Source organism: Globicephala melas, chromosome 10 (genome assembly GCF_963455315.2).
Source record: "Globicephala melas chromosome 10, mGloMel1.2, whole genome shotgun sequence".
In the NCBI taxonomy this organism is placed as follows: Eukaryota; Metazoa; Chordata; class Mammalia; order Artiodactyla; family Delphinidae; genus Globicephala; species Globicephala melas.
In genome coordinates, this window is record NC_083323.1 from 58,747,442 (window position 1) to 58,814,431 (window position 66,990).

Consider the following 66,990-nt stretch of genomic DNA (forward strand, 5'->3'; position numbering starts at 1 on the left):
CCAAAACTCTGTCTCTGTTTTCTTCTCTTGCTCTGGCCTTCACCCATCTATGGATTTAGATATCACTTTATATATATATATATTTTTTTAAAATTTTATTTATTTTTGGCTGCGCCGGGCCTTTGCTGCGCGCGGGGCTTCTCTTCGTTGCGGTGCGCGGGCTTCTCATTGCGGTGGCTTCTCTTGCTGTGGAGCACAGGCTCTAGGCACGCGGGCTTCAGTAGTTGTGGTGCACGGGCTTCAGTAGTTGTGGCTCACGAGCTCTAGAGCGCAGGCTCAGTAGTTGTGGCCCACAGGCTTAGTTGCTCCGCGGCATGTGGGATCTTCCCAGGCCAGGGATTGAACCTGTGCTCCCTGCATTGGCAGGCGGATTCTTAACCACTGCGCCACCAGGGAAGTCCTAGATATCACTTTTTATCTCCAGTCTGACTACTCCCTCCCGAGTTTCACACCCCCAATTCTAGGTGGGACATCTCCACCCAGCTGCCTCTCATGTGCCTCCTGCCTTGGGTGACAACAACCTCTCCCCTGGGCGCCCAGGTTTGGAAACTCTGAGTCATCTCAGACTCTTCCCACTTCCTCTCCTGCTCCCACAGGTAAGCAGTCACCCCATTGTTTGATCTTCCCTCTCTGAAGGGCTTTTCCAAGGCTTTTCCCCTCCTTTCCCTGGTTCTGGCCTTCATCAGCTCTCCCTTGGACCATGTTGTACCAGCTACCCTCCAGACACTCATCTCTCCTTTCACGGTAGGGCCAATCCCAAGAGAGTTCACCCACCCTCTCCCCTCTGCCTCTAGAACACACCCCACACAGCCACTAGGTTCTCAACAGTCCTGTCACCCAGACTGTCTTCTTCTTTTGCTTCATCTATTGTTTTATGAAGTATTTCAAAATAAATTACAGACAGGACATCTCACCCTTAAATATTTTCGTATGCAACTTTAAAAAATAATTTTCCTATATAATCATACTATCGTCACAGCTAACAAAATTACTTTCTCATGTCTAATCCTCCGTTAATATTCAGATTTGCCTAGCTGTTCCCAAAATGTCTTTCACAGTTTGTTCAGGCAAAGGTTCAGTCAAAGACCAAGCATTATACTTGGTGGTGAGGTAGCTAAAGTTTCTACATCTTGACTTCAGCCCACCTTCCCCCACTCCCATCTGTCACCACATCCTTCCCCAGCCCTGTGAGCTGGCCAACCCCAACGTGTCATGGACTTTTTTTTTTTTAATATTTATTTATTTAGTTGGCTGCACTGGGTCTTAGTTGCGGCAGGCATGTGGGATCTAGTTCCCTGACCAGGGATCGAACCCGGGTCCCCTGCATTGGGAGCTCAGAGTCTTAACCACTGGACCACCGAAGTCCCCATGGACTTTGAAAACTACTCCTTTTTTACACTTGGCCCTTTCCTTGTCCCTGGAACGGAGCGACTACCCTTTTATTGTCTAAGGTCACCTGGGAGCGCACCACCCACCTCTGTGAAATCTGTTCTTTTTCTTTCTTCTCTGGGGCAGAGGCACCACCTGTCCCTCCCTCTGCGCTCATCCAGCTGCCACCAGGGGTTTCTGCCTCTGTTCACAGTGTGGGCTCGGTTCTGCCTGCTGGCAGAGGACGGGGCCACCAATTGCCTCACCTCGCTGGCCCTGCGCCCAGCACGTGCCTGGCAGAAACAGATGAAACTCCTTTCTTCAGCTTCTTTGCTCCTCCTCCACGGCCTGCCTGCCGTGATAATTGGGAAGCAAGATCCAGAAGGGGCTTGGTGTGTCTTGCTGGAAGATTGTGATCCTGGAAACTGGTCCTCAGCCCAGCCCAGATCTCCTTCCTTCTGCTCTTATAGTTTCCTTCCTTGTGCACACGTACTGAAGGCTCAGGAAACGGTTCTTCAGGCAGGACCAGAAGAACCTAAGGGGTTGGGTCCAGGCCAGGGGGGCAGGGGTGTTGTGGTTGGTTCTGTCCTTTGCTTGTTCACACAGCTCCTTCTGCGGACCACCACGCAGAAGAGGTGCGTGGCAGCTTGAGACCAACCCCCTCACCTTCCAGTCCTCTCCTGGCCTTGCCCTGTGGGCTGTCCGCTAGAATGTGATGGAGAAATCCAGGGGATATATGCCATGCCCGCCTTAGTGTCCTCCCCACACCTCTACCGTTAACAGGCTGATCCAGGAGGGGTGGGAGCTGACCTCAGCAATCCTCTCCCAGAGGGAGGGACCTGACTCTGACGTGCCATGATTGGGTGGAATGGTGCTGGGAAGGGCTTCCTCCACGTCTCGGCTCACTACTCAGGAGCCCTAGACAATGGAGAAGGGACTAAGAGAGAGAGGGACAGGAACACCCACTCTAGAACGCTGGGGGATTCCCAGGATGTGAGGCTGGGGACTTTCTGAAAGTTTATTCTGCCCCCACCCGATTCCAGAGAGCCAGCAGCGCCCTCTGCTGACTCAGGGAAGGGGTGGAATGGAGCTGGAGCGAGAGGAAGGGAGTGGGCTCTGGGTGGAGAATGCAGGCCTCTTGAAGACCATCTTGTCACCTCGACTCAGCTCTGCCGCCCGGCCGGGCGCTCAGAGAGTAACTTCGGGCCGCTCATCCCTCCTTTGGCTCTCACACGTCTCCTCCGTTTCCCTGAGCCAGAGAGAACCAGGCGGCGCCGGATCCCGCTCTCCTACCCCGAGGTGGCCCCCTTCTGGCGGCGCCAGGAGGGCGCCAGGCACCCCGAGGTCCTGCCCTGGGCGTCCTCTCTTTGCGGGGGTGGGCGCTGTCTTACGGGCAGGGGCCACGTGGCCTCGACCGGGCTGGGGGCTCGGCCTTCCCCACGCGGGCCGGGTGACTCAGGCCGCAGCTGTTCCCGCGTCACATGAGGGAGGCTGGGGCCACTCGGCGGGGGAGGGGGCTGTGGCTGGAGTCGGGGCGGGGCCGCGCGCCGGGCGGGGCCAGAGCCGGGGGGCGCAGCTAGAGAGCCCCTGAGCCGCGGCAGGAGAGCAGCGCACAGCGTCGGGGAGCCCAGGTGAGGACGCGGGGCTCGCGCCGGCTTCCGCGTGGGGTGGGGAGGGGCTCGCCCCTGGCCTCCGAAGATCCGCCGCGCTCCTCGCCGCTCCCGAGGCCCTTGCAACTTTGCAAAGTTCCGGAGGCCCGGGCGGAGTGGGGGTGGGGGGGCGCCGGCCGCACTTCTGTTTGGCGGTGGTCAGAGCCCAGGGGAAAGGCCTGGGGGTCGGGCTGGGGCTGAGGACTGTTTCTCGTGACTAGTTAGGTGGGGAGGGGGTGTTTAACGCCTGGGGGCTGGAGGGTCGAGGGTGGGCGTCCGGCCCTGGCCCCCGCCGGCGCCCTGGGTTGGGTCCCGGGCCGCGGAGGCGGCGGGGCGGGGTCCGGGCTGGGCGGCGGGCGCCCCCACCCCTCTCCTGCGGGGAGAAGAGGGGGCTGGGAGACGTGGATCTGACCGCGGGTTTCCGGGTGGGAGGGGCCTGGAATGGGGGCCCCGCAGGGAAGGTCTCGAGGCCCGGCAGGGAGCTCGGAAGCCGAGATCCCCCTTCGACAGGTTCTGATCCCCCTGCCGTCCCCTCTGCCCCAGGCCAGGCAGCCATGGCGGTGGAAGGAGGAATGAAATGTGTCAAGTTCTTGCTCTACGTTCTTCTGTTGGCCTTTTGCGTGAGTGGGGAGCGGGGACGGTGAGGGCGCGCTGGCAGGGTGCGGGGAGACCTGGCTCCGGAGTGGTGAGGGCTGAGGGGCCAGGAATGAAGGCAGCTGGGGACCAGATGTGGAAGGAAAGCCCGGGAACGACCGAGGCCAGCGCGGCCGTCCTCTTCTCCAGCTTTCAGGAACCTCTGAGGCTGGTTTGGACCGACAATGGCGGGCCACCCTCCCCGTAACCCCTCCGGGCCCTTCCTGTCTGGTGACCCAGTCTCTTGTGATATGGGGCAGTGGGGCAACCAGCCAACCGCCTGATGCTATCGCCACCCTCCTCTCTCCCCCTCCACTCCGTCATTTCTTGCCATTCCCTCATCACCCCTGCCGGCTGCTTGGGGTGGGTAAGGGCTCTGCCCACCTCCATTGCTCCCGTCCTGGGCTCCTGGCTGGAGAGGCTACCGTTTGTCCAGGAAGGGGCAGGCTACTTTTACCCCCTTTTCCTCCTCCCTGGCCTAGTTGGCTTGAGGAACCCTAGTCACAGCTGATGAGGATGTGGTGGGCATTGGAGGATAGTGAGAGGGCAGTTCTGGGAGCCCTAGAGGCCCATAGGAAGCGGCTCAAAGGAAGCACTGCTCTTTGTTAGTGTTAAGCACTGCCCTGGGGTCAAGGCTTTCTGAGAACGTCTCTGTTTGCTTTTGGTGAGGAGCTTCTTGAAAGAAGGCGTGGTTCCTCCTGGTTGCCTTCTCCCAGAGAGCCTTGAACAATTTCCCAGCCCTCACTGTGGGGCAAGGATGCGTCCTCCTTCTCCCCCATAGTCAGAAGTTTCCTGGGGCTGTGAGAATCGGCCTCTATGGCGCAGGGTTCCGCCTGTGTCCTGGGTGCACCACCGTGAAGGGCTGATGGGTTGTGGGTCTTCTGAATCCTGACCTGCCCTCCTCCCAGGCCTTTGCAGTGGGGCTGATCGCTGTGGGCATAGGGGCCCAGCTTGTCCTGAATCAGACCATCACCCCGGGGACCACCCCTGGCTCCCTGTTGCCCGTGGTCATCATCGCAGTGGGTGCCTTCCTCTTCCTGGTGGCCTTTGTGGGCTGCTGCGGAGCCTGCAAGGAGAACTACTGTCTCATGATCACGGTGAGTGGGTACGGGCCAGCCTGGGTGCCTGGGACTGCGGAAGGGCATTTCTCTGGAGGGGGCTTGTCGGGGTGGGTGGGTGAGGGAAACCTTGGTGAACGTTCCCGAGACCGGCAGGCCCCTCTCACCCAGACTCCAAACGTGACTCCCGTCCTTTGCACCTGCAGTTTGCCATCTTCCTGTCCCTTATCATGCTGGTGGAGGTGGCTGCAGCCATTGCTGGCTATGTGTTTAGAGACAAGGTAAGCAAGGAGTAAAGGGAGGGCCTTGCCTCAGAGGCCTGGAGACTCTGGGACCCAGGTGCCCTGAATTCTGGCCTCAACAGTGCTCCTCCCTACTCCCAGGTGATATCAGAATTTAATAAGGATTTCCGGCAGCAGATGCAGAATTATCCCCAAAACAACCATACAGCATCGATCCTGGACAGTATGCAGGAAGACGTGAGTGGGGTTGCTGGGAGCAGGGGTAATGGGGGAAGGAGATTCTCATCTCTATGTTGAAGATGGAGGTTCACCTAACAGCCTTTTCCCCCATATCTTTCCGCAGTTTAAGTGCTGCGGGGCGGCTAACTACACAGACTGGGAGAAGATCCTGATGGTGGCCAAGCGAGTCCCTGACTCCTGCTGTGTCAATGTCACTCAGGGCTGTGGGATTAATTTCAACGTGAAGGATATCCATACTGAGGTAGGGAGGGGGCTGAGATAGTAGGGGACTTGGGGAAGCTGGGAAATGTTTCAGGAGGAAAGAGGGACCTGGGGTGGAGGTGGAGAGGGTTGGGGCTCTGGGAAGTTGGGCGTCAGGGGTGGGGAGGGAATTTGGGTATACTAGGGGTGGGGTTAAAGGTACAGAGGGTGGGGGAGAGACAGATGGTCCAAGGAAGGTGGGTGGGAAGTTTCTGATGGTGTCTTGTGTGCCTGCCACCCTTCAGGGCTGTGTGGAGAAGATCGGGGGCTGGCTGAGAGACAAACTGCTGGTGGTGGCTGCAGCAGCCCTGGGCATTGCCTTTGTGGAGGTGAGAGACGCCCTTGAGCATCTGGGATCTAGGGGCAGTGGGAGGGTGCTGAGCAGGAGGTGCTGGCCTGGGGAGGGGAGGCCTGGTGGTGTTTGGGGTCTCTTGGGTGGGCCCCGGGTACCTTACTTCCCTGACTCCTCTTCACCCCCATCTCTGTCTTTGCTTCTAGGTCCTGGGTATCGTCTTTGCCTGCTGCCTTGTGAAGAGCATCCGAAGTGGCTATGAGGTGATGTAGGGGGTCTAATCTCTTCAGCCCCCTCATCCAGGGGAGTGGGTAGTATACTCCAGGTTTTTCAATTAAACGGATTATTTTTTCAGACCGAAAAGAGAGAGAGTCTCAGTTTGTCTTAAAGAGTGATACTTTATCCCTTCCCCCTCCTCATCCATGTTCCTGTCCTCTGGAACCCCGTTCTGTTTGCACCTCTGGAAAGGCAGGCCTACTTTGGGGGGTGTGGAGGAAAGGAGGATTGTGCTGAAGGCGTTCGTTGGGCTGGCAGTGGAAGTGGGGATCCCGAGGTGGCTGAGGCCCACTGCCCTCCCTGTCTCCTAGTCTTGTGCTGCCAGGCTCAGTGCTGAAGTGTTCGTGAAGCCATTTCCCACGTCAAAGGGATTCTCTACCAAGGTCCTACCTGGGAGAGACCAGCCCACATCCGCTGTCGACATCTTCTCCCTGGCCTTCTGCCCACCTCTGAGGGCCCAGCAACTCCTTGCCACCCTGACCCTCAAGGGGGCCTGGCTCCTTTCAGGATGGTGACAAGTTGCTTTTATACCTGTGTGGCCAGTGTCTATCCTTCTTGACTTACGTTAGATAACAGAAGAATTTAAGAGGGTATTGGCTTTTTTCCCATGGAAACCACCCAGCTTGGCCTTGACCCCTCTTCATCACCTCCCCATGCCCCCCTTCCCACTCCAAACACTGAATTTCAACCTTACTCCAGGAAGAAAGGAAACATCCAACAGTGCCCTCTAGTGGCCACCCCTCCAGGTGCAGCTTCAAAGATGCCTTACAGATGCAAGACAATCCCCTTGCGCCCCCGAGTGGGTGCTGGTTGTTTTGCAGGTACTAAATGGGCCAGAGACCCTGGAGGATGTCAGCCTAGGTTAGTTAGGAGTTACATAGGGTCTTCCACTGGGCACCTTCATTTTTGCCCACCTACAGTGTTTTTTGTTTTGTTTTGAACAACACACATTTTAATTAATTAATTTTTGGCTGTGTTGGGTCTTCGTTGCTGTGCGTGGGCTTTCTCTATTTGCGGCGAGCGGGCGCTATTCTTCATTGCGGTGTGCGGGTTTCTCATCGTCGTGGCTTCTAGTGTTGCAGAGCACAGGCTCTAGGTGCCCGGGCTTCAGTAGTTGTGGCACGCGGGCTCAGTACTTGTGGCGCACGGGCTTAGTAGCTACGCAGCCTGTGCGATCTTCCCGGACCAGGGCTCGATCCCGTGTCCCCTGCACTGGCAGGCGGATTCTTAACCACTGCGCCACCAGGGAAGCCCCAATACACATTTATTGAGTGCCTGTTTTGTACCAAGCACCAGGCAGTGCCAGGGTGGGGGACAGAAATAAATCAAAGTCCTTGCCTTGAACGACAACCTCTTGCTGGAGGGCTGAGTTCAGTAGACCGCCTGAGCAGGCTTGGGAAGGACCCAGGTGAGCACAGCATCCACCAGGCTGGCTGGCAGGTAGGAGGCTGGCAGCCAGAGCAGCTTGGCATCCCAGCCTGGGCTGTAGCGGGTTCTGGGGTGACGGGCAGTCAGGGCATGCTCCAGGCACTTGCTCACCTTGGTCAGGTCCGGGTCACAGATCAGGTTCATGATGCGCTGCTGCACTCTCAGATCTGTGGCCCAGCGGACGGTTGTAATCAGTGTCCCTGTCCTGTTCCAGCCTACCTCAGGCCCTATCTCCTGGGGCCTGGGGCTTGCTGCCCAGTAGAGGTGAGAGGGGTCCTCAGTCCCCTCCCCAGTTTGGGGATTGGGCAGGTTGCACATGGCCTGGGTGTTCTATGGCACCCTCACCCCTTCCCTGACTGCTCTACCCACCTCCTCCCAGCAGGCTGGTGCAGGCCTGGCCTTTGTGGCACTCTCATTTCCCTTCATATGCCCCTGCGTGGGCCCATCACTCACATTTGGTGAGGAAGGTCTCCCCATAGAGGGCCTGTGTGGCTGGAGGCAGCCGTGCCCAGCAGGCCTGCAGGCTGTCCTCCAGACTTTCCAGGTTTGTCACGGGGGTTCGGAAGAAGCCAGGCTCCACGATAGAGACTCGTACCCCGAAAGGAGCCACGTCCCGCCTGGAGTGGGGGCAGAGGGAGGTTTCTGGGTTCTTGTCTTTATAGGGAGAGGACTTCAGGGACATGGGTAGGGAGGCTAAGATAGGAAAGCATCACAGGGTCAGTGGTCATGACAGGAAGGGATATCCCCGCTGCCCTGGGATGAGGGGCAAGTGGGGCAGAGGGAAGGAGGTATTTTTGAGGTTTGTTTTCCTTTGTATTCTCTTCTAGCATCTAGAGCAGGGACTTGCAAACTTCTTAAAGGGCCAGACAGTAAATATTTTCCACGTTGCAGATCTAAAAGTAATGATATTATGTAGCTACTTATATAACCATTTACACTGTCGCCATTTAAAAATGTAAAAGCCATTATTAGCTTGTAGGCCAGTGGCGGGATCTGGCCTGAGAACCACAATCTGCCAACTCCTGAACTGGAAGAACCACAGTCCCCAGATCCCAAAACACAGGGTTGAGCCCCAACGGCTGGATATGGAGGGTGTAGACTGGTGTTTGCTGGGGGAAGGCGGGAGTACTCGGCACAGACTGCAGAAGTCCAAGTATAAAGTACGTGTTCTGTGATGCTGATTGGAAAATTAAAAGACTGAGGCATAGGGACAAAAGTAGACATTGATGTCGTTTGCTGAGTGATGGTGACAGAGGAAGACTTCCTTCAGGAGGTGGGCCCAGCTTGGGGGAATCAAACTCTGCTCCTGTGTCATCCTTAAGTCTCCCTTGTGCTCTCATGGGACTTTGAACATTATTGTTTAAAGATGAGGGGCAGGAGAATGTAATGACCAGGGTCTGTAGGCAAGCAGACCTGGGCATACGTGGCAGTGCTCCCACTGTCATGTGGTCTTGGGGAACTTATGTTACCTAAGGGTGTTAACACCTACCCTTAAAGGATTTTTGGGAGAGTTGAATGAGACAGTGTTCAGTAGAGGTACTAGCTCATGGTAAGTAATAGTTGTTATTAGTAATAATAACATTAATAAGAATGAGAGCGGGCTTTTGGGGGCATTTTCTATGTGCCAGGCTCTGTTGGGGCCTCACATGTACCTCATTTTACTCACCCATGAGGCAGGCCTTCTCATCCTGATTTAACAGAGGAGGAACAAACTGGGGAAAAGAGAAGTAACTGACTAAGGTCACCAAGCTCACATGAGAGAAGGCTGGGATTTGAACCCACAAACTCGAGCCCTAAACTGTCTCTAAGTTTCCACCACGCCCTGCTTTCATCAGCTCTGCAGGGCAGACGCTAACCTGCTTGTTGAGTGGCTCCCCCCGGACTGGGAGCAGGGCCCTGCACCCCTCACCTCAGGCTGTCAGAGAACGCCTCCAGGCCAAACTTGGAGACACAGTAGCCCCCTCCATTGGCTGCCAGGCGGCCCAGCACACTGGTGATGTTGATCACCCGGCCCTGGGCCTGCCGCAGCAGGGGCAGCAGGGCGAGGGTGACCCCGATGGGACCCAGTGTGTTCACATTCAGCACCCGCTGGAAATCCTCCTGTGTCTGCCAAGGTGTGGGCCCGATGATGCCAGCCGTGCCGGCATTATTCACCAGACCAAAAAGCCCTGTGGGGAGGTGAGACAGGCACAGGGTAGGTGAGGCATTCCAATGGGCCCTCTCCTTTCCGGGAGGATCTGAGCCCTGCTCCTCCCCCGCAGTCCCTCTAGCTTCCCACAGCCCCTGCGAGTGCACACCTTATGCCCCGTTCCCGGTGGCCCCTTGCCATACTCACCTGCTTCCCCGACGTGTGTTTCCACCCACTTGGCTGCCTGCCGGACGCTCTGGGGATCTGTGACATCCAGCAGGGTGGTGTGGAGTCGGGAGGAGGCCACCCGCTCGAGGTCCTCTGCCCCTGAGGGGGTCAGGCAGCTGGCCAGGACTCGGAAGCCTCTCTGGTCCAGCCTCAGTGCCAGAAGCCGCCCAAAGCCCGAGTCACAGCCGGTGACAAAGACGAAAGCATCGCTGGCGGGCAGGCTCTGCCGGTCCCTGAGCAACCACAGTGCTGCCCAGAGCGAGACTCCAAGAAGCAGAGGCAGCCACATGGCCGGACCCCAAGTGACCTGCAGGTGGCAGCCGAAGCTGGGCAGGGAGACTTGTCTAGTTTACTCTGGCCCACCAGCCCTCGCCCCTCATATCTTCCCCCTAACTGGAAGTCTCTGGTTTGAGCAGTCTGAGACTCGCAAACTACAGTTCATCTAAGTAAAGCGAAGATCTGGGCAGACCCTGTATCTGTGGGTAACTTAACTAAAACCAGATGAGCTGGGTCCTGTGTGCAGACCCGCCACACAGGAGCAGAGGGATCTTGTTATCACCTCTTACCTCCTGCTAAACCAGCTGGGCCTTATTTTTGGAGACACATACGGAGCCCCTGCATTTTAGTCCTGCTGGCTCCAAGCTTACTGTGTGAGGCCGAGCACCTCACTGTGTCTCGGAACCTGTTTTCTCATCTACCAAGTGGGACTAACACCCAGCACACCCACCTGGGAACCGCGGGGGATCAAAAGGGATAAAGTGTGAGGAGGCGCATGAAAAGCTTTAGGCTTTGAGTTATCAATACATGAACATCTTGCCAGTCTTCTCGTAGCCCCCGAGCTCCCAGTACCCTGCTTACCTTCTCAGGGGAAAGCTAGCAGGCACTACAACACCTGAAGTTTCTTCTTTTGCTTTGCTTGAGAAACTTTGCTCCAGGGCTTCCCAGGCTCCCACTAGCTACCACTGAGGCCAAAGTCCGAGGCAGGTGGACTGGGTGCCAGAAGTATTAAGTGCATGTGGGGCGGGGTGGGGGAGGAGGAGCCAGGGAGGCTGAGGCCTGTGGGTTGAAGCCAGGGCTTGCTACAGGCCAGAAGCGCCCAGTGCCCTGCTTGGCTCTCTTTTCCAGTGGGGCTTCCTGACCACCTCTGTCACAGATTCTTTTCTTTTTCTTTTTTTTTCTAAATTTTTGAATTCCACAAGGCTTAGTCGTTTTTTTTTTTTTTTGCGGTACGCGGGCCTCTCACTGTTGTGGCCTCTCCCGTTGTGGAGCACAGGCTCCAGACGCGCAGGCTCAGGGGCCATGGCCCAGGGGCCCAGCCGCTCCGCGGCATGTGGGATCTTCCCGGACCAAGGCACGAACCCGTGTCCTGCAGGTGGACTCTCAACCACTGCGCCACCAGGGAAGCCCCATTTTTTTGTTGTTGTTTTTTGTTCTTTTTTTTAATTTATTTTTTGGCTGCGTCGGGTCTTCATTGCTGTGTGCAGGCTTTCTCTAGTTGCGGCGAGCGGGGGCTACTCTTTGTTGCGGTGCGCGGGCTTCTCATTGCAGTGGTTTCCCTTGTTGCAGAGCACGGGCTCTCGGTGCCCGGGCTTCAGTAGTTGCAGCTCGCAGGCTCTAGAGCGCAGGCTCAGTAGTTGTCGCCCACGGGCTTAGTAGCTCCGCAGCATGTGGGATCTTCCTGGACCAGGGCTCGAACCCGTGTCCCCTGCATTGGCAGGCGGATTCTTAACCGCTGCGCCACAAGGGAAGTCCTGTCACAGATTCTGAAGAGGAGGGATCTATCAAGGATGGCAGCTGCCCCTCTCTGTTGGTGACCTTGGACCTGTCACTCCTCCCCCTTCCCTGCCCTGAAGTGCTCCCATGCCCAAGAATTAATCTCCCAACTGGTCCAGACTCATGACACTGCTTAGCACCAGGCTGGGAGAGGCCGTGAGCACGTGGAGAGGCAGAGAGCCAGAGCTGGACCAGGCCTGCTCCCTATCTTGTTTCTCCTCTGCGGGAAATGGAGGTCCTGGGTTAGGAAGCTTGGGACAGGGCCCCCTGCCCTTCTCTGGGGAGGGGTGGGAAACTCCCACCCTCTGCTTACCCAACAGTACCTGCATCAGGTACCAGGCCCAAGGAGGAGAAGAGAGTTGAGCTTGTAAGAGGAAGCTAGTTCCAGCCTCTACCCAAAAGGTACCATTGCTCAGAGGAAGAGTCTTCGAACCTTCCATTCCTACCGCCCACACTGAGCTAGTAGCTCCTTGAGACACACACAGAGAAATGGAGGCTTGTGTTTTATTCATGGCCTGTCACCCTCCTTCCTGCCCACCTGGGGGAGGTAGGAGGAATGGGGGAGGGGAGGGCAGTGGGGCTAGGAGGGGGCCGACTGCAGCTGCCCTTTGTAGACGTACTCCAGCGCGGTGGCAATGGTGCGCATGTCCAGCTCGATGCTCCGAGCCCAGTTCTCCACATCCCCGATTTCCTGGAAGGTGGTGATGGGGTGCGGAGTCCGGGAGTCAGGGTGGGTGGGGTGTGGCTCTAGGGGATGGATGGGGGTACTTTCATTCCATCCCCTACAAAGGGCTTCGTGTGGACCCACCAGCTGCTTTTACTTCTCTAGCTTCTGTGACACTGGGGCCATAGATTTCTGGGGTTTCTGGGACGATCCCCACTTCCTCCTCAACCCCAGGCCTGAGGTGACCGCCCTGGAGGCAGCCAGTGGGGGCGCAGGATGTGGCTGGAGACGTAGGGAGCGTGGCCTACCTTGAGCGCCTGGTTGAAGTTCTCCACCATCCCGATCCACTGGCCTGTCTGCTTGGCAAACTGGGCAGCCTGGACCTGTAGGGTCTTCACCTCGTGGTCCAGCTTTCTCTGGTTCATGTAGGCCTGGGCCACGCTAGAGGTTGCAGGAGGAAGGAGGTCAACTCGCCCAGCTGGTGGGGAGTGGTCTCCAGAACTGATACCCCACTGCCAGAGTGGGAGGCCGGTCAGGAGTCAGGCTGGAGAAAACCGTGTGATTTTGGCCATTCCTGGATGTGAGGCAAATGACTACGATGTACATGCAAATGAGCCCGGTCCCTTCCTTCCATTCCCAGGATTCCCAGGAGAGCCTAGCCGGGAGCTGACCAGAAACATACCATTTCCTACCCCCAGAGGAGTTCTTGAAGCTGGGTGAGAAAAGGGAGGGTTAACCTGGTGGGGCTGAGGGGTATCACTGAGGAAGAAGCTGGGAGGGAAAAGGGGGCGTGGGGAAGCTTGGGAAATCCAGCGGCAGGGACACATCTGGCAATGATTGGAAGGCCAGAGATCCGTGCGAGAAGTTGGGAAGGGAAATTGGGCTCCTCCCTGAATCTAGGGTGGGATGGGAGAGCAACCCCCTCCCCAGGAACTCAGGGTCAAGGGAAGATATCCCAAGGGCTGCTTCTTGGCTCTCTCTCCCAGTCCTCCTCTCGCCCACACAGATGAACGAACACACACACACTCTCTCTCTCTCTTCCTTCTGCTCTAGGCAACTGGTTTTCTATTCTCCTCGATCATGGTTGTCTGCAGTTACATTACTGCCCCAAGGCTGGTATCCCCGCCCCCCGCTCACTCCCCCCCCACCCCGCAATAACTGTTCCCCCTTGCTGGCTGATGAATCTTTCATTCCCCACCCCAAAGCTCTGGGTCAGCTGAGAGACTCCACATCCGCTGCCCCCACCCACTGGAATCTGTGGGGACTGGAGGGGACAAGGGGATGGGGCGGGGGGGGGTGTCTAGAGAGTGGGAAGGACACCTGACAGGGGCTGAGATAGACTGAGCCTTTGTTTTCCTTTCTGGGGAATGAGAGGAGCCGTGGGCAGCAACACAAAACCCTTTCTAATCTGGCTTTGGCTTAGCTGCCCTCTAAGCTGAAAGTGGGGTGGCCCCTAGCAAAGGAAGAGAAGCAGGAGAAGCCTGGGCCAACCACAGAGCAGAGCCCAGGAGGCGCCAATGTGGGAGGGAGGGAAGCCACAGACCCTGTCCCTTCTCTCTGGGGGACAGCTGGGTCACAGTACGGAGTGTTGGAGGAGCTGAAACAGTCATAGCAGGGTGCTCCCAATGCTTCAAGATTCCCCTGGGAGTTCCTGAAATCCTTATTTTCCCTGTTGACCTCTTGCTTTCTCTCATTCACACTGCGTGGAGGGAGAGGCCTGGAGGGAAGGGAGATCAGAGGCCCCAACCACAGCCTTCTCTCCCTTTAATCTTCCCGAGATGAGCAATGAAGGTGACAGTTCCTGCCTGGCTCACTTAGGTGACTCAGCCTCTGACTTCACAGCCAAGCTATTCGACTTGCCCTGGGGTGGAAGGCATCATACTGCCTCCTTTCTCCCAACAGATGGCCTGGCTATCAGATCATCATCTCTCCACTTTTCTGGGTCACTCAGGGTCAAGAGACAATGCTCTTTGCTCCTTCCCAAGTCACTGGTCATTACTGGCATCCTCACTTAGGACCAAGGCAAGGGGTGGTCTCTGGAGACCCAGAAGGAAGGGAAGTGACAGCCTGGCTCTAAGGTGGCTCCTGGCATAGGTTCTGCCCTCACCCTCACCAGCTGTGCCATCTCTTTCCTGCCAGCTGCTCTCCAGGTCTGCCAGAGGGTGGGAGGTGGAGAAGGAGGGGCTGGGAAGCTGTGGTGAAGGACGGTGCTCTCCCTCCTGCTGGAAGTGACAGCTGCACTTGGACGGGTGAAGAGAGGTGGCCAGACGGCATCACGTTGTGAGCACCAGGGAAGTTATTGTTGGGAAGGGGAAATCTGGCTGCTTTTCCAACCACCGCAGCTGTTCCTCTCTGCCCTTGTTAGGGGTCAGAGCTGGCTCAAGCCTCTCTCCATAAAAGTTAAGCTGGGTGGGAGGAGGATAGGGGAATGAGCAGAACATCTCATCTCCTCAAGAGCAGTCTGAGGGCTAGACCTTGCCAGTGCCTAAACTTGGGGGGGGCGGGGTTGGTGTTGATGGGAAGAGGTTCATACCCCACATTGAGGTGATCCACCAAAGCTTCTGTCAGGCAGGTCGCTGCAGTGATAGCCTCTCGCCTCCTCTTCTCTGGGTGGAGGGGGAAAAGGGATTAGAATGGAGGCTTGGTTTTTTGAGGGGTGGTGCTTAAGGTTCCCCCACCCATTCATTACTATTCTGCTAGTTGTGGGAACATTTCAACTAATCTCAGAGTGCCAGAGCTGAAAGGACCTTGCAAAACATAAAGGCAAGCCCTTTCATTTTAGCGGTGAGGAAACTGGTACCCTGAGAAGGGAAGCAATTCGCCCGGGGACGCTAACGAGTCTGTGGCAGCGCCCAGGACTCCAGCCTCTCAGGCACGCTTTTCCCCATGTCTTGGCTTTAGGATTGGTAACTCCGGGATTCCCAGCCCGGATTCAGGAAACAAGGGCCCCACCCCCATTTCGGTGGTTTCAGGCCTCCAAGAATCCCAGCTCTGCTGGGTCCCCAACACCCGCTTCCTTTCAGGAGCTTTCCTTCCCACTTCCAGGATGAGCGGCTCCGTGGACCAATCGGCACAGCGTTCCGTGACAGAGGGCGGGGCTAGGATGCCGCGGAGACAGCGTGGGGGGCGTTGCCGTGGGGGACTGGAGCGCTGCTACAGACCAGGGCCCGTTGGCAAGAGAACGGAGCTCCCCAAAAAGCTCCTCTAATTCCCTCTCCCACATGCCTGTGCCCACTGGCCTGCGCCTTTCCTTGGATTTGGGCCGTTACTCAAGGTCCAGGCTCCGGGCTGAGGCTAGGCCGCGGCGGGAGAGAAAACGGCGGACTGGATATTTGGCTCACCCTGCAGCTCCTTGCGTTCATTCTGCTTGGCCTGGTGTTCTTTCAGCAGGCGGGACAGCATGGTCGCGGCGGGCTGGGGGCAGGGCGCGCCCGGCCCCCTCCGGCTCCCGGAACTGGAACGAGCTGCTCGGCTCCCGCTGGGCCCGGGGTCACGTGACTGCAGTGTCACGTGAGGCCCGGAACCGCCCTCCTTTTGAGACTTGGGGTGGTAGGTAATGAGGATCTTGGCTGGGAAGGGAGGGGATAGTAGGGCCAGGTGAGCTCTTGTCTTTATTGGGAGCTCACTTTTGGTGAGTGTGGGAATGTGGGTTTCGTACCCACATTGCAGAACCAGTTTTTAATCTCCTCTGGATCTCAGGCTCCCAGGAGGGTGGTTGTTGCCAGGCTGTCCATCACGGTTCGGTTGTTGCGGGAGCAGAGGCTCCCAGGACTCATTGAAATTCTTTGCCTTCTCTGGCCGTTCCCTCCTGGCAGCTCTGGTCGGTTTTCAGTTGATCCTCAGCTCCTCCCTCTAGGGGGGGGAATGCTTTCCTCTCTCTTCCAGCTCGCTCTCTTCTCACCACCCCACCAAAGTCCCTCAGCTCTGGCTGCTCATTGTCCAGAAGAAACATTTTAGGCCCTTCCAGCGGCCTCCTAGGGAGCTTTGCTAATTTGGCTGGCTATGTGTGATGAATGTGCAATTCCATCTCTGTCCTTTTGTGGTCAGGGAATGCAAACCCATTTATTTCAGTCTTACCAGTAGAATAAGCTGCTGCCAAAGTAAAAGGTAAATTATATAATACCTCTCTGAACTAAAGAGAAATGCTTCTGGGATTAACCCCAACAAGAAAAAATTATAAACATCAGCAACATATTCTTGCTATTACAACATTCTCTCTTGGTGTACTGTGCACTGACATGCCGGGTGACTTTGGGCAAGTTGCTTATCCACTCCAGGTGTTGGTTTTCTCCTTAGGAAAATTAGAAGATCGGATTAAATCAGTGGTTCTCAGCCCTGTCTATACATTAGAATCATCTGGGGAAGTTTTAAAAAATATGCCTTGGTCGAAGACCAATTAACTAGATCTCTGAGGGTGGAGGCCTGGTATAATTATTTTTTAAAAAGTTGTTCAGGTGATTCTGATTTTTTGTTTTTTTGTTTTTGGTATGCGGGCCTCTCACTGTTGTGGCCTCTCCCGTTGCGGAGCACAGGCTCTGGACGCACAGGCTCAGCATCCATGGCTCACGGGCCCAGCTGCTCCGCGGCATGTGGGATCTTACCGGACCGGGGCACGAACCTGCGTCCCCTGCATCGGCAGGCGGATTCTCAACCGCTGCGCCACCAGGGAAGCCCAGGTGATTCTTTTTTTAAAAAAAATTAATTAATTTTTTGGGCTGTGTTGGGTCTTCGTTGCTGCTCGCCGCGGGCTTTCTCTAGTTACTATGAGCGGGGGCTACTGTTCGTTCTGGTGTGCAGGCTTCTCATTTTGTTGGCTTCTCTTGTTGTGGAGCACAGGCTCTAGGTGCGCGGGCTTCAGTAGTTGTGGCTCGCGGGCTCTAGAGCACAGGCTCAGTAGTTGTGGTGCGCGGACCTAGTTGCTCCGTGGCATGTGGGATCTTCCTGGACCAGGGCTCGAACCTGTGTCCCCCCCCTGCATTAGCAGGCGGATTCTTAACCACTGCGCCACCAGGGAAGCCCTGTTCAGGTGATTCTAGTGTGCATCCAAGGTTGAGAATCACTGCACTAAACCATATCTAAGGCTATTTCCAACTTTGGCATTCTCTCACTTTGTGATTCAGTTACATAGTTGGAAATTGACTTTATTATATCTACTTGCAGGGGGAGGAGAAATGGATGCTGATTGATTTATTTATTTATCTCTGGCTGCGTTGGCTCTGAGTTGCTGCGCGCAGGCTTTCTCTAGTTGCTGTGCGCAGGGGCTACTTTTCGTTGCGTTACGTGGGCTTCTCATCGCGGTGGCTTCTCTTGTTGAGCACGGGATCTAGGCATGCTGGCTTTAGTAGTTGTGGCTCGTGGGCTAAGAGCGCAGGCTCAGTAGTTGTGGCACACGGGCTTAGTTGCTCCACGGCATGTGGGATCTTCCCGGACCAGGGCTCGAACCCGTGTCCCCTGCATTGGCAGGCTTCTTAACCACTGCTCCACCAGGGAAGTCCCGTTGATTGGTTTAGAATAGAACATTCTTGAATTTTCTGAGTCAGAGCTGAAGATTACTGATTAGTTCACTCAACTCTTTGCAGACTAGCATCTTAAATCCCGGGATGTGTACAAGTGTCAAAGGATTAGTGAGTTGAAATGGTTAAGTGGCAGCATAAAGCAGAACATTAAGTGCCAAAATAAAAACTCTGAATAAAAAGTGTTGGATACTGTGTGTATGTGTTTTTGCTTATATGTGTACTTCTTTAACAACATATCCTGAGTGCTTACCATGTGTGAATCACTTTACGTGTATTATTTCATTCCTAGAACAATCATGTGAAGTATAATAACTGTCATCCCCAGTTTGCAGAGGAAGAATCTGCAGTACAGAGCAGTGCAGTAATAGAGTTCATAAGTGATCTAGCTAGGATACAGATCTGGGCTATCTGAGGCCAGAGCTTGAGTGTAACCACTGTACTATACTATAGAAACCATGGGAGAGAACCCAGGAGGGGGAGGCCCAGAAGCACTTTTGGGGACGGCCCCATGTCTCTTGTCATTATATCTCTCTATGCTTGTGGGGCATCAGTTGGAGGGAATCCTGGTAGTGGGGGGAGTGTTTGGGAAGAGGCTCCGCTCCAGAGAGGAGCTGATCAATAGAAGCGGGAAGAGTGAGAGCATTGCAGGGCAGCCTGGCCCAGTCCTCCCCCACTCTGGCTTTCGCTTCCAACCGCAGTGAGCCAGCAAAACAGAGGCAGACTGGAAGATGCCTGGTGCCTCACTCGCAAAGCTGGGAAAGAAAGGCAGGGGTTGGCCGGCGTGCCAGAGAATGGTGACAAGCGGATCGTGAAACAGAGGGCAGGGGCTAACGAGGGAGGGTTGGTGTTGGGGGTTTCAGTGGTGAGTCTGTACTGTTAAGATCAGGATGACTCATGGAGAGTGCCAGGCTCATCCTGTATTACCCTCACCCCATTGGTACAACTGCCTGACATTTTCACAACGGTATAGAGGCTGCCAGGACTCTGCGGACATCAGCCCCGCCCTTCTCTCCCACACACTGGCTGTTCCTTTGCCCTAGAGCTGGGCAGAGGACATGGGTGCCTGTATCTGGGGACTCCAGTTGATCTCTCCAGGGTCATCCTCCACCTACTCTTTTTCTGGGCCCTTGTTGCTCACTGTCTAACCTCAGTGTCTACTGTGGTCGAAACTCAGCTCCACCTGCCTTTGGTAGAGGTGGACACTGGCTGCATGAGTATCTGGAGAATGACTCTTGAAATTTGAAATCTCTTTCTGCCCACCTCTGCTTACAATTTCCCACTCAGATTACTTTTCTCTTAGAATAAATGAATGCAACTCTATACTCTTTTCGTCCACTCATTTCCCTGTTCTTTTGAGGTGTCTTTCAGATAGCTTTAATTAGCAAGCTCCAAGCTGACTAGCCGGGCCAAGCCTTAGGGCCAGATGCTGCTGAGCTGTTAGGAGTTGGGTGAGGACTGAGGGAGGACATGGTGTGAGTGCAGAAGGCTTCTCATACTGGGAAATCTGGCTGGGCTTCAAGAGGGGGCCGTTGGTGTTGTGGCCAAGTTCCAAATGTTGGCCTGAAGCCAGTGCTCAAAGAAAAAGGGCCCTCAAGACAGTCTAAATGGCTCACTGTGGGAAGTGACCTCACAGTCCTTCTCCCCAAGACGCAAGGGGTTTCCCTGGGATCCTCAAAGACCAGAGCGGTCAAGTTGTTTCCCCGCTGACTGTCCTCAATCACGTTTATATTCTTTCTCTCCCAGTCGCTCCCATAGTTCGAACTTTGGTTCCAGCCAGAATTCAGAGGCTAGCAGGAGGATTCCAGTGCTGGAGAGGTGGGTGGGGTGAGAAAGTCCTCATGTATGTTGGGGAGGAAGAGGCTGACCCTGGGACATATGCTCCAAGGCTCTGCTGCCAGATGAGGTATAGGGAGAAGTTAACCCTGCAGTGTGTGTCCTGGAAGTGTCTGCTCCTAAGCTAGAGACAGCAGCTGGGAAATGTGTGATCTGGGGGAGGTGAAAAACAGGGATCCCTGTCAGAGGGGAAGAGGGCTGTTAGAGGGGGAGGGGCTGCCAGACAAGGGCCAAAGTCTTTGCTGGGTCTGGAATCCATCAATGTTTAAAATGTTTTGAAATTATTTTGAAATAGTTGTAGACTCAGAGGAAGCTGCAAAAAAAAATAGTGCGTGAAATCCTGTGTACCCCTTCACCCAGCTTCCCCCAGAGGCGGCATCTTATATGACTGTAGCACAGTAGCAAAACCAGGACGCTGACATAGGTACAATACTGTTAACTAGCCTACAAGCCTTATTCAAGTTTCCCCAGTTTTTTTTTTTAACATGCATTCATTTGTGTGTGTGCATAGTTCTATGCAATCTTATCCCACGGATAGGTTTGATAACCACCACCAAAATCAAGAGACAGAGCTCTTCATCCCCAGGAAGGAACTCCCTATGCTATCCTTTTATATTCACACCTCCACCTCCCCCATCCCTGTACCCCGGCAATCACCAATCTGTTCTTCATCTCCACAGTTTTGTTATATTAGTGGAAACACATAGTATCAGCATTGGTGTTTGTTTTTTTTCTTTTGCCGTGCCGCAGGGCTTGTGGGATCTTAGCTTCCCGACCAGGGATCAAACCCGCGCCCACCGCAGTAAAAGTGCGCGGGGTTCTAACCACTGGACCACCAGGGAATTCCCAGCATTGGTTTTAGTTTAATGAATTCCTGAACTTTGAACTCAAATACAAAAGTTCTCTGGCAGGTTGTTTATTCGAATATTAAGCTTGTTCCATTCTCTGGATTCCTCCGGCTTCTTCATTCCCCCTTAACCTGAAATACTGCTCCCCACTCCAACAATCTGGTTTCATTTCTCCTTTAGGGAAAATCTACACATCTACATTTACTAGGCTGGTCTGGGGCCGGTCTGGGAAAGGGAACCGCCCTCCCTTTCTCGGCTATTTATAGCCAGGCTAATTTTGGGTGGCCTGTCTCTCTCTCTTCTTTCCTGCTCCTTCCTCCTGTGGCGGGTGAGGTGACTTCTCAAATATTTGGGCAGAGGAGGTCAGAAGCAGATTCTTGGCGTCTGATTTCAGTCTCGGATTTAGCAGGAGCCAGTGGAATAGAGATGCAGGGAGGCAAGGATTGCAGGTGCAGAGAGAGAGGCAGCTGGGGCTCTGAAGGCATTTTGACCCCGGTCGGATGTTTGGGCTGAGAGTCAGGAGTCTGGGTTCTCTCCTGATTTTACTCCTCTGCATTCTCCTAGCAGCTCTTCTCCATCGTCTGGGCTCTGAGATAGAAAAGGAATGGAGAGCGCATACCTGGGGGATGATAAAAGTAGGATCTAGGGGCCAGCCTGCTGAATTACCTGGACAGCACCTGTTTAGAGGTGTGCTGGTCCCCTGGAGGGGATGGCCACAAGTGTAGTGTTGCAAAAATGGAAGCCCAAACTTTCAAATGTGTAGAAACTTACACAGGGCAAGGATTGTCCCACTGGGCAGCAGAGTGAGAGCCTATTTAAAAAATTAAAAAAAAAATTTAAGTATAATCCTGGAAAAAGAAGTAAGAGAGGCAAAGGGAACATGGGAAAAGGAATTAGGGAGAACACATATTGGAGCTTTGAAGACAGGGAGGGAGAACAGAGAGTCTTAAGGATATGATAGTGTTTGGGGGGCAAAGGAAATACTAGAGACATTGAGAAATAGTCTAGAAAGATTCCAAGTGACAGAGACAAGAAGGGGGATAAAGACAGAGCTGGGGATGAGACAAAACCAGAGGGTGAGAGAGAGAAGGGAGAAAAATGGAAAGATGGGTATACCCAAGACCAACACCCAGTAAGAAAGTGAACCAGGAACGGGATGTGGCAGCAAGTGAGGTTCCAGTTGTGTCAAATTATTTCCTATCTCTCTTCTTGGCCCCATTTCTGGATTAGAGTTATAAATAGCACAGTTGGAAAATGTCCTCCCCCCCTTTGCCTTTGTCTCAGCCTGGGGGGAAGGGAGAGGCAGAGGGGCAAGTCCCTGTGCACATCCCTGGGAAGCCCCACCCCGATCCTGCCTGGGCCAGCGCAGGACCCTGTCCCCTCCAATCCCTTCCCCTTTGGAGGGTAGGAAATGTACGGTTCTGGGAAGGATCTGGAAGCCAGAGACATCTTTCCCATCTCTCTCCCTCTTGGGGCCAATCTCTCACATTTTTGGCCTTCTTTGACAGTCCATGCTTTCCCCCCAGCTTAATTTCCTCTTCCTATATCACCCTCAGTCTTTTCCTTGTTTTCTCCCTTCATTCCGTCCTTGTTGATCAAACTCTTACCCTTCTTTCTCAATCTCTTTTCTCTTTCAGTTTTCTTTCTACCTGCCTCCTTTGTTCCCCTCCCCAGGCCTGCTGAGTTTTTCTTTCTTCTCGCCTCTCTTTTCCTCTGCTTCTCTGAACGCTGACGATGTATGTGTCTAGCAGAGCCGTCGCCAAGGCCGGACTCTGAGAGGTGGGATGGGATGGGGTGGGAAATGGTCTGATTCAAACAGCAGGAGAGGTGCTCTGTGTGTCCATGAGGAGAAGGTAACATTAAGGGACCACTCCGGACTCATCTGCATCTTTCTCTCTGCATTTCTCTCTTCCCAGACTGCCCTTGAGCCTCATCCACTTCCCATCTCTTACCCGTCCCGCCCCCCGCCGCTCCTCTTTTTCGGCGCCTTTCTATCCGTATTTCTCACTCCCTCCCCGTTCCCAGACGCCGCCTCCACCGCTTGCGGGCTAGGGCAGGAGTCGGGGGAAAGGGAGAGCGCTGGCGGGGGCGGCGCCCGAGGTGGGGTGGGGCTGGGAGGGTTCCCACCCGGAGCCACCCTCCTGGGCATCCCTCTGCGACTCCGGCGGCCTCCACCTGCAGCGGGGCCGAGGGGCGGGGCGAGGGCGGGGCCGGGGCGGCACCCGTGGGAGAGGAGGCGGGAGCCGGAGTGGACCAGAGGTTGCGGCCGCTGCAGTTGTCCTGGCTGGTGCTGGGGCGGCGGAGCGGCGGGAGAGGGGTGGCGAGGCGGAAGACTGCGAGACCCCCTGAAGGACCAGCGAGACTCGGAGACCAGAGACCCGCCTCGGGAGACCTGGGACTCGGGGCGCGAGCGGATTTCCTTGCGCTCTCCCGGAGCGCGCGCGGGGGTCGCCCCATGGCAGGGACTCCGGGCCGCGATCCATGGGGGGCCCCTGGCATTTGTTACCTTCTTGGCTCCCTGCTTGCCGGACTGCTCTTCCCAGGGGCTGTCGCCTTCAATCTGGACGTGATGGGCGCCCTGCGCAAGGAGGGCGAGCCAGGGAGCCTCTTCGGCTTCTCTGTGGCTCTGCATCGGCAGTTGCAGCCCGGACCCCAAAGCTGGTGAGTCACCACACCCGCGCAGAATCCCCGTGCCCGAGCCACAGGTGCCCCCCCGGCCCGCCCCATCTCTCAATCTTCCAACCCCATCAAGACTCAGGCTGTCTACAGATAACCCACACCCCAGCCTGGAGCCTTGCCTGTCTTGGGTCTGAGACCCAGCATCTTGCTTTGGGGATAAGTTGGAGAACAAGGTCCTTGTCTTGGCTGGGAGCTGTCTCCTTTCACCTTTCACCCCAACTTGCATTCTTGCTCCAGTCCCAGGGCTTGTGGCTCCCCTCCTTCCGGGGGCTGAACTCCCTCAGGGAGGGAGATTGAGCATTTGGCCTCTGCTTAGGTCAGGAGGAGAGGGAAAGGACAGAGATGCTGAAGGTGCCATGAAGGGATGGAGGGTAGACTCCAGAAATAACTTCCTGCCAGGCCATTGCCATGGGATGGAAAGAGAGCATCAGGACACTGGGCTGCCGCTTCTGTGGCTCAGGACCACAGGAAGGCTGGGAGAGGACCTGGGAGGGTCTGGCAGTCTGAACTATGTGGTTTGGTGATAGAGGGTGGCAGAAAACAGAGCCTCCAAAGTTGTAGCAGCAGCAGCAGCAGTGAGAGAGATCCAGGAAGGATGCCGGCCAGGCTGTTCCCCTTCCTCCTCCTCAGGAAATTTCCAGCTCCAGGAATCTCAGCAGTGGGGAGGGGCAGGGAAAGTGAGGGGCAGAGGACAATTCTGGTTATTTTCTAATCAGTTCGGGACCCGTAGGAGAAAGACACACTTATGGGGCCTGTGACTGTCATGCTTCCTGTACTATTGGCCCCAGCTCCTTATACGATTTTAAAAAGAGAGGCAGGAAGGGGAAGAAAGCGGCCCACCCCTTCCTGCCTGGGGACTTTTCTCTCCTAGGCCAGTGCCTAAGCCACACTAAGTGTCCATTAATGGGATCAGTGCTGTCCACTGGGACTATCTTCTCCCCACTGCTATTGGCCTGGGGGCAGAGCGTAGGGACAAGAGCTCATTTCTCTCCCCTGCTCAGGGAGGAGGGGCTCGCTCTGATTCTTCTTCCATTATCCCTGTCATCAGGGAGCAGGGTCAAGCAGTCCCCCAAACTTTGGGAGCAATGGAAAGCTACCGACTTCATCTCTTCTTCAGCCTTCTATCTGCTTCCTCCCTCATCTCTGTCTCCCTCCCTCCCCCCTCCCCCCATGTGCTAGAGTTCTAGGACTGGAGGCCTTTTTAGGACATGCTGAGCTCTCTGAGCTATTTCCAGGCAAATTCTAGGTTATTTTTAATAGCTTGGTCTCTTGTCATTTCCCCCTCGTCTCTGATGGTGGCCCCTGAGCCAAACTGGGGGCCTTCTCAGAGGGGCCTGACCGCCTCACCCTGCTCTTGTCCCAGCAGGGGGCGCTCTGCTGTCTGGTGGCCTGTGAGAGGCCAGATACCTCGCTAAGTCCCTGGCTTTGGGGTTGCAGGTCACCTTCCCCAGCACTCGCTGATCGAAAGACATCACCAAGTTTGATGTCCTTCAATCTAGCCCCGGATGAGACTTTGAAGTGTAACCTTCTTTGCTCTGTGGTTTCAGCCTCATTTATTTCCATCAACCGTCATACCATCAAGTGTACTACCATATAGAGTTGTTGTGAGCATTGAAAGAGTTGTTAACACATGTAAGACGCTGAGAATAGTGCGAGGCCCACAGTGGGTGCTATGAAAGTGTTGGTACCTTTTTTCTTGTATGGTGATCCACAGAGCTGGAGCGTAGCTTTAGTGCCTTCCAGCGAGCCTGGATCCAAAGGCTTGGCTGGAGCACCCCCCGGGCTGAGCCAACCTTTCAGGCCAAGCACCCTCCCCAGAGGGCCACCCAGATTGAGAGAGTCAGAGTGGGCTGGACTTGGGTTGGGGCCTGGAGTGAACGGGGAATTGCGAAGTGCAGAGGTACTGGGCTACTCCTTCACCTCCACTTAGCCAGGCTCCCAGGGAGTCCTTGGCTCCTAGCTGCCTTTCTCTCTGCAGTGGCTGTATCTGTGGATACTGTTCTGTCCAGAGGCCTGGGGTGGCTGGGGACCATGGGATGAAGCCAGGAGGGAGTGTGTGGCTGGGGCAGAGGTGGAGGGACTGGAGAGGCTGTGTGTGGGAACTCTTGTTCCAGGTGGGATGGTCTGGTCATAGCTATGCACTCAGCTTCTTTCCTCCATATGGACCCCTCCCCTCCTCTCTACTCCCTACTCATGACCTCCAGGGGAGATGTGAGCATTAAACACGACCGTTAGCTTCTCCTGGTGCTTAGTTCTGCGCTGACCAGCTGAGACACTGCGTGTCTCTGTGAGCCCGCATAATGTGTGGGTCCAGGTGTCCTCCATATGGGCGCCTCCTAGGGGGCAAATGCAAAGATGAATGAGGCAGCCCCAGTCCTCCAAGGGCTCCCCATCTCTGTTTTTGGAGGTGGGAGCACCATGGACGTGTCTGAAGGTTGGCCATGCCACCTAGCTTCTTTTTCTGCTTGGGTACCCTCCTCTCCTCATCCCTGTCTTCCTTTTCGGAAGGTGGCCAGTCATTGGGTGGAAAAGGCATGGATATTGGAATTAGGCATGTGTGGGTTTGAATTCCAGCATCCAACTAATGTCTCTGAGTGGGTTTCCTCATCTGAAAGAGAAGCAAAGAATCCTCACATAGGATTGTTGTGCAGGTTAAATGAGATAATGCAGGTAACATGCCTAGCCTGGTGCCCGGCACCTAGTAGAGAGTCATAAACGTTAGTTCCTCATATCCCTGGCATCTAGCCTAGGGCCTGACCTATAGTAGGTGCTGAATAAATATTACTTCCTTGTATCACCAGTGCCTGACACAGGGCTTGGCAGATGGTAGGTTCTCAATAAATAGTTGTTAACGAATGCCCAGTGTATGCTCTCTTCCCTGACACTCCCCATCCCCCTCTCTCGTGACATTGGCTCTGACACGGGGTGACAGCTGCTAAGAGACGAGGAGGAGCTGTGGGAAGGGAGAATGGCTCTGTGCCCCATCAGAACTGGCACAGTGCCCCACAGATGCCTGTCTGCAGTATTGCCCCACAGAGTTTTGGGCCTTGCGCCCCAGCGAGGGCGATGGAGGAAAAGAGCGGGGGAGAGAGGCCTCGAGGTTTGTCTTGCTGACGCTTTCGAGTCTCCTTCTGCGAAGAGAAGATCCTTGTAGCCAGCTGGGTGCCAATCACCTCACCTCTCTCTCTCCTTCACTCCTGGCCTGGGGGTCCTCCCCAGGGGACCCAGGCAACCTCCATTGCCAGCACAGTCCTCCCCTGGGGAAGAAGCCTTGGCTGTGATCATGGAAAATTGTCCTGCCAAGAAAGTTGTAGCTGGGAAAGCGTCTGAGGGGGAGGTAGGAGAGCAGGCTGGGCCGGGGTGGGGCGGGGGGAGGAATGGGGAAAATCATGGACAGGGGGAGCAGAAGGAAGGATGGGGCAGGGGATTCAGGATGTATGGGGAGAATGGGGCTAGGATTGGAGACAGAAAGAGAAACTTGCCCCTACCTCCATGCCAGCCAGCGTGACTGATAGAATCCTGGGCTGGCACGGTTGCTGGGCAGTGGGTCTTTGACAGATCCCCGAGGAGAGGGTGAGGGAGGCGGACCCATATCTCGTCTCTTGCTTGGCCCCCCAAGGCTGGTCCCTGGTCCACCTCATGGTGCTGTCACTTTTGCTCCCAGCATTTTTGGCATTTCTTGGAAGGTTTCAACTGAACTGTGGTTGGGGAGGAGGGCAGAGCTTGGGGATGGGGCCAGGGAGTGGGGGGTAGGAAGGGCTGGTCAGAAACAGGTGCTGGGAACAGGCGGTTCTTTCAAACCAGCAGTGCTGGCCAGGCTGCTTGGGTGGCGTGTGTGTGTGTGTGTGTGTGTGTGTGTGTGTGTGTGTGTGTGTATCTACTATGTATGTGGTTCTTCATCCAGATGGTATGTGCATGCGTAATGTGATGATTGCACGGCCAAGTGTGTTAATTTGCCCGTATCAGGACATGGGAAAACTGGCTTTTGGCCCTTTGCCTTAGTCGTTCAACACTCTGCCTGGTACCAAGGAGTTGGGCCTGGGCAGCTCTGGGGAGGTGGCCACCAACTCCTGCCGCTGCCCCACCGTGCAGGCTGCTGGTGGGCGCTCCCCAGGCCCTGGCCCTGCCTGGGCAGCAGGCGAATCGCACTGGAGGCCTCTTCGCTTGCCCCCTGAGCCTGGAAGAGACTGACTGCTACAGAGTGGACATCGACCGGGGAGGTGAGGGCCCTGTGGGGGTGGTGTGGGGGGCACAGGAGGAGGGGAGGGGAGGACTTGGCTTCCTCTTTCCTCCCCTAATTCCCAGTGTCCCGCCTCCAGCTGACGTGCAGAAGGAGAGTAAGGAGAACCAGTGGTTGGGAGTCAGTGTTCGGAGCCAGGGACCTGGGGGCAAGATTGTTGTGAGTACCATATCTTTTTTTTGTTGACTTTTAATATTTACTATTTTTATTGAAAAAGGTCATGAAAATTAATTTTTAAAAAGAAGGAGAAACAGTTTGACTCTGTAACGGTAATATAATTGCAATGAGTACCACTTCTTGTGACTTATGCAAGGGTGGGGTGTGTGTGTGTGTGTGTGTGTGTGTGTGTATGGTGTGTGCATATGCACAGATGTGCTTACAGAACTCAGGTTGGCAATATGGTATGATGGTCCGCTTCTGAGGACCTCAGAGAGATACAAAAAGGTGTAAGACATGGTCCCTGTCCTTATAAATTTAAAAATATCTAACCGTTCATCCATGCACTGATTTGTCAAACTTACTGAGAACCTTTTATACATCAGGCATTGTGCTAGTTACTGAGAGAGGACGTGTAAACTCAGGGAAAAGCCTGGTTCTCAGCTAGCCTCCTGCATAGTTCCAGAGATTCTCATTCTCTCTCTCTGTGTTATCACTAACGTGCACAAACAATAAGTCCCTATGGGGCAGAATATGGTTAATGCTAAGTGAGTGGTATGGTCCCCAGTCTATACAAGTTCAAGGGAGGAGTGGAGAGCAAAGACTCCTGCAGGTGGGGTGATTTGAGCCAGGATTTCCAGAATAAGCAACACTTGGAGAGTGGAGAAGGGAGGGAGTTCTTTGCAGACAAGGTGGCGGTGCTTAGAAAGGTTCAGAGGCAGTACCAAGCTGGGCATGTTGGGGGTAGTCCCATCTGGAGGGATCGAGGAGACACGAGTTCTGGGTGCTGGCTTAGTTGTGCTGTGGGTGCCCGGGCAGAATGTACAACAGGGTTTCTTCCTACCAGGGTGAAGAAGTGGGTGCAGAGAGGATAGGGCAGGGGATTATATATATACCTGCCTTACACTGGGCTGGGGGGCGGTGCCCGAGTGATGCTGGCAGATGTGTCTGTGTGTGTGTGCGCGCCTGTACGCACCTGCGTGCGTGCACCCGTGTGCAAGTGAATCAGTGTCTGCCAAATGTCTGCACACGGGCAGTGTGGCTCGAGCAGGGTCCTGGCCCTCACAGTGGAATGACCCCCTCTCCTTTTCTCCCACAGACCTGTGCGCACCGATACGAGGCGCGGCAGCGTGTGGACCAGACACTGGAGACGAGGGACGTGATTGGTCGCTGCTTTGTGCTAAGCCAGGATCTGGCCGTCCGCGATGAGCTGGATGGCGGGGAGTGGAAGTTCTGTGAGGGACGTCCCCAGGGCCACGAGCAATTTGGGTTCTGCCAGCAGGGCACGGCTGCTGCCTTCTCCCCCGACAGCCACTACCTCCTCTTTGGGGCCCCAGGAACCTATAACTGGAAGGGTGAGTGACTCCCTGGGGAGGGGAGAAGGGAACCAAAATATCCAGTACCTCAGAGAGGGGGTTGGGGGCAGCATGTGGCCAAGCACGCCCACATGTTCACTGCCGTGGAGCCCTGGGGCCCTGCCACGCTTCTCACCACAGCCATGCCAGCACGCACACGAACGGGGCCATCGCCTCTCCTCCGCATGGCCGAGAGTTCCGCAACATGCTGGCATGAGCTCCCACATGCCCAGCCGGGGCCCGCATGCTCCAACACACCAGCCCACACCTCATCACTCCCATTCCCATCTCCGCACGCTGCCGCTGGCCGGGCTGACACTCGGTGAGTGTGATGCCAAGTCTGGGGGACCCCAGGCAGCTTGGGCCGGGAGGGGGTGGAGATAGGGCTGGAAAGGCGAGGAGGGGCTTCCCTGGGTGCCTGTCTAACTAGCGCCCGGCCTGCGGGTGCTCCGTGCTCCCTGCCCTGGGCACTAACAGGTCTGTCCTTGCAGGCACGGCCAGGGTGGAGCTCTGTGTGCAGGGCTCAGCGGACCTGGCACATCTGGACGACGGGCCCTACGAGGCGGGGGGTGAGAAGGAGCAGGACCCCCGCCTCATCCCCGTCCCTGCCAACAGCTACTTTGGTAGGGACCCCTCCCCGGCCCGGAGCCACTCTAACCCTCTGCTTCTCTCTCTTGTCCTCTCTCTCCATGCTCCCATCCTTCCGTCTCTGTCTCTGTCCCTCACTCTGTCTCTGTCTCTGATTCTTATCTCTCTGGTCTGTTTGTCTCTCTCGTATTCTTTCTCCACTTCTTCCTCTTTCTGTCTGCCTCTGTCTCTCCACTCTGTGGCCCCTCCTCTGGATGTCCCTCCCCTGGTGTCTTCCCTGCCCCGCCCCCCGCAGGGTTGCTCTTTGTGACCAACATTGATAGCTCAGACCCTGACCAGCTGGTGTATAAAACTTTGGACCCTGCTGACCGGCTCCCAGGACCAGCCGGAGACTTGGCCCTGAATAGCTACTTAGGTTTGTAAGCGCCCCTCCACGTCCTCCTGGGCCCTGGGGGCTTGGCCTGGCCTCCCCACCTCTCCTGCCCTGCCCCCCAACACGCACCCAGAGAAACACCCACTGGGCCCAGGTTACAGACAAGAGCTGAGCGCAGTAACCAGGCCCAAGGAGAAGAGGCCCCAGGGGTGAAGCCTCGGGGCTGTGAACGGGGATCTCCATGGAGGAAGATCCAGATGGGCTGAGGCTGTACTAGGAAGGAAGGAGGCTAGGCCTCTGGGGGACTTTCTCTGAGGGATGGATGGTGGGCATGTGCGGAGAAAGGTCCAGCTGTGTTGGTAAGTCCCTCTCCTTTCTCATCCGCATCCTTCTGCAGAAGAGGAGGAAACGAGGCCTGGGAGAAGCTTGCGTGAATCAAACTCCTCCCCATCTCCCCCCGTTTCTTCCTCTCCCGTCCGTGTGAAGTCTTCCTCTTCCTGCCAGGATGGTGGGCGTAGGGGGCAAAGAAGGTGCATTGGATGGGATGGGGGTCTCCTGGGTGTGCAGAGAGGAGAGCAGTTCCAGGGAATCATATGGGGGCGCCCTGGCCCAGCTCCTGCCGGTGCCTCAGCCCCCAGCCCAGCGGCCTGGCCTTCTCAGCCATTGCCTTTCTCCTTCCTCCCCAGTCCCTGAGGCCGACCTCATCGCGCTTCTCGTGCCAGACCTTAGCCTCTGGGTGGGGAGGGCTTCCGGGCCTCTGGAGGGGAAGAGGAGTGGTCCAGCTGTGGTGGTGATGCCACAGAGGGCACCTCTCCCTGTTAGGGAGGGGCAGGGTGGGAGGAGCTGTGACCTACCCTGGCTGGGAGTCTGGTGGGGACAGTTCACTGGTGAGTCGCCCCCATCCAGGTTTCTCCATCGACTCGGGGAAGAGTCTGGTGCGAGCAGAGGAGCTGAGCTTTGTGGCAGGGGCCCCCCGTGCCAACCACAAGGGTGCTGTGGTCATTCTGCGCAAAGACAGCGCCAGTCGCCTGGTGCCTGAAGTTATGCTGTCTGGGGAGCGCCTGACCTCTGGCTTTGGCTACTCGCTGGCGGTGGCTGACCTTAACAATGACGGGTGAGAGTGGGCTGAGGCGGGGGGAGCCTGGGGGCGGCTGGGTCTAGGAGGGGTGAGGGGCCTCTGGCCTCTCCTCCTGACTCCACTGGCTGTCTCTCTCTCTCCATAGCTGGACAGATCTGGTAGTGGGTGCCCCCTACTTCTTTGAGCGCCAAGAAGAACTGGGGGGTGCCGTGTATGTGTACATGAACCAGGGGGGTCACTGGGCTGGGGTCTCCCCTCTCCGGCTCTGCGGCTCTCCTGACTCCATGTTTGGGATCAGTCTGGCTGTCCTGGGGGACCTCAACCAAGATGGCTTCCCAGGTGTGACTGGGGACAGGGAAGGCTGGGGAAGGGGGGGAGGGAGGGGGGAGGGGCAGGGGTGCAGAAGTGCCTCTGAGGTCAAGGGGAAGGTCTTCTGAGGGCTCAGGGAGAGGAGCAACCTGGGCTCCTGCCTGAGCTTTACCATTTACCGGCTTTGTGACCTTGGGCAAGGACCCTTTCTGAGCTAGTGATGCCTGCAGAGAGTAGCTGAAAGGATTAAAAATGACATGTGTAAGGTGCCCAGGACTTAGTAGCCTCTCAATAAAATAGAAAACACAGGGTATGGAACTGAGTGACTGAGGGAAAGTAGGGGCCTGGACCTCAGGCCTCCCACCCTCAGCCCCCGGGTCTGATTGCCTTCCTCCCACTCCTGCAGACCTTGCTGTAGGGGCTCCCTTCGACGGGGATGGGAAAGTCTTTATCTACCACGGGAGCAGCCTGGGGCTTGTCGTCAAACCTTCCCAGGTGAGGGGAGTGGTGGGGATGAGGGAATGGGTGTCTGGGGGACCCAGGGGGCACAGCAGCAGAGGGAGGGGGAGGCAGAGGCTGGGGTGTGATGGGTGGGGAGGCTGATGGTCTGGTCCCCCAGGTGCTGGAGGGCGAGGCTGTGGGCATAAAGAGCTTTGGCTACTCTCTGTCGGGCGGCCTGGATGTGGATGGGAACCGCTACCCGGACCTGCTGGTGGGCTCCCTGGCCGACACTGCCGTGCTCTTCAGGTGAGCCGTCCTCCTCTGCTGGCCTCCCCCTCCCCAAGGCCCAGCCGCTCTGCAGTGCCAGATCTGCCGCCTCCCCTCTTTCCCAGCCTCATGTTCTCATGTCTCCTGTGCCCTGGACTCCCCCTTCCCCAGGGCCAGGCCTGTCCTCCACGTCTCCCACGAGGTCTCTATTCTTCCAAGAAGCATCGACCTAGAACAGCCCAACTGCGCCAGTGGCCACTCGGTCTGGTGAGGCGGGGTCCGAGGGGAGGGTGGAGGGGAGCCTCCAGGGTCCAGTTCTCCCCTGTCTACCCAGTTTGGGGCTGGGGCTGGGGCAGGAGTGGGCAGGGTTGGGGTGTGGCTCGGGCCTGTCAGCCTTGTCTTCGTCCCCGCAGCATGGACCTCAGGGTCTGTTTCAGCTACATTGCATCGCCCAGCAGCTACAGCCCCGCTGTGGGTGAGTGAGGCCCCTCCACGCTCACCCCGTTGGGTGTCAGGGGGGGTCACTCCGGGGTGCAGAGAAGGGCCCATTGGAGCTGCTCTGCAGCTCACCGGCCCCTCCTCTCCCACCTGCCACAGCCCTGGAGTACACGTTAGATGGGGACACGGACCGGAGGCTCCGGGGACAGGTGCCCCGTGTAACCTTCCTGAGCCGTGGCCCGGATGACCCCAAGCACCAGGCCTCGGGCACCGTGTGGCTGAAACACCAGCATGACCGAGTCTGTGGAGACACTATGCTTCAGCTCCAGGTGGACGCTGACCCCTTGGCCTCTGAGGGTCATTGTCATCGCATCGTCTCTTTTCCCGGCTTCCTCTCATCTTCTTCCCAAACACACTCACACCTCAGTCTAAGATCTCGACTTTTGGGAAGGCTCCCTTTCGGGCCTCTCTTTTACCTGCCGTTTTCTTGCATCTCCTGTCAAGTTCTATACGCCCTGGAGATGGCCACGGCAGGTTCCGTCTTCTCGTCTGGTCCCCGAAGCCCTAAATCCTGGCTGTCCTCCCTTCTCCACCCCAGTTGCTCTCCCCCCGCTAGCCCAGTTCTCCACCTCTCTCCTTCGTCTCCCTGAGCCTCTTTCCAGGATCTGTCCTAGGTCTGGCTGGGGCTTTGGGCAGGGCTGGGGTCTGGGGGTTGTTCTTGCATTCACGTCTATCTTTTCCCTTCCCCAGGAGAATGTCAAAGACAAGCTTCGGGCCATCGTGGTGACTCTGTCCTATAGTCTCCAGACCCCTCGGCTCCGGCGACAGGCTCCTGCCCAGGGGCTGCCCCCCGTGGCCCCCATCCTCAATGCCCACCAGCCCAGCACCCAGCGGACAGAGGTGAGCATGCGTTCTGGTTTAGCCCAGGAAAAGAAGCTGGGAGGGACAGGGATCGTGAATCCCTCGCCAGTGACATTCATAGCTTGCAAAATTCTTTCATGCTACCCCAGTTGTTCCTCATATCTCTAGATGCTGTAACAGGTGGGCCACAGATGTAAAATGGCCCAAATTATCACGCGCTCCTAGTCAGAGGGGACAGGCGGTCATTCAGGGGCCCAGGGTGCTGGGGGTCTGCCATGTTCAAATGTGGCCTCCAAGGTCCTTAGGTCACCTCTATCCCATCAGTTGGAGGGGGGCGGGGACTTCCTTGTATGGGTCTTACGGCCAGTCCGGAAGTGATGCTCTTTACTTCTCTTCACGTTCTAAGTCTGGGACTTAGTTACATGCAAGAAAGGCCAAGGAAATGCGGCCTCGCTGTGGACTAGCCTGCTGCTCTCTACCACGGCATCGTAATACTCCCATCATTTTACTGATGAGGACACAGCTCAGAGCGGTTAGGTGACCAGCTGGGTGTCACACAGCTAGGAAGCAGCAGATCTGCGGGTTGAACTCAGGTTGTTTATTCCCATGATCCTCTACCCCGCCATACGCCTTGGCGATACATGCACCCCCTGGGAATGACCCCCTCTTCAAATCTCTCCCCAGATCCACTTTCTGAAGCAAGGCTGTGGTGAAGACAAGGTGTGTCAGAGCAACCTGCAGCTGGTCCACGCCCGGTTCTGCACCCGTGTCAGCGACACGGAGTTTCAGCCTCTGCCCATGTGAGGGGGAGCGAGGGAGCAGGTGGGGTGGGAAGGCAAGAGATCAAGGGACGGAAGGAAGTCCCCTTGGGAGGGCCAGCGGGAGCGGGGGCTGAGCCTGCAGGGAGAGGGTGGAAGGTGGAAGGTGGGGAGAACCTGCCGAGAGCTCAGAAGTTTGCAGGATGAGGGCAGTGAGGGGCCCACAGGGGCTCCTCTGGCAGGGAGTGACAAGCCTTCACCATATAAAAAAAATTACACAGTTCACACACATCTCACTGTTAAGTCTTCACAACCCCATGAAGCGGAAAATATTACTAGTCCCACTTTAGAGATGGAGAACGGAGGCCTAGAGAGGTTAAGTTACTTGCCCAAGGTCAGTAAGTGCTGAAGCTGGGGCCAGAAACAAAGGTCCGCTGACTCCCAGTCTTGACTCTCTTGAGTCTGAGGCTTGGACCAGTGTGTGCGGAGATTCGGGAGAGCCAGGGTGGGAGGAGAGGTTCGGGGAGTGGGGGCAGGCAGCATGCACTGGCGGGGGAAGGAGGAAGGGAGAGGCGGGGGCAGGTGTTCCGGTCTTAGAGTGAGTGGGATCTGACCCCCCCAGGGATGCGGATGGGACGACAGCCCTGTTTGCACTGAGTGGGCAGCCAGTCATCGGCCTGGAGCTGAAGGTCACCAATCTGCCTTCGGACCCAGCCCAGCCCCAGGCTGATGGGGATGACGCCCATGAAGCCCAGCTCCTGGTCACCCTCCCTGCCTCTCTGCACTATTCAGGAGTCCGGGCCCTGGACCCTGCGGTGAGGGCCCGGGGCAGGGCAGGGGTGGGGTCTTGGGGGCTCCAGTAACCCAAGCTGATCTCTCCTTCTCTCCCCACTCCAGGAGAAGCCGCTGTGCCTGTCCAATGAGAACGCCTCCCATGTTGAGTGTGAGCTGGGGAACCCCATGAAGAGAGGTGCCCAGGTCGGCATATCTGCCCTTATCCCTATCCGAGTGGCTCTCTCACCCCTGACCCCTCCTCAAGCCCCTCGCCCTCCCAGACTCTAATCTCGCTCCACCCTTTGCCTAGGTCACCTTCTACCTCATCCTTAGCACCTCAGGGATCACCATTGAGACCACAGAGCTGGAGGTGGAGCTGCTGTTGGCCACGTAAGGCTGGCGGGGCAGGGTGGGTGAGGGTGGGGGCAGTGGCTTGAAGTCCACCTAGAAAGGGCTCTGCTGTCCTCACCTGATCCCTTGGGGTGGTGCCTGTGCCCGCCACCCACGCCTGCCCCTGTCACACTCCAGGATCAGCGAGCAGGAGCTGCGGCCGGTCTCTGCCCGAGCCCGTGTCTTCATCGAGCTGCCGCTGTCCATCACGGGGTAAGCCTTGTCCAGGGGGGCGCCTCCGCCAGAGGGGTGGGCATTGTTACCCCCAGACCCAGGCCTGGGCTCTGCCTCACCTGGCCTGACCCTCCTGACCCTCCATCAGGCCCCAGGCCTCCTCAGCCCCTGTTTTGACCCCTCCTCACCAGGGTGGCCATTCCCCAGCAGCTCTTCTTCTCTGGCGTGGTGCGGGGCGAGAGCGCCATGCAGTCTGAGCGGGATGTGGGCAGCAAGGTCAAGTATGAGGTTACGGTAAGTGGCCTGGTGAGGTCCCTCCCTTCTTGGCACAGAGGAGAAGCTGAGACATGTCCCGAGGGCTGTGGCTTTTCTCCCATCTGGCGCCTGGTTCGAGGCCTCCCCCAGTTCCTGGGCCTTGGCCGTGCGCAGGTGTTTGTGTTGAGGGCTCAGTTGACCATTTCCTGCTCATTCCTGACTGGACATCTCACCTGCTGGTCTGGGGAGGCCATGAGGGCCCAGGGGCCTCTGCTGGTGGATGGGGACAGTGGGGAGGGCTGATGTCTCTCCCTAGAACCCTGCCCTTGCTTGGCTGGGGCCTCCCCGCATTTCCCGGGGACATCTCCAGGTTTTCCTGGGTTTGGGGTGGGCAGAGAATGGTGCCTGGATCTAGGATCCTGAGTCTTTGTTGAAGCTGTGCTTCCTGAGGCTTCCCCGCAGCCCTGTCCCCTCCATCTCTGGGGATTTAGAACCTGTCCTTTGCACTCTCTTGTGCCCACAGGTCTCCAACCAAGGCCAGTCACTCAAGACCCTGGGCTCGGCCTTCCTCAACATCATGTGGCCCCACGAGATTGCCAACGGGAAGTGGCTGCTGTACCCCATGCGGGTGGAGCTGGAGGGCGGGCAGGGGCCGGGGACGAGGGGACTCTGTTCCCCCAGGCCCAACGTCCTCCACCTGGTGAGGCTTAGGCGAGGTGGGTGGGGCTGCAGAAGCAGGGTGGGGCGTGGTCAGACTTCGGGAAGGATGCCATGGGGCTGGGGGTCTGCGGCTGGTCGGGGGGCCAGGAGGAGGGTGCTGGGGAGGAGGTGCCACCTGTCCCTCACTGGGCCCCCTCCCCACCTCAGGATGTGGACAGCAGGGACAGGAGGCGGCGGGAGCTGGGGCAGCTGGAGCCACGGGAGCCTCACGAGCAGCCGGAGCCCAGCACGTCCTGGTGGCTAGTGTCCTCTGCTGAGAAGAAGAAAAACGTCACCCTGGTGAGGGCGGGGCACACGTGGCCCAGGCAGGATGGGGTGGGGCACGTGGTAGGACAGAGGATGGCGGGGGGAGGGGAGGGCAGGGAGCTTCAGGGTGCCGGGTGGCCTGTTAATAGCTGTGATGGTCACAGACACCGGGGGCAAGGTGACAGGGCACTTCACATCACACCGGTGAAGCAGCTGCCGCCGCCGCCGCTCCCCCACGCCCACCAGGTGTTCACTCCAGAGCAGGGCACTTACCATAGCCCGTTACCCACGCGGTTGATTCTCCCTGCGTGTGTATGAAAGGTCACATTTTATAGGGGGTGGTTTTAGCCATCTCTGAGATCTGTTTGTTATTCTTTTGAATTCTTTTAGGCCAGAAAGTCAATTTGCATAAGGAAACCTGCTTGATTTTCACAATGTCAAAAAACACTTGAAGGTTTTAAAAGTTCTAATAATTAAATCGATAGTATATTTATGTGATTCATTAAGCCTATCCTTTTCGAGCCCTTTTGCCTCCCCGTTTCCTCCTCGTTTCACACAGTTTTGTTCCTGGCGGGGCTCACTGAGCAGATTAGCGCAGACTCTGTGTACTCGTCCCTTTTAGGATGGCGCTGGCATTGAGAGTGGGGGGGGGGCACAGATCGGGGGGTGCTTGGCCTGGTGGCAGAAGGTGAATCCCAGGTGCGGAAAGGATGGGCAATAGAGGCAAAAAGAGGCAAAGAGACCTTGGCAGGGGGAGGGCAGCAGTTGGGCCAGCTCTGGTGGCATCTGTCTGGGAGGAAGTTCCGCTGCCACAGCCCATCCTTCCTGGGGGCCCTCAGCTTCCCTGAGAGCATGGTGGAAAGCAAATGAAGTCACCTCAGGGGTGGTATGAGCTTGTGTAACTGCTGTTTCCCTGTTACATGGATAGTCCTGCTTTCTCCAGGTGAATGATTTCTTCTGAAAGGCCACCCTTTTTGCTAAGAACTTTGAAATGGATTCTTTTACTTAAAATGACTTTTAGACAAATTGACCAAGGATTCTTGAATTGCTCGAAAGTGGCCATTCTTCTGTATAGGCAGCGTGATGGATAGAACGTTAATTTTTAGGCAAATGGGCCATTAGGTGGGATTGGGCCAAATGGATTTAGGTCAGGCGTGGAAGGAGAAGGGCCTAAGTCCCCTGTCCCCCCAGCCGCTCCGGGCATCCTCCTGCTCATTCAGTGAGTTTGGGCTTCATGGAGGAGCGCAGCTTTGCCCACTCTGGACCTGGGTTCAAGTATCCGTTCCACCTCTTTCCAGCTTTGCTAGCTGTGTGACCTGAGGCAGGTCACCTGGCCTCTTTGAACTTTAATTTCCTAGTTTGAAAAATGGGGATGATAATAATATGCACCTTGCAGGACAGTTGTGAATTTAAATGAGATAAGTACCTTGCAGATAGATGCTCAATATATGGGACTGTCATTAGGTAACATGAGCATCTACTGGGGAAGATACTCTTCCTGCTGCTGTCAAGAGACCTCCTCCCTGCTCCCCATGCATTTCAAAGCCAAATAGCCCAGATTTGGGGTAGGCTGCTCTTTTGGACCACAGGGTTAGTTTGGGAAGACTTCTTGGAGGAGGGGAGTTTGAAGCCAGGTAAGGAAAATGGGAGAGATATTGAATGAAGAGCCAGGGGAAAATGGGGGCTCATGGAGGGATGGAGGGAAGGCTCTGGGCAGACAGTGTCTGTGTGACCACGTTTGTGAGGGTGCTGGGGCCAAGCAGCTCAGAGCCCTGCGGGTCCTGGTCCACAGGACTGCACCCGGGGCACGGCCAGCTGCGTGGTGTTCAGCTGCCCTCTCTACAGCTTTGACCGTGCAGCTGTGCTGCATGTCTGGGGCCGCCTCTGGAACAGCACCTTCCTGGAGGTGAGAGTCAGGCTGGGGCGCTGGGCTGGGCATCCTCTTCCCCAACCCCCGCCCTGGGGCTCACTTCTCCTTCCTCCTTCCTGTCCAAATGCAGCACACTCTCAACCCAAGACAGGCAGAAACACCCTCCGTGTTGGGCACCATTCCGTTTATAACTTCAGGAGCTCGGGGGAGGTGGGGGCGTAGGGGCATTTAGGAGGAGGGTCTCCTTCCCTGCTCCCTTAGGAGTACTCGGCTGTGAAGTCCCTGGAAGTGATTGTTCAAGCCAACATCACCGTGAAGTCCTCCATCAAGAACTTGCTGCTCAGAGATGCCTCCACAGTGGTGAGCTGCTGGGCTGGGGGCATGAAGCAGGGGAAGCTCTTCTGTCCTGTTGCTCCAGCCCTTGTTCCCTTAACCCCTTGCTCCCCAGATCCCAGTGATGGTGTACCTGGACCCCGTGGCTGTGGTGGCAGAAGGAGTCCCCTGGTGGGCCATCCTTCTGGCTGTACTGGCCGGGCTGCTGGTGCTGGCGCTGCTGGTGCTGCTGATGTGGAAGGTGAGGCTTGGGGAGGGTGATGCCGCTGGGAGCAGGGCTCCCCTGTCAGGCAGGTGGCCTTTCATGGTGTGGTTCTCTCACCCAGTCTCCCATTTATTCAGCAAATCTGCATTGAGCACTTACCCTGCGTGTACCAGGGTCTCTATCAGGCCCTGGATGTTTCAGAGATAAGTCAGATGTAGATCCTGTTCTCAGGGGTTTTATAGTCTAGTTGGGGAGGGGAGTAGTCCAGGACGAGGCAGTGGACTGAGTCAAGAAAGTGCAGTGGGAGCTCAGGTGAGGGAAAGCTTGAGAGCAGGTGGCCCTGGAGCTGCGCCTTAGAAGGTGGGGTGGTAGGATCTGGATGTGGGGAGAGGGATGGGTGGGTGTGGGCCTTTCAGGACTATGAGGGGCAAAGCCATGGAGGCAGGGAAGTGTGGTCTGAATTAACTAGAGCATGGTGGGTAAGGCTGGGAAGGAAACTGTGGCCAAGAAAGCCAAGCAGTGTGGAGAACTGCCTGCAGGGGACTGTTGCCAGGACTGAACTCGGAACCTCCACATACCAGGCTCTACCTGGAGCCATTCTCATACACACAGAGTGTAGCCAGAATCACGTGTGCGCCTGGGGCTCCACATTAAAAGCCCGTTCATGCGCGTGGCAGTACAGAGAATCACGTCCATCACCAGCAGTCATCCCCTGAACCACATGCCACATCTGGGCCATGTGGAGCCATGCATGCCCTTGGGGCCTCCCCAGGACCAAGCACACCCTCTGGCAAATGTGAGTCATCAGTGGACCAGGCCTCTGGGCATCCAGACTGTTGGGGACCTTGCCATTCTTAGGGGGGATTGATGCCTCCGAGAAACTGGCTCCAGAATCTCTGCTTCCTGCTCCCGTGGAAGGGGGACAAGGCAGAGGTAGAGGCGCCCATCCTTCCTCAGTCTTCCCATCCTCCACCTCTTCTGCTCCCTTCCTCCCTTACGTCCCAGTGTGGCTTCTTCCATCGGGACAGCCAGAGCTCATCTTTCCCCACCAACTTCCACCGGGCCCGTCTGGCCGTGCAGCCCTCAGCTGCGGAAGCTGGGGGTCCAGGGACCGTGGGGTAATTGTTGTGTGTGAGCATGTGTGTGCGCGCGTGTGTGTGCGTGTGTGGGTATGTATGTGAGTGTGGGTCGAGCTCCCAGCATTCAGGCGACCAGGAATGTGCAGGGTGTAGAAAGGAGATTGCATGAGGGTGGTGTGAGTTCCAGGAACTGAGGGGAGGTGGTTGTCAGGGTGAGGCCCTAAGGGTGAGTGTGCACGGCCTGGGGCACGCACAAGGGTTGGGTGGGCTCCTGGGGTTGTGAGCATGTGGGGAGTGCAGGAAGGTGCCGTGCATGTCTTTTCTGTGGGCATGAGTGTGCAGAGACACATGTGCAAGGAGGTGCCGTGCAGTCCAGCATGTAGGAGTCCTGGGAAGTCCTGAGTGTGAGTGTGCAAGGGGCACATTTCTGTCTTGGTAGGTAAGGGCCAGCATGTTCATGACTTAGCGAGGGGCCAGGCTACCGTATTCATAGAGGAGAGGGCCCGCCCTAAGGGCGATGCTGCCCAGTACACAGGGGTTGTGCGTATGAGGCTTGGGAGGAATCATTCTGGAGTTTGCGGGGCTCTAGGAAGCCATGTTTTCCCTCTGCTCTTGTTTGTGTTCTAGGGGATGCTACTGGGTCTCTTAAAAATCTTGGGGGTGTGGAAACCTTTGGGGTCAGCAGTCCTGATGTTCTACCTTCAACCCCCTCTTTCAGGCACCAAGGGAGATGTCCTTGGTCCTGCACCTCAGGCCCCTCCTGGTCTTTCTCTTGCTGTCAGTGAGAACCTGGGGACCCAGCACTGATGGTGGCACCTGTGAGGGCTGCTTCCTGCACGAGCTGCTGCCCAGCCAGCCCCTTTCTGCTGCTGTTGGTTCTTTCTGTCCCAGGGATGGTGGAGGCAGGAGGCTGGGCTGTGCTGGGCATCTGCTCCAGGGACCTCAGCCCCGCAGCCTGCTCATGTCTGGCCTGCTGTTCTTCCAGATGGGATTCTTCAAGCGGGCGCGGTACCCCGAAGCCACTGTGCCCCAGTACCACGCGGTGAAGATCCCACGGGAAGACCGGCAACAGTTCAAGGAAGAGAAGACGGGCACCATCCTGAGGAATAACTGGGGCGGCCCCCGGGGCGGAGGGCCCGATGCACACCCCATCCTGGCTGCGGATGGGCACCCGGAGCCGGGCTCCGATGGGCACCCTGTGCCAGGCACTGCCTAGCCTCCTCCTTCCCAGCCTGGCCCATGGGTCCCCTGCACCCCTTCCCCAGAGATGGCTCCTAGGGATGAAGGGGGCAGGCTGGGTTGCCGGTGTCCCATCAGGATGTGGCAGGATCTGTTTCCTCAGGGGCACAGACCTCTCTCCCCGTGAGGACCACACCCCCCCCCAAACCTCCCCTTAGGATGCTGTGAGATGAGAGGGGGTAAATCAGGGATGGGTGAGGAGGGCAGTGGTGTCCTGATGCAAAAGTGGGGAGAAGGGACCCTAATCCTTCCCTCTCCCATTCACCCTGTATAATGAGACCCCGAGGACCTATCTCCCTGAAAGTGCCTTAAGCCCAGAGGGTGGGGAGGAGGTTATGTCGCTGACTCAGGGGCTCTTCCCTCCCTGGCTTCCCCTCTCCTCTGACCTTAGTTTGCTGCATCCATCAGTGGGTTTTGTCTATTTATTAAAAACGATGTGAGGACGAAGCCTCTGGCTTCTTTGCTGAGTGCTGCAGGGTCTCCAGAGAGGACTGGTTCTCTCTGCATCCCCACAGCCCAGGACAAAGGTGGTGGTTGGAGGGAGCGCAGGGCGCCTGGCAGGGATACTGGTGACTTTTGTGACCAGGTCCTGGGGGCACGTGGGTGTGGTCTCAGAAGTGGGGGGAACGCGGGGAAGGGACGGGGAGCTGTCCTAGGGGTAGTGGGCAAAAACTGGGAGACCCAGTCGAGGAATTTGCAGTTAGGGATATGACAGGGTGTAACTGTTTCCGCCCCGTAGTCAGGGTGGGAATAGAGCTTTCTCACTGCACAAGGAAGGGTTGAAGTTAGAGAAGGAGAGGGGCTCCCCGCGGAGAGGTGGGAGAAGGAGGGGCTTATTTCACCGCCTTTCCCATGATATGGGGCCCAACAGGTAACCACTTGATGGGAGGGGGTTGTCGTTCCATTTGGAGTTCAGAGAACTGGGCATTCTCCAGATCTTTCCAGGTCTCTCTGGTGAGGCAGCAGCCGTCCCCAATGTGTTTCCAGGTGGGCTCTAAAACCTGCTGCCACAGGAAGGCCCAGCTTCCACGCGGCTCAGCCACGTGCTCCCAGAAAAAAAACATTCCTCCCTGGGAGAGAAGAGAGAGCGTCACTTACCTGCTCCATTCCGCAACCTTCCTCTACTCTCACCTCCATCCCGCTGACCAAGCCTGGTCAGAACCTCTTGGTGGAGTGGGAGGTGCTGGCCTGCGAGTTTAGGGAGACCGTCCGGCTCTGTGACCTTCTCTGCATCCCCCGGCTCTTACCCCCCAACTCAAAGTGAGTGTGAAGAGCCTCCTGTGACCTAGGGGCCATGACCGGTGAGAGATTTTTAAACAATGACCCGAAGGCCAGCGTAGCCGAGGGCAGACAGATGGGGAGGTGGGGAACCAGGAGCAGAGATCTCATTGGATACAGAGATGCTCGCGCTGAGCCCTCTCCAGAGACCAAGACGCCTGCATCCCGGACATCTCAGCCAGCATCCCACGGAAGGGTGCACTGGGCTCCTGAGTGAGCTGGGGTTCCTCCAGCTCTTCCCTCCTCACTGTACCCTCCCTAGGTGATCTCATGCACCCAAAACAAAAAAACCAACCAAAAGTTACAAGTAACTCTTAACGTTAATGAATTTAAACCTTCCAGAAAGCATGAATCTAAAAGGAAATGTCCAACAGGTGATACAAGCCAGATATGCTACGGCCTTTCCTGTTTCGGTCTCAAATTCCAACGCGCTTGGAATTTACCAGCTACAAGCTGATGACGTCCAAACCTAAATCTCCAGCTACGTCTTTTTCTGACCTCCAGATCTGGACTTAAAGTGCCTCTGGGTTTTCTGCCCGGCTGTCTCCATGGGACCACAGACCTAACAAGTCCCAAACAGGCTTCTTCTGTCCTGCAAATGGTACTTCTCTCTACCCTCCCTCACTCCCTCCACCAGTCGCTCATGCCAGAAACCTGGAAATCATCCTAAACTCCTTTCTGTCCACACCCAGTTCCAAACTTTAAGGATTCCACTACCCCAATACCTCTACTTAGAACACTCTTTTGTTTCCGCCACTCCCTCCACCCCCTGCTTAACCCCTCAGATCTCAGTTTAAACACCACATCCCTAGGTGTCCTTCACCCCTCTTTCCCCCTTTGTTAGGCGAATCACCTGTGTGATTCCACAGCACCCTGTCCTGCCCCATCCAGGCCCTGGTCATATCTCCTGTTCACCAGCAGGTGGCGGTGGGTGGGTGTCTAATGCACTAGTGTCTGAGATTCCCCATCCTGGGTGCCCTGGACACCAGGGTGGCTGATGCTACGTTTGTTGCCCCGTGCCCATACACTTCCCATTCTGCTCACCGGCCTCAGTACTCTCCGAACTTCCTGCAGGACCCTCTTTGGGCTCTGCACCGAGCACAGCACCAAGGTGCTGACCACCACGTCCATGGAGCCACTGGCCAGCTGTTTCATGTCCTCTCCGAAAGCCACCACAAACCGTTCATATTCAAGATGCCTATTCTTGGCCATACTCTTTGTCAGGAACTTCTCAAAGTGAGGGTTCGGGTCCAGGCAGGTGATCCTGCAGCCACATGGGTAGAACTGGAAGTTGGCGCCAGTGCCACAGCCCAGCTCCAGCAGGGCCACCTTCCCCGAGGCTCCTGCCAGCCCCTTTATCTGGCTGAAGAGCTCCTGTTTCTTGCTGTCCATCTTGCGGTTGCACTTGACTGTCAGCATGGCCATCAGGTAGGGGAAATAGGTCTTGCACAGGGGCTCCCAGAAACCCAGCAGAGCCATGAGGTGCAGGGGCAGGGTCAGGATTAGCACCAGCAGCTGCAGGAGTCGGACCAGGGTGTCCATGGTAGCCTGGCTCTGAGTGGAGCTTCCCTTGGGTGGCTGGCCTGTCTCTCTGCTCCGCCGCTGCAGACTCGAGTCTCCTTTCGCCCAGTGATAGGACTTTGTTCCCTGTCTCCTACTTGGCCGTTTCCTCTTTGCCGGGGAGGAGTTGATGTATGAAATCTCTCCAGAGGGCGTCGGTCCCAAAATCCCGTAGGCTCTTCAACCAATTTTATTACGTGGGGGCGAAGAAACAGGTGGTGCCGGTGTGTCCCGAGTTCTGGAACGCTGTGCCCAGTTGAAGAGGCTGGTGTGTGCTGATCATCTCAGAGGGACGCGGGAAGGGGGAGGGGAGCTACGTCTCAGATCACAGCTTCATGGGGGCCAAATGCCCCGGCAGAGCAGACTCCTGCGGCACGTCCCGGCCTCATTCCGGGCTCAGGTTCTGCTCAGTTTATGCGAGTTGGAAATTCTGGTTGGGTGCCCCTGGAACACCCTCAGGGCTTTGTAAACTGTAACATGCCTCTGCCCCAGATAGAAGCCGAACACAGAGAAGGATGTGTCAACCCCAGGGGGGCGGTCACAAAACTTCTCTGCTGGGCAGCTGCACAGGGGCTGCCCTAGCTCCAGCAGCGCCGTGTGGAGACACTTTCCTGAAATAGCTCATCCCTGCCTGACTCAGGAATTGTCCCAGACCTTATCCCTCAGCCCCGCGCTGGCCGGGGCACAGTGGGTTTGACCGTCAGGACAGAGGCAGTGGACTTGGACAGAGCAGCCGCCCCAACCAGGGACTTTGTTTAAAGTCGTCCTCCCCCAGAGGCCACCAATGACCCTGGGAAATGCTCCTCGTGAGACTTGAGGCTATTGGACTTTCCCTCTTGTAGAGTGCCCATGCGTAGTGGCTGAAGGAAGTTTTGTTTAGAGAAAAGAAAATCAACATTCGTTTTATTGTTGAGTGGTATTCCATTTTATGGAGTTACCATAAATTATTTATCCATCCAGCTGTTGACGGACATTTGGATTGTGTCCAGTTTTTGTCTATTACAAATAGAACTGCTATGAACGTTTATGTCCATGTCTTTGTGTGGATATATGCTTATATTTCCTCTGTGTAAATACCTGCATGTGGAATGGCTATTCATTTATTTAAAATGTGTAATTATTCTTTTGTTTTGGTGGTATCATTTAATTTTTTTTTCTTCTTTTTTTTTGGTTGTAGTAAAATGCACATAACAAAACTTACCATCTTCACCATTTTAATTGTACAATTCAGTGGTATTAAATATATTAACACTGTTGTGGACCCATCACCGCCATCCACCCCCATAATTCTTTTTTTTTTTTTTTTTGCGGTACGCGGGCCTCTCACTGCTGTGGCCTCTCCCATTGTGGAGCACAGGCTCCGGTCGCGCAGGCTCAGCGGCCGTGGCTCACGGGCCCAGCCACTCCGCGGCAATGTGGGATCTTCCCGGACCGGGGCACGAACCTGCGTCCCCTGCATCGGCAGGCGGACTCTCAACCACTGCGCCACCAGGGAAGCCCGACATGACAATGTTAAAGAAGTAACACTCTGTAAACAATGATATGCTATATAAAAAGCACTGAACTGTGAGTCAGAAATTCCGCACTTAGTTCCCATTCTACCATTTGCAAGCTAAGTAGCCTGTCATTTATCTGAGCCTTAGTTTCTTCCTTTGTTCCAAGGGAAAAATACGTTGTGCCTACCTCTCAGATGAGGCTCAAATGAAATAATGCAGGTGAGAGTGCTTTGTAAACCGCTTGCATCATTCAGAGCTAAGATATCACTGTATGGTTATTATTATTTTGCCTAGTAAACATCAAGATGTGGAAGATCAGAGTAAAGCTTCAATCAAAGCCAGATAGCTGCTTTTACTGAGCTCTCCTTTTTTCTTCTCTCAGGGAAGAGTGTTGTGGATGGGAACTTGAAGTTTGCACCTGACCTAGGAGGGGGTGTGTGACCTAGCAGAGCTAATGCAGGCTTGGGAAGAAGTCATGTGTTCCCTAGCATAGGTTGTCATTTTGTAAGGAATAGAATCCAAATCTTAACGTGAGGGGCAATATATATATATATATTTTTTTTTGTGGTACGTGGGCCTCTCACTGTTGCGGCCTCTCCCGTTGCGGAGCACAGGCTCCGGACGCGCAGGCTCAGTGGCCATGGCTCACAGGCCTACCCGGACCGGGGCACGAACCCGTGTCCCCTGCATCGGCAGGCGGAGTCTCAATCACTGCGCCACCAGGGAAGCCCGCAATATATTCTTAATGCGAAACCAGATTTTACTGGCTAGAGAAAAATTAATCCTTGCTATAGTGAGGTGTGCTTGCTTTTTAGATAACTTGTGAGGAAACTGGCTACCGCACGCAAACCTACTCCATTCATGCAATCAGAGAGCTCCTCCCCACTTTGGATCTGGTAAAATCTGGACAGAGGAGAGCTTCTATCAACACTTGGCTAAAATCTGAAGCTTGAACATGGTTTGAGAAAGAGGAAGAAGAAACCTTTTTCTTCTTAAGTCCTGGGTCTTTAAGGACTCCTTTGCTGTGTGATACAGGGATGAGTTAAATAAAGCTGCCGTCTAGTCCTTTTATTCTGGACTGCTCTGTCCAGAGTTCCCTGGCCAGACAGGAAAGAAATGGTGTAAATATCCATTATAGCACTGGGAGTGATTTTTTTTTTCACTTGGGGAAGCCTGGAGAGGCAGAAGGATGCTGCCAGGGGCTGAGATATGGCCGTGGATGGAGGGGATGAACTTCTCCCCACCTCCTTGGGTTTGCTGCGAGGAGGCATCACTTTGACCTACTACAGGTGCTCTCCTGGTAAGAGAGAACTGGAGGTTGACTTATCTGAATTCTCACTCCCTACCTCCCATGGGGAGCAGAGAAATTCCCACAGGGACAGAAAGGAAGGCTCTTGTTATCACGCAGGGAACCAGGAGAGCTTTTTGGCCTGGGCCTTGTATTCCTGAAGGCCCTCAAGTATAGATTTTGCTATTATTGCCAAGTAAGGTCACATTGTCTTTGCATTTATTGATTGTATTAGAAGTTTTGGTTGGTTAAAAATAAACATAAAAAATAGACCAATGTTTTATATATACACTTACACTACCAAATGTAAAGTAGATAGCTAGTGGGAAGCAGCCGCATAGCACAGGGAGATCAGCTCGGTGCTTTGTGTCCACCTAGAGGGGTGGGATAGGGAGGGTGGGAGGGAGGGAGACGCAAGAGGGAGGAGATATGGGGATATATGTATACGTATAGCTGATTCACTTTGCTATACAGCAGGAACTAACACAACATTGTAAAGCAATTATCCTCCAATAAAGATGTTAAAAAAATACCAATGTTTTAGTAACTCTGTTCTGGCACTCATTCATTTTCTAATATACCCACAGTCTGAAAAATGGAAGAACACTAGCCCTCTCTCACTCTTGGGGTGACCTCGCCTGCCACATGCAGATTGTAGATAGGATGTGAAATCAGTTATGACAGTTGTAGAAAGTTAACTCATGGTTTCCTATGTTCTGAAACAGTGCAGAAACTGCATTTCCCCTTTCAAGAAAGGCACTAAAAACAATGGAAAACCGTGAGTGCCAGTCTTATGGACCAACTTATTAATATCACAGAAAGCTGTGACCTCACTCCACACCCAAGCAACTCCAGTCCTGCCGGGCTCCTGAAGCACTCCCCAAAGAGCAGAACTCCAGAGAATTGTCACTGTTTGACCTTTCTGGAAGATCCCTGGAAAAGCCCCACTCACAGGCCTTGTCTTTATCTGGTCAGTGAGGAAAGCCCTATCATCAGGGCATTGGTCAAATAATCAGTGACAATATTTTAAGATTGAAGCTGCCCAGTGTGGATGGACCTAGAGACTATCATACTAAGTGAAGTCAGACAGAGAAAGGCAAATATCATATGATATCACTTATGTGTGGTATCTAAAAGATGAGTATAAATAAATACATCTTCCTTTTAAAACAACAACACCACCACAACATAGAGCTCATTCCAACAATTCCATTCCTAGGTATATACCAAAGAGAACTGAAAACATATCCACTCAAAAATTTGTACATGGGCTTCCCTGCTGGCACAGTGGTTAAGAATCCACCTGCCAATGCAGGGGACACGGGTTCGAGCCCTGGTCCGAGAAGATCCCACATGCTTTGGAGTAACTAAGCCCGCGAGCCACAACTACTGGGCCCAAGCGCCACAACTACTGAAGCCCACGCGCCTAGAGCGCCATGCTCTGCAACAAGAGAAGCAACCACAATGAGAAGCCCATGCATGGAAGAGTAGGCCCTGCTTGCTGCAGCTAGAGAAAGCCTGCTCACAGCAACGAAGACCCAACGCAGCCAAAAATAAATCAATAAAATAAATAAATTAAAAAAAAATTTGTATGTGTGGGAACTACACTCAATATTTTGTAATAACCTATAAGGGAAAAGAATCTGAAAAAAAAGATATATATGTATGTATAACTGAATCACTTTGCTGTACACCTGAAACTAACACAACGTAAATCAACTATAATTCAAAAAAAAAATTGTGAGGGTTTGTTGCAGAGTTATTCATAGTAGCCCCAAAGTGTAAACAACCAAAGTGCCCTTAAACTGATGTGTGGATAAATAAAATATGACATATCGATACAATGGAATATTATTTGGCAATAAAAAGGATATAAACTGATACATGCTACAACATGGATGAAACTTGGAAACGTTACGCTAAGTGAAAGAGGCCTGATACAAAACTCCACATGTTGCATGATTCTATTTATAAGAAATATGCAGAAGAAGCAAATCCATTCGAGAGACACTGGGGGAGGGATGAATGGGAAGTGACCGCTAAGGGGTACAGAGTAACTTTTTGAAGTGATGAAAATGTTCTAAAATTAGGTAGTGGTGGTGGTTACACAACCCTGTGAATATACTAAAACCCACTGAATTGTGCACTTTATATTTTTTAAACTATATATTTTAAAATTATTTGGCTGTGCCATGCGGCACGCAGGATCTTAGTTCCCTGACTAGGGATTGAACCCGGGCCCCAGCAGTGAAAGCGCTGAGTCCTAACCACTGGACCACCAGGGAATTCCCAAGAATTGCGTACTTTAAATGAGTGGATTTTGTATTACGTAAATAAGCACTCAATAAAGCTGTAAAAAATAATAAAAATAAAACCAGGTTCCTTTTGTCTCTCCACATTAAAAAGAAAATAGAAGCAATGATTTCTACCCTTGGGTCAGTAGTTCTCAACTGGGGGCGGTCAGACTAGGTCTGGAGACACTTTGTCACAACTGGGGAAAAGGGTGTTACTGGCATCTAGTGGACAGAGGCCAAGGGTGCTGCTAGCCATCCTACAAGGCAAGAACAGCCCCTCACAAGCAAGAATGACCTGGCCGCAAATGTCAATCATACCAAGATTGAGAAATCCTGCCCTAGATCAAAGTCCATGAGGACAGAGCTGGGTACATGGTGCACTCGGTCCCTCCCACAGCTGCCAAAGTCCTTTGGTGCAACGGCATCGCCTGTGTTGAGAGCAGTTGTTAGAATCCATCCCAAGAAACTCCCTTTTAAAGCAATGGTAAGGACGTGAACCACAATCATCTCTCTAGGGGTGTCCTTGGGAGAGCCTTCTGTCTGGTCTTAGCTCCAAGAACAGTTATACTGCCCTGAGTAGTCTATCTCTGTTTTATCTCATGGACACTGTGAACTCTGGAACTGACTGCACTTTCCTTTCTGGGTTGGCTGCTAAACAGTTTTGAGCCAAACTTGTGGCCCAACCTTAGGAAGGGCATAGGTCTTATATTTTGCGTTTTAAAGTTTCATTCTTGGCTCTATTTTATATCCCTAACTTTTTCTTTTTTAAAAATTTATTTTCTTTCTCTTTATTTCCTTTGCTCCTACTTTTCCCCTTTTTTTGGTTTGTTTGTTATGTCTTTGTAAGCTATTTATGCTGGGCGACAAGAAACGAAACACCAAATCGACAAATATAAACAGCGAGTCTCCCCTTAGCTCTGGGATGGAAGTTCATAGGGCAGAGTGGTGGGTAGGTTACAGACGCATCGTGAGGACCGTGGGCAGGGGCCAATGACCTCCCCAAAGGATGCCCTCGTTCTTGCTCCAGAAGCCTGGCTGGATGCTGAGGGGGCAGGATGTGAGAAAGTAGGGGGATTCTTAGAGAAGGTCAGCTGTTCCTGGGTTGCCGTGTAAGACACTGTGGCCTCTTGATGTTGGAAGGAGCTGGGCTTTCAGAGGACAAGTCACAGATGTGGGGACAGAGCTGGTAAGGGAGGGATTCCCAGCTGGGCAGGACTGGGTAGTGTATTAGAGTGTCTTGGACTGGGAGCCAGAGATTTGGCTTCTAGGTTTCAAGTCCCAGCTCCACCCTCGTTGGCCAAGTGACTTTGCAGTCACGTCGTAGTTCCTTAGTTTTCTGTTTTTACTAAAACATGGTAGTAATACCTGCTAGGCCTGTCTCTACGGTTGATTCGAGGACCAAAAGAGATAATGAAATTGCTGAATTGCTCTATTCATTGCTAGGCTGCAAACTTTTTCTTTTTATTTATTTATAAAAATTGAAGTATAGTTGATTTACAGTATCATGTTAGCTTCAGGTGTACAGCACAGTGATTCAGTTACACACACACATATATAACTGAGTATATATATTCTTTTTTTTATATATATATATTCTTTTTCAGATTCTCTTCTCTTACAGGTTATTACAAAATATTGGGTATAGTTCCCTGTGTTCTTCTTTCTTTCTTTCTTCTTTTTTTTTTTTTTTTAACGTTGAGGGACAAAATTAATTGTTCAGTTATTGTGGCTGTGATTACCATTGTACTTGTGGAGATGTTCTCATTTGAGGTCATTACTGCTGCCAAGGCTCTGGGGTCTGCGGGGCTGGTGGGCAGACCTGAGGGAGACCTGGCTGACCCCGAGGAATTAGTTAAAACTTACACAGCAACCCAGAGGAGAAAGTATTTGTTAATCATTAAGTTACATGTGGATGTACGTAAAACGCTCCTTAGACTTTCAGAGCTAAAAGGATCTCAGGGGGTTGGAGAGCCAGTCTCCTGCCCCAAGCTCACTCTCTCAGGAGCTCTTAGCACCTGTGAGATCTTCACTTACCCATTTTCCCACGAAGCGAAAGCTCAGCCCAGGAGAGTCAGGAAGCTCTGGGGTTCAGGATACATGGATTTCCTAGACTTACGTGTGTCTTTGTGATCTCTAGGCTGGAGGCCACTATAGTTCTAGTTCCCTGGGTCTAACCTGATGTTTTCAGCTGCAACTTGAGACCCGTTTCATCTTCTAATCTTTGTGGGCTTGGCTGACAGCCACGGATCCCGTTTCTCTTTTTATTATTCTTCAGTTCTTTTTCCCTCTCCTTGGCTCCCCTCATGTCCACCCATCAACCCACACCCCAGATACTGCAGCCAACCAATTTCTATTTTCATCTGAATAAAAATGTTGTTATGAGAAAGGTCACAGGACATGATGAAGAAAACCCGCTCCTTGCCCTAGAGGCTGGGAGCGGAGGGCCTCCTGAAGCTCCTCTCTACTCAAAGTAGTAACTTTCAAGGTACTTTTCCTTCAACCTTGGTATCCTTTGGGTAGCTTCTTTTTCGGTTTTGAAATTTTATTGTCTTCCCAGACCAGGGTGGAAATGGACATGGCGAACTCACCTTCTCCCTCTCCCGATTCATGTGACACAAGGCTGAGTTTTATTATATACCAGACACTGTGCTAAGTGCTTTTCATACATTATGTTATTTAATTCCTACAACAACCCTATGACGTAGGAATTATCTTTGTTTTACAGATGAGAAAACCGAGTCTCTGAGAGGTCAGAGTCACACAGCTTGGTGGTGAAACCAGGAGTCTAACCTGGCGAGTGATCAGTGATAGGCAGCTGAGGTAGAAAGGGCATTGGACTTGGGGTCAGAGGCTTGGGTTTGGGTCCTGGCTCGATTACTGACTAATGGGACTTGAGCAAGTCACACCTATCACATGTCCCGGCCTCAGCCTTCTCATCTGCAAAGAGATAATAATAACACCTGGTTCACTAGGCAGATGATGGGATTTAACTGAAGTGATTATTCAACTAGGGCTAGACTCAGCAGATGCTCGGGCAATGTCCACTGTAGCAGAGCTGCACACGTGTGGCAGGCAGCCCCCGCAGCTGGCCCCCAGCCACTCTACCTCCTGGAGCTCAGGCTCTCATGTAATCCCCTGCCCTTGAGTAAACGGACACACCAGGTCCTTGACACGTTGGGGCTCACAACGTGGCAGATGCCTTTCCTCTGAGCGAGCGAGGGAGCGTGAGAGAGTGATCAAGATCACAGGCACGGTCTTTTGTAACCTGCACATTTTGGGGCTAAAATTAGGGACTTACTTCTAACTGATTGTGCACAGCAAAAGTAATAGACTGTTGGGCTTCCCTGGTGGTACAGTGGTTAAGACTTCACGCTTCCACTGCAGGAGGCTTGGGTTCGATCTCTGGGTGGGGAAGTTCCACCTGTCGCAAGGTGCGGCCAAAAAAAAAAAAAAAAGTAATGGGCTGCCACTTTTGAGATTGGGTTACAAAAAGCCTCTGACTTCCATCTTGCTGGCTCACGCTCTCTCACTCTCTCCCTCGCTCACTCCCTCGGAGGGAAGGTAGCTGTGCCATGGTATAAGCTGGAACCGATGGCAAGGAATGGGTGTCCCCAGCCAGTGAGTGCCTGAGACCTGACAGCAGCCCCAGGAGTGAGCCTTGGAAGCAGCCCCTCTCCCAGGGGAGCCTTGGGATAAGGGCATCCTGGTTGCCATCTTGACCGCAGTCTTATGAGAGCCACAGGCACCCAGCTAAGTCACACTCGGATTTTTTTTTTTAATGTTTTTACTTTACAGTTGTCAACCTTCAGATATCTTTTTAAAATTTTATTTATTTGGCTGCCATTGGGTCTTCGTTGCTGCGCGCAGGCTTTCTCTGGTTGCAGCAAGCAGGGGCTACTCTTTGTTGCGGTGCTCAGGCTTCTCATTGTGGTGGCTTCTCTTGTTGTGGAGCACGGGCTCTAGACACGTGGGCTTCAGTACTTGCAGCACGCAGGCTCAGTAGTTGTGGCTCACGGGCTCTAGAGCACAGGCTCAGTAGTTGTGGCACACAGGCTTAGTTGCTCCATGGCATGTGGGATCTTCCCAGACCAGGGCTCGAACCCGTGTCCCCTGCATTGGCAGGCGGATTCTCAGCCACTGTGCCACCAGGGAAGCCCCGCACATTCGAAATTTTGACTCAGAAACATTGAGTTTATAAATGCTTGTTGTTTCAAGTTACTAAGTTTTGAAATGATACAGCATGGAAGGCTGTGGAGGGGATGTGGTTTTTCTGGGAGAAGCAGAGGAGACTTCTTAGAGGGTGTGTGTCTGTGCTTGGCCTGGAAAGGTGGGCAGGACGCAAACTTGAAGACGAGAAAGGTTCTCAGGCAGGGGAATGGCAAGCAGGTGCATTCCAGGAATGTGAAATCTGGTCTGGCGGAAATCACCTCACCTACCTATGGACCTGATGGAAACATCCTACCTGAGGCGAGAGTGGGCTCTTCCCTGTCAGGCGTGCTCGGCTCCGCCCTTAATTCACTGAATGATCCAGGATGAACCAGATGAGCTTTTCCAGATCTCAGCTTCCTCCTCTGTAGACTGGAGTCTGGACAAGTAGATCTTTCAAGTCCCCTTCCTTTTACCATCTCCTCACCCACAGCTCAGAGAGAGGGGATGACCTGGAACGTGGCTACTCAGAGATTCACCACACGGGGGAGATGTGATATCATTTTGAATACCTCCAGAGTTACACTGCTCTTCCGGAAAAAAGTCTGCCTTTTTGGGTCCATTGCCCGGACTCTCTACCACCTCCTTCCTGTTTTTTATTTATAACTATTTTATTATTTTATTTTATTCAAATACTATCTTTTATTTCACTTAAAAATTTTAAAGTGGTAGAGCAAAAATACCTAAGGCAGCCAGGACTTTGGTGTTAAATGAGGTTTAAAAGAAGTTTTTTTTTTTTTTTTTTTTTTGCGGTACGCGGGCCTCTCACTGTTGTGGCCTCTCCCGTTGCAGAGCACAGGCTCCGGATGCGCAGGCTCAGCGGCCATGGCTCATGGGCCCAGCCGCTCCGCAGCATGAGGGATCTTCCCGGACCGGGGCACGAACCCGTGTCCCCTGCATCGGCAGGCGGACTCTCAACCACCGAGCCAACAATCTACCTAAAATCTAGTTTCTGAGAACAAAGCAATGCATTCTGTGGTTAAGATTGATTGCAGAAATTTTACTTCAATCAAGAGAACTTAAAATTTTACAGAACTTTACAGGAACTTGTAGAAATGCTCCAATCGTAAACCTGGAAACAACCTAAGTGCTCTTCTCATAGCCTTTCTATGACGCATATGTCTGAAAAATGTGCACTGACAATCGGAAACATTCGCTATTCACCAAATTGCAAAATTAAACTACTGATAAAAACATTTCCAAAGGCACAAGTAGGCATAATTGGTTGAAAGTAAATCAGATATTTAAAAATACCAAAATATGTTAAAACAAATTCCATCTTTTTCTTTTCATGTTTCATATATGATTTTTTCTTATTGTGTGATCAACAGATCAAAAACACATGTTTGGGGGTGCTTCTGGTCTACCGGGTCACCCTGCTGGGCAACTCGCTGATCCCTCCTCACACTGGCAGACGCTGCCCTGCACTCGCCCATATGCACTTCTTCCTGCGCCACTTCTCTGTGGCGGGGCTCCTCTACACCAAGACCATCGTGCCCAGGATGCTGGCTGACCTCCTCTCCTCCGGCCCCACCATCCTGCTCACTGGCTGCTTCACCCAGCTGTACTTCTCGCTCCCTGCCATCGCTGAACGCGGCCTGCTCACGGCCATGGCCAGTGACCGCTATGCTGCTGTCTGTCGGCAGCTGCATCACTCCACCCTGATGGGGCCAGGGAGCGTGTGTGCGCATGGTGGGCACATCCTACCACATGGGCATCATCACCGGCACCACTCACTCCATCTTCATCTTCACTTTGCCTTTCCCTGGTGCCAACACCATCCATCACTTCCTGTGTGACATCCTGCCTGTGCTGAGGCTGGCCAGCTTGAGCACCTTGTGGGGTGAAGTGGGCAATCTTGCCCTCACGATAGCCTTTATCCTGACCCCTTTCTCACTGACTGTAGCCTCCTATGCCCGTATTCTTAGCATCATCCTTGGGGTCGCGACATCCCAGGGACGTTGAAGAATCTTCTCTACCTGTTCCTCCCACCTACTTGCAATCATGCTCTTTTTTGGGACGGGGACTGTTGCCTACATGAGGCCATGGGCAGGCTCCTCCCAGGACGGGGACCAGATCCTTGCCATCTTCTACACAGCTGTCACTCCCATGTTCAACCCTTTGGTCTACACTCTGAGAAACAAGGAGGTCACGGGGCAATGAGGCAGCTCGTGAAGAGATATGTCTGGAGCCCTTGACCCCCTCAAGTTCTTGGAGATAAGGGCCTGATCCTTGGAGATTTTCAAGGAGGAGGGCTCAGCTGGAGTCCCTGCTCTGGGTGGTATGGGTGCCAGCTCGAGGGCCCAGGGCTCTGACCTGCTGCTCAGAGCTTGGCTTCTGGGGCCTGTTCTTATGGCCTTGACCTGACTTGTTTGTAGGTACAAAGCTGGAGAGACATGCACTTGGGGGAGGTTGAGGAGGTGCCCGTTTTGGGCGATGATTGAGCAATTCTGGTCTTTCATGAGGTTCAGGGCGCCTTCCTGGGCTACGATTCCTGTAGACAGTGTTTCTCCCCCTTCTCCCAGACTCCTCACTGGAAGTCTTTCTCTTTCCCATCAGTCACCTCCGCTACCACATGAGCTCCTTTACTTCAGGTGCGAGGTCTGACCTGGGGTAGGAACAGGGCAGGGAATAGTTGACCTGGCTTTGGCGGTTCAGGTGCCGAGTCTTGCTTGGTGTTGCTTTAGGACTGGAAGCATCTGTCTCGTTACTTTGCTGTGACTTACAGGTTCTCTCCCGGGATCCCGGAGATGTTGATATTCTCTACTTAGCTTCTTTCTCACCCATGGACTGACTTCCTCTTCACCTCCTCTGATCCTAGGGTAGAAATGCACATACATCTCTAGACTCTGACTCTGATCAGAAGGTCTGGTCTGGCTCCTGAACTCCCACAATGATGCTTTTGTTTCTTGTAAACTGTCCACTATTTGTGCTTGAAGCCACCTTAATTTGCCTGCCGGGAGGATCTAACACCATTTTACTTTTCTTGGGCAGCCCATTCTTGCTTGTTTATAAACTCTCCTTTAGCACTAAGCTGCAAGAGGGACAGTGTAATATAAGCAGGAAAATCACTCTCAAGGCACAGTACATGAGGGCCTTTAAAATAGCATTGATTTTCATTTACAAAAGTAACACTGTTAATTGCAGGGAATTTTGCGTCCAGAAGAAAAGACAGTAACTATTAATACTTCGGTGTTAATAATGCCCTTGGGAAATTATTGTGGTCTGGTTTCCCTCTGTATATGTATATATGCGTATTTTTAAAAATTAAAAAAATGGGATTATATTGTGTGAATTGCTCACGACTTTTGTTTTCCACTTTATCAAAATATATTGTAACGTTTTACCATATAAATAGGCTTCTAAAGCATTATTTTAATATCTATATAGTTGGATACTAAAATTTAGAGCAATCTTCTATTATTGGAATTAAATATTTTTGTTATTGCTTTTGCTGAGATAGATATCACTGCAGTTATATCTTTGTATACTTATGCTTTTCAGAGCACAAACTTCTAGAAATGGAATTGCTGAGTCAAAACATACGCACAATTTCAGAGCTTTTGAAACATACTGCCAAATTGCCGTCCAAAAGAATTTTTGTTGCTTTGCCGTCCAGTTGAGGGCAGTCCAATTTTCAGGGCAAGGAAATGGACTAAGGGTCAGGAAGGGTTAGATAGCCCGGGGAAGAACAGGGTGGGGAAGGAATGGATGTCTAGGATCTTGTAATGCAGAAAAGACCTGATGAGAAGGACATGAACTCACTTCCCCTCAGTCTACCAAGGACTGGCTGAGACACACTTGGACTGAGAGTGCAACATGAGGCATCAAAGCTAGACTCAAGGAATGACTTCCTGATAGAGTTGGTATCTGAACAAGACAAGGGGAGAGAATTTTTCCTCATGTTCTGAGCTAAGGGTGGAGGCAAGAGGAGGAGGATGTGTTGAAATTGGACGGGCTCAGCCCTAAGTGGCTTCGTGCTTCTTTCACCTGAGGTGGTGACCATCAGCTCTGGAGGCTGAGGTCCCCTATTTTCAGGAACCCCATACAGAGTTGCCAAAACAATACTGGATGTTCTGTTAAATTTGAATTTCGGATGAACAACAAGTAATTTTGTTTGTTTGTTTGTGTGTTTTTTTGTTTGTTTTTTTTTCTCGGTACGTGGGCCTCTCACCGCTGCGGCCCCTCCCGTTGCGGAGCACAGGCTCCGGACGTGCAGGCTCAGTGGCCATGGCTCACGGGCCCAGCCGCTCTGTGGCACGTGGGATCTTCCCGGACCGGGGCACGAAACCGCGTCCCCTGCATTGGCAGGCGGACTCTCAACCACTGCGCCACCAGGGAAGCCCAACAACAAGTAATTTTTTGGTATAAGTGTGTTCTGTGAAATATTTGGCCAGAAGGATTTTTAGCACCATTTTATCTTTCTCAAGAAAGCAATATTTGGGACATGCGTACGTTAAAAAATTATTCTTTGTTCATCAGAAAATCAAATTTGATTAGATGTCTTATATTTTTATTTGCTACATCTGGCAACTCTATCCCCAGGTGCTATTCAAGCAGGGCTGGAACTGCAGGTAGAGGTCAGGATCTAAGTAGAAAGCTCTGATCATCTCCATTTAGGAAGAAGGAAGCCACTTGGAAAAAAGTAATTTCCTCTGATGAGAGTCCTTTGAGCAGAAACTCACTCTTAGTACTCGCGTGAATGCTGGTCTTCCTGTAAGTGCAAAAGAGGATATGGAAGGCTGGGGATGGAGGAGTCCATGTCTGTCCTTGGGAATAAGGGACATTAAAGAGTGGAATAGGGTTCCTTAATATATTAGCAAGTCTAGGAGTGGAGAATATGGAGCTGGCTAAGGAAGGTTTACCAGAAGGCTGGTTACAGATAGCACTATGGCACAGTGGTTTAGAGCTTGGCTTTGGTGCTAGAAAGCTCCAAGATCCAATCCTGACTGCCATTTACTATCTGTGAGATCTTGGGAGGTTTCTTAACATTTTTATACCTTAATTTTTCCTAATGTGTAAAACAATGATTTCCATCATTTCTATGCTTCACAGGATAGTCGTGAGGATAAAATGTAGCCTTCCCAGTCATTCTTTGCTATATGGTCACTTAGCATCATCTGAAATCAACTTATTAGTTTATGGTTTCTCTCCTTTCACTAAAATACTTGTCCTATAAAGGCAGGGATGCTGCCTGTCTTGTTCACTAGTGTATTCTAGTGCCTAGAATAGTGCCTGGCACATGGTAGATGTTCAAGAAATGTTTGTTGAATAGATAAATAAATATTAAAAAATTGCTCAGCACAGTGCATGGCAAATAGTAAAGTGTTAAATAGTTTATTTTGATTACTAGTATGATTGGTACTGCTACCATTTGCATTTCTGTGAACTTCAGTGAAAACTTTCATTGAGGTTTTTAGGCATCTTAAAAATTTGGGGGCTTCCCTGGTGGCGCAGTGGTTGAGAGTCCGCCTGCCGATGCAGGGGACGTGGGTTCGTGCCCCGGTCTGGGAAGATCCCACATGCCGCAGAGTGGCTGGGCCCGTGAGCCATGGCCGCTGAGTCTGTGCGTCCGGAGCCTGTGTTCCGCAACGGGAGAGGCCACAGCAGTGAGAGGCCCGCGTACCGCAAAAAAAAATATAAATAAATAAATAAATAAAATAAAAATTAAACATTTCTATATATGGGCATGTAAAGTATATAAGTTAAATATCTATAAAATTATAATGACCTCTATTTCTCATCTGTTAAGTGATACAATAATATTTTCTGGAAAAAGATCTGTTACATTCCAAATCATTTGTTTACATATAAGAACAGCTGACAGATATGTGTAATTTTACAAGGCTCGGAGAACAATACTTTTCCTAAAAGTAAAAGATGAGTTTTAATAATTTGTTGAATCTTAAAAGTCGAAAGGTAAAAATGTGATACATTTGCTAACTATAGACACAAGTGATGTAATATAGGCTTATACTTCTCAAAGATGGAAACAGCAGAAGTATTATTTTCTCTAAAACAACGTACAAAAAAGGAACATACATAGAATAAGAAAATATAAAAAATGACAGAAGTGAAGTAAAATAGATTTAACAATGAATGTAAATGAGATATACTACCTTTATTTTAAGAGAATTACATTTGTGACAAAGAAAAGGAAATCTGATTTATAAAAATCTCAGCTATAAGAGATTTCATAGAAAAACTGAAATTCAAAGCATAATATATAATATATTGTAGATGATATACTACATTGTGGGTAAATATAATAGACTTCTCTTGAGTTTTCTAAATTATGTTTGGTGGTTGAAGAAAAATTCTAATACAGTCTTCTGTAGTTCTAACTGTATAATATATAGATCAAATATTTAAGAAAATTCAATTTTAAATAAGAGAGGGTAAACAAACATAAACAGAGAGTAAATTCCTATATATAAACATAAGTGATGCATATAATTTAAGCTTATATTTCTCAAAGGTGAAAGTGAATGGGTAATTATTTATTTAAAAGCAAAATACAAAAAAAAAGGAACATAGAACAAAGATATTAAAATGGCAAAAGTAAAGAACAATAACAGATCTTTACAGTCAATGTAAATGAGATAAATCCCTCCCGTTTCAAAATATGGTGTCTACTATATATGTGGGAGTGGGGGGAAAAGCTGAAGCTTTGAAAAGTCACAGCTATCAAATGCTACATAAAAAAGTTAAAAATCAAAGTTTTAATAAGATACACCATATAAAAAATTTTAAGTCAGCACCATAGTGATGTGAGACGTTCTCTTTGTTTCTCCCCTTCAATCTACAACCAGTAAAACATCCATAATTCAACAAAGGTACCTCTGCCCAACACACCAGGACACCAGAGAAAGCCACACATCTGCACATCTAAAGCGGGGGTGGGTGGGTAGGCGGGAAACAGAGGAGGCAGAGCCAGGGGATAAGCAGATTTGGCACATGTGGTCCCAGACCCCCAGCTGAGCCTGTAGTCCCAGGGAAGCCGGTGGCTGCAGGGAAGGTGGCACACATGACTCAGGCCTGCATGATGCAATAGCGACCACAGCCACAAGAAATCATGCAACAGCAGAGCCCGCCACCCCATTTCTTTAGCTGGAGAGGCACTCGTGACTCTGGCCCCTTGCCCACAGCAGCAGCACCTGTGAACTCAGCAACTCCAGATGCAGCAGAGGAACCCGTGACCACAGCTTCCCCGAAACTTTTGCCTTCCCCCTGGGGTGGTGGAGCCTGCATCCCAGGAGACCCCGAAGGTAGCAGAGATGCCAGCCATCCCAGAACCCCAGGTGGTGACATTCGCCACAGCAGCAGCAAGGCACCAGTGACCCTGGATGCACAAGCAGCAACAATGAGGGCACTGGGCAACTACCTCTGGCAGAGGTAGTGGAGGGTGGAAAGTGTCAAATCTCTAATATAACCAGAGGCAGCTCAGGTAAGAGGGACCGAAAACTGGTGTTATAGTACCACCTACTGAAAACAAGAGAAAGACCGCTAATTACTAACCTGTTGAATCATTATAATCTTTTTTTTTTTAAAGCAGCTTTTCCTAAAGAAGAAAGGTGTTCACTACTTCAAATGTACCAGCAGAGAAACAACTCATCAAACACCATGAAAAACCACAGTAACACGAAATTAAAATGACAATTCTCCAGAAATGAAACTCAAAGCCACTTCATTTGTTACATAAACACATTTCTGGTTTCAACAGAAACATTTTTCTTTTAAAAGACAGAAATGTAACTAAAACCATCTAAAAGTAAAGAGTTTGGAAAATATGAGACAGTCTCATGACTGGATATGATTCCTTGTACTCCTTACAGTAGAGTAAACCCTCTACCAACTATGAAATCAAGTAATTCATGAATAAACAAAAGTATGAAAAGAAGCAAATATTTGTTTAACAGGAAGTAATTTTGCAACGTGGATTGCATTTCTTCACTGTTTAGATCATGAGTTAAATTTGTTAAAATGAACAAGTACTAGGGAAAAATATGTAGCTTCTCTCTCTCTCTCTCTCTCTTTAGTTCTCTGTACTTTTTTAGTGACTAGACCAACAAGCAAGCATACCCGTGATGGGTCCTGAGAGAAATTCTCTCCTGGGGAGGAAAACCGAAGCAGTGGCCATTCCCTCTGCAAGGGACCTAAATGTCTCTCTGACCAGTAATGTGTTTTCTATCATAATGCAAAAAGAAAAATAAGAGATAAAATTATTAATTAGTAAACTCACCCGACCTTTGGAAAACTAGAAGGGCTCCTGGTCCGGCACCTGGCTCAGCTCTTGCGACAACTCCTGGAGCGAGGAGGAGCTGGCGCCCAGCGCCCGAGGAGGTGGGCCTCGTGCTGGAGCGCGGCGGCCTGACGCTCGACGTGAGCCGGCGGCTGCGCGAGCCTGCTGCTTCCTGGATGACGACCTGCAGAAGGAGCGCAGGCCTGCGCCCTGTGGCAGTCCTTGGGGCGCCGCGCAGACGGCGCCGTGTGGCACGAGGTGGCCCGCGACCGCGGAAGCTGCGCGAACGCGAGGCGCACCCGGACGCCCTGCTGCGCGGGAACCTGGAGCTCACCGAGCAGCTGCTGCTGCTGGACCGGGAGCGCGGGGCGCGGGCGGCGGCTCCTGCAGCTCCATCGATAGCCAGGCCGGCTTGAGCGGGCCAATGGCGGGCGACGCGGCGGGAGACACGGGCGACTGCAACAGCCCAGACGCCCACCAGCACTTCCCGGCCCCGCTGCTGCCTCCCGGACCGCACAGGGCCCGCAAACAAGGCCGTCGCCACTTGCATGTCCCGGGACGACCTGTTGGCGCCATCTCACCACCGAAGCATCCCCAAGGGCCTGCACGGTAAGGAACGCACTGGCCGGGCAGCGCGGGTCTCGGGCGCACAACCCCTTCCCCCACAGGTGGCCGCCACTCTAGAGCCCTCCTCCAGCTGGCGTCCGGCTCTGGGCAGGGAGATCCCAAGCCCACCTGCAGTGGGGCTTTGGGTGGTGATTTTCTGGTTAAAAGATGGAGGCGTGGAATCAGCAGTGGGCCCGGGACCCGCCAGACCCCAGAAAAGTTTCTCTCCGGCGGAGTTATGAGTATTAGAGGCTGGAACTGTGAGGCTGGCTGGAGGCGCCGCATCCCAGCCTGGAAACCCTTGTCCGGGAGCGGGAAGTTTTTCATGGAAAAACAAACAAACAAAACAAAACCCCGAAAGACCTTTTTCGCAAAAGTGAAATTTCCCCTCTTATTTGGGACAACAGGCAGCTCCAAACGTGAGCAGCGTTCACGTGTGTGCTGGGGCTGGAATGCCTCCCGGGCTTCTCCGTGCTGCCTGCCCGCTGGGAACGGGCACAGGCAGCTGGGCCAGAGGACCAGGGCTAAGAGCCTTCCTGGTTGGCTCTTAATCCTGCGCTTCTCAGGGTCCGGGGACCTTTCTCAGCCGAGGCTGTAAGACTTCGCAGAGGAGTATGTGCTTGGAATGGATCCTGGCTTTTCATCTCCGCGTGCCTCAGTTTCCTTCTCTGTAGAATGGAGACGATGATCCCTACCACCTGGATTTGAGGTGGATAAAAGCCTCTGAAGGGATTTGTAAACTGTTGGTTACGTTACGGGAAGCGCCACGGTTGTGGGCGGCCAGGCTGTGTGTGGGAGGACCTTTGGCCTCAGGAAAGCATGGCGACCGTCTCCCACACCCGTGTGACTGTCTGACCCAGGGCAGAGGGCTCTGTAGGGGCGGAGCAGCCGGGCCCCAGTTGCCAGCCCTCTGATCAGTAACTCCTCCCTGTTGCCTCGCCCCTCTCCTGCCTCCGTGTCCTTCCACATTTTTGGTGGATTGGCTCCTGCTTCTGGTGGTAATTGCTGCTGCCTGGATATGTGCCTGAAGGTGGAGATGAAACAGCCCTTTCTGGTTCTCTTTGAAGGCTTTCCTAGTTCAGAGAAAATGTATCTCGTCATCTTAAATGACTGTTCTTCCCCAGAGAGACAGCCTGGGGATGGGGTGGGGACCGGACCCTCTCTGTTTGGTTCGATGGCCAAGTGGCCTGTGCAGGTGCCTTGCCGTGGGGGCAGGGATCTGTGCCCGGGAAGGTCGGGTGCTAGCCCGGCAGTTCTTCCTTTACCTTCTCAGTCTGTGAGTTCAGGGCAGGACTAGGGTCCGCGGGATATTTTGCTACTGATTAGCAATCTGAGGCTCCAACTTGGGTTTCTCTTTATAACTCTGTGTACACCCCAAGCTCCCAGCGTGGGCTCCTTAAGGCCAGTGGGAGTAGCTCAAAGTGAAGTGGTTTAATTTGTTAGGGTTGCATGATCTGGGGAGTGAGGAGTCCCTGCCCCAGCCTCTCTGGCCTCACCTTCTGGGGGGCCTTCTGAGGCTCAGATTTCTGGGCCTTGGTTTCCCCAGGTACAGTATGAAGCAGGGGATTGCAGTAGTCCTGTGGCTAGGAAAGGAACTCTTTCTGGTTTTCAGCTGTGTCATCGATAACACTGGCGAGAGTGATTCTCTGCAGGCCACCGAAGTGCCGGAGTGTCAGAGCATATTTGCAGGGAAGTTCTGTCATGTTTTGGACAAGGAGACACAGACCCTGTCTGGCTCAGGGTTTTGCTGCCGCGGTCATTGGTGCAGGAGTCGAGGACTGGGCTGCACTTGAGGTTTCCCACCCCACTAGGCAGTGGGCGGGGTGGAGCTCTGGGTTTTCCTGCAGAATACGTGCTCCCCCAAGTCCCACGCGCGCTCAGAACAAGGCTGCCGCAGATTTTGTGTGTTGAAATAAAAATTCAGCATTATTACCACAAATTTCAGTTACAGATGGGACTGCTGTCATTTAGTTTTGTTTCTTAAAGTCCTGTGTGACCTTGAGATGTTTTCCCAACAATATGAGTAGGAAGCCTGGAAACAAGGAGAGGCCCTTCTCTTAGAAACCACTTTTCTGTACTTGGACCTGTAGTTTTAAGGTGAGTGGAGAGCAAGCTGGAGATGAGAAAGCGGACAAGCCTCTGTCTGGGTGCCGGCAAAGCTGGCGTCAAATACCAGGCTGGTGCCTTACGTGCTTGCTCTCAGCTCATCCTCACGGGAACTCTGGAAGGCAGTAGTATTTCTGTTTCACAGCCAAACACGTGGAGACTCAGAGAGGTCCGGAGCATTTCCTGGAAAAAAACTGAGATTGAAATGTCTCAGTTCCAGCTGCCTGGGGGCGGCTCCCAGGGGTCCACTACTGCTCAGGCCATGGGCTGGCTTGCATCTCTGGCTCACTGTCATTTTGGCGGATAATATTAATCAGCAGACACTGGTCACTCCCCATTTCTTGATTCCTGACGGAGGTTTGCCCTCCTTCTCCCATCCTGGGAAGTGTCACTTCATTATTGGTGACCACTGAGCAAGATGCTTGATAACCCCATTACCCAGAGGGGTCAGGCTGTCTTGTGGTCAAATCTCTACTCTTCCTCTCCTCTTGGGCAAGTTACTTCACTTCCCTGAGCCTCTCTCTGTTCTTCTGTAAAGTGGTGCAAAACCCGTAGTGCCCCCTTTATCCATGCAAGGTCTAGGGAGGTCAGGATCTGCACACAGTCGGACTCAACAGTTGTCAGAATCTGTCATCCATATTCCTTCCAAGCTTCCTCACAAAGAAAGATAAGGACCTCTTGGGGGTTTGCCAAACAGACAGCAGTGTTCTCTTTGAAACTCAGTTTGCGGTTTAGACAGACAACTTGCTTCGGTTTGCAACCAAGCCAGTGTCTAGCTGCACCTGCTCGTGGTCCGGGGAACAGTGACCCTGTAGTCCCCTCTTGAGGTGCCCTGAAAGCCCTAAGTGGCTGTGGCGGGAGGTGGCCCATCTGTATTCCAGGCAGTCCCTCGCAGGGGCTGGGCCTGGTGGACCAGTGAATGCGGATGCAAATGGACCTTTCTCCCAGTGCTTTTTTTTTTTTTTTTTTTGCGGTAGGCGGGCCTCTCACTGGCCTCTCCCGTTGCAGAGCACAGGCTCCGGACGCACAGGCTCAGCGGCCATGCCTCACGGGCCCAGCCGCTCCGCGGCATGTGGGATCTTCCTGGACCGGGGCACGAACCAGTGTCCCCAGCATCGGCAGGCGGACTCTCAACCACTGCGCCACCAGGGAAGCCCCTGTGACGTTTATTGATCCTAGTTTTCTCTACATAAATCTGTCAAGACATCCATGTCATCTCAAACTTTTCTAAATAAGAGAAAAAAAGTTGAAGTTTCATTATAAGGAACCAATCAAAAATGTTAACTGTGTAAAAGAATATATTAGATTAGATAGCAAATTTTACTGAACTCTTAATATGATGGTTAGAGCTCAGTAGTTTTAAGAACAAATAAATATTGATTTCCCAGGAGCATCCAAATTAACCTGTTTGCATTTGGGTGACCTGTTAAGTAACCAAGACAACTTTGGTTAATTTGAAATATTTCTGTTATTTCTCTATGAAGCAACACATTCATTGTCAATTAAGTCGTCTAGCAATTAGGGATAATCTTACACATCTTTTCTTCTGGGTGGCATTTAAACCAAATGTCATGTATCCTTCCAGAGAGTGGATCCACAAACGATCCACAAAACGTCTTTACCAAATTAAAATAAATGATTTAGTAACAATCAAAATGAGAGAGTATGCTGAGTTTCTTTTTGACTCTCAAAATTCCCTCAATTGTAAGAGCTTTTATTTTTTGTTTTTCTCTGGTCTGCAAAAATCCCTTGGATCCTAAAGCCTTCATGATCTTCTCTGCTTCTTTCACTTGTTTCTCCCAATAACTTTCTCAAAAAAGGACATGAGGGAATTCCCTGGCAGTCCAGTGGTTAAGACTCCACGCTTTCACTGCCGAGAGCCTGGGTTTGATCCCTGGTCGGGGAACTAAGATCTCACAGGCCACGCACTGCGTTCCCCCCCCGCAAATGACATAAAGTTAATTCATATAAATTCAGATCAAGGGGGGAACAAAATAATAGTACTATTCTCAGTCTCCATCCTCACTCCACTGCTCTACTACATATTTGAAATCCGTTCAAATAATTGTATAGCAATTTGGTTTTATTAGAGGATGAGGGAATGAATTAAGTTTACAGGTTAACATACATGAAGACAATTATCTTTTATTCTAGAACTAATAGAATGACTCTTTTTAGGCATAAAACTGAAGGGAGCAGTTTCAGCCATCATGTGTTGGTTTGCAATCAGGAAAAGAAGATTTAGAATAGAAAACACTTCTGAAACATGCTAAAATCATTTCACAAAACTTCTTTCTTCAAAGAGACACAAGATTAATAGGCCTTGCACTTTGCTTCTATTTAAAAAGGAGGAGGAGGAGAAGAGGAAGAAGGAGGAGCAGAAGATGGAGAAGGAGAAGAAATTTTGTTCTTAAGCCAAGTCAAATGTTACTTTTTTGATGCTGTATCAATAAAAGTAACATATTAATATTTCAAGGATAACCTAACCTAGGATAATATAATAGAGTAATATCATTTATATTGCTTTTGTACAAAAGTATAGAATATAAACTAAGAAAAGATTCACCTCTGTTCATAGAATTATAAAGAGTCCATATTAGGTAAGAAATAATAAAAATAGAGACAATGGAGGATTTTTATAATTTTGAATTCTTCTAAGAAGTGGAACAA

General features: G+C 52.9%; 6 protein-coding genes across 17 annotated transcripts; 3 read left to right on the top strand and 3 right to left on the bottom strand.

Annotated features, from left to right (window-relative positions):
- Positions 1–2,441: 2,441 nt before the first annotated feature.
- CD63 (CD63 molecule) lies at positions 2,442–6,085 on the top strand. The gene is made up of 8 exons (XM_030866725.3): positions 2,442–2,999; positions 3,561–3,637; positions 4,559–4,747; positions 4,915–4,989; positions 5,092–5,187; positions 5,294–5,431; positions 5,676–5,759; positions 5,929–6,085. The coding sequence occupies exons 2-8, from the start codon at positions 3,572–3,574 to the stop codon at positions 5,992–5,994; spliced, it is 714 nt and encodes a 237-aa protein (XP_030722585.1). The 5' UTR covers positions 2,442–2,999; positions 3,561–3,571; the 3' UTR covers positions 5,995–6,085.
- Positions 6,086–7,254: 1,169 nt separating this feature from the next.
- On the bottom strand, positions 7,255–11,901 carry RDH5 (retinol dehydrogenase 5). Of its 2 annotated transcripts, none has more exons than XM_030866728.2 (5): positions 10,641–11,901; positions 9,762–10,089; positions 9,336–9,594; positions 7,880–8,043; positions 7,255–7,593 (listed from the first exon to the last, which is right to left on the bottom strand). In XM_030866728.2, exons 2-5 carry the CDS (start codon positions 10,069–10,071, stop codon positions 7,370–7,372), a joined length of 957 nt encoding a protein of 318 aa, XP_030722588.1. In that variant the 5' UTR covers positions 10,072–10,089; positions 10,641–11,901; the 3' UTR covers positions 7,255–7,369. The 2 variants fall into 2 exon arrangements, with proteins under 2 accessions (XP_030722588.1, XP_030722587.1); XM_030866727.2 differs by having other exon boundaries at positions 9,762–10,108.
- Positions 11,902–12,045: 144 nt separating this feature from the next.
- Positions 12,046–15,738, bottom strand: BLOC1S1 (biogenesis of lysosomal organelles complex 1 subunit 1). Its single transcript, XM_030866729.3, has 4 exons — positions 15,561–15,738; positions 14,753–14,825; positions 12,528–12,660; positions 12,046–12,246 (listed from the first exon to the last, which is right to left on the bottom strand). The coding sequence occupies exons 1-4, from the start codon at positions 15,619–15,621 to the stop codon at positions 12,136–12,138; spliced, it is 378 nt and encodes a 125-aa protein (XP_030722589.1). The 5' UTR covers positions 15,622–15,738; the 3' UTR covers positions 12,046–12,135.
- On the top strand, positions 15,359–47,232 carry ITGA7 (integrin subunit alpha 7). 11 transcript variants are annotated; one of them, XM_060306854.1, is made up of 27 exons: positions 15,359–15,768; positions 16,752–16,895; positions 27,188–27,315; positions 27,415–27,494; positions 28,591–28,846; positions 29,338–29,469; positions 30,205–30,315; positions 30,714–30,921; positions 31,031–31,224; positions 31,601–31,689; positions 31,814–31,941; positions 32,074–32,169; positions 32,316–32,377; positions 32,500–32,669; positions 33,091–33,240; positions 33,886–34,001; positions 34,582–34,774; positions 34,857–34,937; positions 35,044–35,123; positions 35,262–35,336; positions 35,489–35,591; positions 36,076–36,252; positions 36,420–36,551; positions 38,311–38,424; positions 38,650–38,748; positions 38,837–38,962; positions 40,991–47,232. In XM_060306854.1, the coding sequence occupies exons 2-27, from the start codon at positions 16,807–16,809 to the stop codon at positions 41,219–41,221; spliced, it is 3,420 nt and encodes a 1,139-aa protein (XP_060162837.1). In that variant the 5' UTR covers positions 15,359–15,768; positions 16,752–16,806; the 3' UTR covers positions 41,222–47,232. The 11 variants fall into 11 exon arrangements, with proteins under 11 accessions (XP_060162837.1, XP_060162836.1, XP_060162835.1 ...); XM_060306851.1 differs by lacking the exons at positions 15,359–15,768; positions 16,752–16,895 and adding an exon at positions 22,740–23,077 and having other exon boundaries at positions 31,031–31,096; positions 31,184–31,224; XM_060306853.1 differs by having other exon boundaries at positions 15,359–16,895.
- On the bottom strand, positions 42,078–44,064 carry TMT1B (thiol methyltransferase 1B). Its single transcript, XM_030866739.2, has 2 exons — positions 43,567–44,064; positions 42,078–42,314 (listed from the first exon to the last, which is right to left on the bottom strand). Exons 1-2 carry the CDS (start codon positions 44,062–44,064, stop codon positions 42,078–42,080), a joined length of 735 nt encoding a protein of 244 aa, XP_030722599.1.
- Positions 47,233–52,197: 4,965 nt separating the features above from the next.
- Positions 52,198–55,564, top strand: OR10P1 (olfactory receptor family 10 subfamily P member 1). The gene is given in 6 exon segments (XM_030866953.1): positions 52,198–52,287; positions 54,698–54,762; positions 54,764–54,800; positions 54,803–55,033; positions 55,035–55,515; positions 55,518–55,564. Coding segments are annotated over 6 exon segments (951 nt in total).
- The last annotated feature ends 11,426 nt before the right edge of the window (positions 55,565–66,990 follow it).

Coding starts and splice junctions, on each gene's coding strand:
- CD63 (XM_030866725.3), top strand. CDS start 3,572: ATGGCGGTGGAAGGAGGAATGAAATGTGTCAAGTTCTTGCTCTACGTT. Junction 4,990..5,091: donor GCTATGTGTTTAGAGACAAG/GTAAGCAAGGAG, acceptor CCCTACTCCCAG/GTGATATCAGAATTTAATAA. Junction 5,760..5,928: donor TGGGCATTGCCTTTGTGGAG/GTGAGAGACGCC, acceptor CTTTGCTTCTAG/GTCCTGGGTATCGTCTTTGC.
- RDH5 (XM_030866728.2), bottom strand. CDS start 10,071: ATGTGGCTGCCTCTGCTTCTTGGAGTCTCGCTCTGGGCAGCACTGTGG. Junction 9,595..9,761: donor AACACACGTCGGGGAAGCAG/GTGAGTATGGCA, acceptor ACCTCCCCACAG/GGCTTTTTGGTCTGGTGAAT. Junction 8,044..9,335: donor GCGTTCTCTGACAGCCTGAG/GTGAGGGGTGCA, acceptor CCCCCACTCCAG/GCGGGACGTGGCTCCTTTCG.
- BLOC1S1 (XM_030866729.3), bottom strand. CDS start 15,621: ATGCTGTCCCGCCTGCTGAAAGAACACCAGGCCAAGCAGAATGAACGC. Junction 14,826..15,560: donor TGAACGCAAGGAGCTGCAGG/GTGAGCCAAATA, acceptor CCCTCCACCCAG/AGAAGAGGAGGCGAGAGGCT. Junction 12,247..12,527: donor ACTTCAACCAGGCGCTCAAG/GTAGGCCACGCT, acceptor ACCACCTTCCAG/GAAATCGGGGATGTGGAGAA.
- ITGA7 (XM_030866737.2), top strand. CDS start 22,872: ATGGCAGGGACTCCGGGCCGCGATCCATGGGGGGCCCCTGGCATTTGT. Junction 27,495..28,590: donor GACCTGGGGGCAAGATTGTT/GTGAGTACCATA, acceptor TTTCTCCCACAG/ACCTGTGCGCACCGATACGA. Junction 31,690..31,813: donor TTGTCGTCAAACCTTCCCAG/GTGAGGGGAGTG, acceptor CTGGTCCCCCAG/GTGCTGGAGGGCGAGGCTGT.
- TMT1B (XM_030866739.2), bottom strand. CDS start 44,064: ATGGACACCCTGGTCCGACTCCTGCAGCTGCTGGTGCTAATCCTGACC. Junction 42,315..43,566: donor TTCGGAGAGTACTGAGGCCG/GTGAGCAGAATG, acceptor CTTCTCTCCCAG/GGAGGAATGTTTTTTTTCTG.